Source organism: Pecten maximus, chromosome 12, assembly GCF_902652985.1.
Source record: "Pecten maximus chromosome 12, xPecMax1.1, whole genome shotgun sequence".
NCBI lineage: Eukaryota > Metazoa > Mollusca > Bivalvia > Pectinida > Pectinidae > Pecten > Pecten maximus.
The window spans coordinates 12,302,321-12,365,409 of NC_047026.1; the positions used below are offsets into that span (position 1 = coordinate 12,302,321).

Below are 63,089 nucleotides of genomic sequence, written 5' to 3' on the forward strand. Positions count from 1 at the left end.
AGTTTATAGTGGATATCTATGGTGTAGGTGGGAAATACCCAACACCCAGATAGTAATCTGCAAATAATGCACATATCCACATATAACCTATAGGTGGGTACAAAAGTATGCGAGAATACTATAAAAAAAAGTTAAAAACCAGTTGTACGTGCGACACACTCGTCACCCATACAGGTTACATTCTTGATATATCAAAACACATTTACATGTGTATATATAGATGACTAGTCTTATGTATTTGTGCTTCTGTGTGCATATATATTGTTGATTTACTAAGAACTCGGTGTAGGTGAGGATCTACCCGCCAACCAGGTAATTAAGTTTCTGTATAAATCTCGGCATATGCTGAAATTCATATAGTACATAGTGTCATATTAATTATCATTTCACATACAGATGACCAAACTGTATTTTGTATCAATGTATAGCATAGGCCTGTGAAGAGAATATATTACCGGTATAAAAATATACTCTTGTAGCACCTGATTGATGTAGGTGGGAACCAAATACCCTGTAAGGTATAAATATTAATACACGACATGTATAATATACATTTGGTTGAATCCACATTACTTATGTGTGACCCTAAGAAACACTTCTATGTATTCTACCATATATCTTGTTTACATACTGGACATATATATATATATATATATGTGTGTGTGTGTGTGAATTACAGTATATATATATCTATTGACTAGCTTGATATATAGCAAGATGGATGATATGATCTGCCACACTAGGTTTCATTTTTGGTAACACTAATATTATAGTAGTACTGCTGACTTCCGGTTTCAATTATTGATGTAATGAATGTGGTGTGGCACATTGTGAAAGTGTGAACAACTTCTCAATAACAAAGTTGTCCAGATGGCCCTAATGCATGCTAGGATGTAGTGTTACAAAATTTGTTTAAATGAACGACCTTGACCTTCATTTGTAGGTCATAGGGGTTAAATATGCTAAAATCAAAGACATTTAACACCTCAGGTGACCATTAAGGCCCATGTGCATCTTGTTGTTTTTATTCAAAAAGTATATTTGGAGCTGTATATAGTTTCTGTCTTTGAAAATGTTGATCAATATATATAAATACTCACCTCATTACTTGTTCAATTAATATAAATACAATTGACTTCATCGTATGCCCCAATTTCAACAGAAATTACTTTTTGTATCAGACGCAGTCAAATCCCTGCTAGTTTAAAGTTCCTTGATATATCTTGTGCAATCTGATGCCAAGTAAGATGTATATACAGGTACCAGCAAGTGAGAATCTGAGAGTCATCGCTTTAGCTTGTTCAATGTATCTATTTCAATACATGTACTTAACTTTTCTGATAATAAATTGTTTTAATTGCAATATTTTAATTCATATAGATGTAAATGTATTTTAAGTAGATCCTTATTAAATGTCTGCTATATATAACTATATATAGTTTAGAAATATAAATTCAACACGACAACTGTATATATACACACACATATATATAGCTCCATATAGCTTGACAATGAAGAATCCTAAATATTCACAGGGATTTCATTATCATTCAATTAATTCAAAGTAATTAATTGTTCAAAATATCAACTGTTTGCATTATGTAACTGCCTGAATACTGTTGATCTAGGAAATCATTATCAAATGCCACCAATGATACTATATACACAGTAATCAAATAAATTGTCATATGTGGACTCATTAGCAATAAATAAGTGACAAAGATTTTAACTATAGTCTGATTTTTCCTTATTAAGTTATATTTATAATAACTTTTGTGTAACGATGTTGCATTGGTGCAATTGAGTCGTCTGTATCAGGTAGTAGACAAGAGTCTCCTGTCCACATATTCTTTTGTATTGTTGTTAGCCATATATATCACACTGTGAGTTTCACCAATCATTAGTGTTGGTATGATTATTGATTATAATCAATAAGTTAATCCTGCTGAACCAATGGGGGGTGTTCAGGTGGCACATTGGTAACACATGCACTTGCCTTTCACCTAGGCGGCCGGGGTTCGATTCCCCCTATCGGATGTGGAAAGGTATGAGGTCACCTGTCCGACCACATGGGTTTTCTTCAGGTACTATAATGGTTTCCTCCCACAGTAAGACCTTTCGTGCGCTTCCATCCAGGCCAACAAGCGTGTTTAATATAAGTTAATATAAATTGTTTCAAAATTGTTTTAAATCAATTACAAAGGTTAATGATTGATTATAAATTTTAATAATCAATTATTTAAAAACAAAAAAAAAACAAACACCATTTTCAGATTGCCAGTGATTCTGTATTCTTGCCCTTTTCAAAGGACATGCAATTGCAAGATGTCAAAACATAAATATGACAGAATGATTTTACATAATAATTAGTCATACATGGGTAAATACCAAGCTAAATAAAACAAGCATTCTGTGAGTATTGCTAGACCAATACATGTCCCCTATCGGTGCCCCAAGTTAAAACTTTAGCCAAATTTGAGTAAAAAAGTTTAGCCACAACTGAAACGTACATTATCATTTTATGAAAATAAGTTCATTCCAAACAATGTGTAAATTCAGCTCTATTGGGGTGAATAAACAATGTTTCCTGCCCATAAAAGATATTCAGGTATTTGTTTGGTATGTCTACTGTACAGAGTAAAAGAATCTAAAGTGAATTTAAATTGAAATGTGTAATAACTGAAGTATCTTGACCACAAACAAAATTCAGTGATTCCAGATCTCCTAACAATTGGTGATCGGGCAGTTTATATCCATCAGATCAAACAAATGAAACTGGTGTTATTGTGACAGTGTTATTGAATGGTTTCTCACAGGAAATAATCTCTGCAAAAGTGATCATGACATAGTGAGAGTGTCACTATACCTGGCATTAAATATAATCCCTGTGAACAATTGTCTTAAGAATCTACTTTATACAGCAACAGAATCCACAAGAATGATGTGTATGTCACTAGATGCAGCGAGTTGCTTAAAATTACACTTGACGGGAGAAATCATATATACAGTCAGTAACGATGAGTCATTTTCTGCCACAAATGGAGCAACAATGTTCCTTTGGTCCTGAAAAAACAACACTTTCAAATCCAAAGTAATTCACAAGAATAATTCTATAACATGTTTCACTTTCACAAAACTTTCTCATTTCTTCCGTCATACCGATTCTGTTTTTTGCAATATAATTTTTCTTGTAGTAAAGAATTGCCACTGACGGTTGTCCAACACGTCCAGCACGACCGATTTCTTGTAGGTATTTCTCCAGTGTTGTTGGGCTCCTGCAATGAATGATACGTGAAACACTTGGAGCATTAAGCCCCATTCCCAGTGCAACAGTTGCCAAAACTAATCTGACTTTAGGGGTTTCTTTAGCCAGTTCTTGAATAGTGATTTTCTTCATGGACTCTGCATAATCTTTGTGGTATTGGACATATATTCTATTCTGTGGAATTTCCTCACCATCATAGCTGGCACCCTTAAGTTTATACGAAAGAAACTGATAAAAATAGGACAATGCTTCCAAACTTTCCACATACATTATGGTTACTGGAAAATGAACTCCTTTTTCCAGCAATTCTGTTGCCACTGGTTGTATCAAGTCATCAAATTTGTCAAATTTATGAAAGTTTGGCAATCTGGTTCTAATGTCTATAAATATCTTTGGACGGTCCACATTCTCACTGATAACAAGTGGATTTTTCAAATTCAGCTGTTTAGATAGACTTGCAATTGATTTCGGTGTAGCAGTTGCTGTGAGAATTAAATGCAAAGCTTTCTCTAGAATGCACATTAACTCCCCAAGCTTCTGGAATGCAGGACGGAATTCTTCTCCCCTTAAAAAAAAAAAGGAAAAAAAAAGATTAATTGCGGTTGACATTAACAAATATAGAACAAGATTAATTCGTAATTGTTTGTCGCCTCTTTCCTGCGCATGCTTTGTCGATAAATTTCCCAAAAACGGGCTATGATTAGATATTCATTAATGTGATGATATCAATAACCCTGCAAAGTTTTAATTCAATCCGACACCAATGAAATTATAACAATTTTAATTATAATACAAATTATCAAAATTTACCATTTTCTTAAAAAATATATTGTTGAAGGCAAAGACTGGTTATTGCAACTTGATTTCTTTTTCAATAAGGACTGATTATACACTAAAATATGAATTCTACCTCATTTTATTTTGCAACATTGCCCTAATGCTGATTTAATTTTTTTTTTGCAAATGTGTATTTATACATACCATTCTGAAACCATATGGACTTCATCTATGACTACTGCACAAATGATCTCTTGGTACAGTTGAGACCTAAGAAGTCGACTCTGGATGACAATAAATTATGCAAAAGTCTCCTCTCTCCAGTTGCTCAAATGGAACATCAATTTCAACATATTCATGATCCTGTTCCTCATCGTTCTCGCAATCCGCATCTGTATAAGTTGAGCCATGAGTACCTGTGAAATGTGAAACAGAGATGGGTTATTCAGGCTGATTTCACACTAGTCAGAACAATAGGTTATGTCATGCCTACTGGTGGTTTCAGTTGGTTTGGGTTATGTAAGTTTGAAAAAGGAAAAAGTACTGGTGAGCTGATAACAATTGTCAAAGCAATGAAAAATGAAAGGTACCATACATGTTACGGGAAAGAGTATTATTCAATATTCATCTTGCATTTTGGTACATGACATTTTAAATTTGGTTGTTTTTAAATACGAATGAAATTGACAATTAAAGCATTCTACTTTACAGAGATACATATCTAGCCAAACCAACAAAGCCAGACCATCAGTGGGAGGGGCTAAACTGGACACAGGGACATAACTTATCACTGTATCATGTGTATGAAAGGGCTGATATGTATTTCAAACATTTGTAGTTGCAATTGTGACAGTCACACGTGCACCTGTTTTTGTGTTTTAAATGACTATTATAAATTTTTTTTATGGTTGGCTGTCTTAATTATGTGCTTTTACTTGCATCGTAAAATGTATCTAAAGATGTATGATCGATTCCCCGGTGTTACAAATTTAAACCTACAACGTTAACGATTTCTTTCCATACTTTGACCAGATCTATAACAGACATGAGGGGATCCAAACATACAATACATAAAGCATACAATATAACTGACACATACCAGTGAAGTTCAAACTGCAAGCAGTAAATCCCTTCTTCCTCATTGTAATGACTTGGTCCTGGATTAGGGAATTCAGCGGGGACACGACTATCACGCTCATTGGTTTCCGTTTCTCCATTTTCAGCTGACAAAACCACGGTAACAGCTGAAATATCACACTTTTGCCGTAGCCTGTGGGTAATACCGATACACAGTCATGATCTTCGTATAATGCTCGCAACGTTTCAATCTGTTTCTCCTTCAAAGTGATATTGTTTTCTTTAAATAAAGGACAATTATCGAGAAAATACTTAAACACTGTTCGAATGACGCCATTTTGGAGATCTATATGCACAGCGGAGACTCATCCATAATGAGTGATACGGCGACCGCATCACAAATGCACGGCGTTTATACATATCAAATACCGTGATACATCCGAGGTTAGATGACCGTAGAGAATCGGCCGAGGTGTTCCGAATGATCGTTCGTGTACATAGAACAGAAAATATTCAAGCGGTTATTCAAGGCTGTTGTTAGACTGCATATCGAATACGGTGCTATTGTATGGTGTCCCTATAAAATAAAAGATATCGAAACGTTGGAAAATGTGCAAAGAAGAGCAACTAAGTTAATTCTAGGATTAAAGGAGTTACCATACAGCGAGAGACTAAAAAAGCTAGGACTCTCAACGTTGGCCTAGACATCGTAAATGTTTCTAAAATTATATACAAGAAACACGACCACATGGTCACAAATGGAATTTTTGAAATTGAAAAATCAAACCGAAAAGGGAAATACATTGAAGCTAGATTAGAGGACTTCAGAAATACTGCAAGGGCGAGGTCAGAAAACATTCATTCAGTTTCAGAATCGTGGACATCTGGAACAGTCTTCCCGAACGTGTTGTTGTTTCTCCAACGATAAAAGACTTTGAAATCAACATTGATAAACACTGGAAGGACCTTGAACTAAAATACAACCATTTGGCGGGTTATAACATAATATCCGGAAAAGAAACTAACATTTTAATCCAATAATAGAGATATGGGTATATAGAGGCATATTGCCTGCATCCATTATAATTTAATTATCATATCATGTCATGATATTAGGCTCCGTGAAGGGAAAACATAATAACAAATCTACAACAAGTACACAACGATACAAACTTAGCATAACTTCCATAGTGATATAATATAGACGAACTGGTTTGTCCGCATGAACGAACGAACATGCCTCTCGACTATCTTTGGACATTCCGGAAAAAATACATTGCGTCTTTTTCCGTTTTTAATTTTAGGCTGGCAAAGCCAAGTTCCGGTAAAAATGGCGACTCCCAGTAAGTACTACGGGTTGCTTGTGAAGAAATTGAGAATTTAATGCTACTGTTGTCTTGTCTGTGTATTTGCTGTTGGTTATCAATAAGTGGTATATACTCACTATCTGTTGCAATAAACATAAGTAGATTCATTTTTGTGGTAGCTAGAATAAAACATAGGCTAATCGAGATGCTTCTGTAAATCTTTGTTACTGCGCGGGACAAATTGAACATCTGTAATGTCTGTACATGTGATCCATTGATAATTTAAACGCATATGATCTAAGATACTCTTCACAAAAACACCGTCCGTTTTAATGGATAATATGAATGAAGGCAAAGCCTTAGAAGAGCGCAGCTATAATAACCTGACTCGCTCACCGTTAATCAAGAAGGAAACACAGATACCAGAGAAAGTATGAACATGTATGCTATATATTTGGACCTATCGCAGTATGTATAGACTACCACATTTTCAGATTTTTAGACCTTTTTTGGGGGGGGGGGGGTGTGTTATTTTAAAAGAATGACACGATGTGCCGTCAAAATACGCTTCGGACTGTAGGCCAATAATAATGAAAATAGGTCCTACATATATAGCCTGTAGATTATACCTTGTAACTTAAATTATGTATTACATCTATACGTATATCAGCTGAAATTCTTATGCTTGTCCTGATGTGACTTGGATTGTCTTCACTTTTCATTGTCGGATTCCAGATGATCGTACAGTGTACATATCATATCCGTGATGACATGTACACTGTATAATGACATCAGTAATCTACTGCCACATTTCATATGCTACATTACACGATACAACAATTTATTTTCATGATACAGATAATAGGAAAGAAAATATGGTGTGCCTCCACAGGGGATCAAACCCGTATACGTAACCCTCTGCTCACTGGTCCGCCGCTCTACCGACTGCATGAGCTATCACTATATTAAGGGAAATTCTAGCTCCTATACCCGATGCTGGAAGCAAGGCGACCGTATCACTATTTACAATTAAAACCTGCCACAATATTCCTCACTTTTCAAATGTGTTCACCCTGAACACACATTAACCCAGGCTTTATCCCCAACGAAGCCTTTCATTTTCCTATAGCTTGCACTTGGAGTGGTCAATGCCACCAAATGTAACAGAAAAGCAAGTAGTGTGCCTCTACAGGGATTGAATCCGTTTCTGGTGTATCTAAGTCTGTGGGTGAAGTAACAAGAAGCAAAATCGCTCACTTAAGAGATATATTATAAACATCTGGGTTTTTAATCTGAAGTGAGTGCATATTGGACAAGTTATAAAAACAGGCTTTATTTTCCAACCAAGGAAACAAGTTACAAAGTCTGTTTTCTCCTGGAAATTTTTGGTATTAATGTCCTCACTGTATGCTTATATAATTAAACAATGAGAACTATCATGTGGAGGTTTGTAATAGAACATCACATAGATTTTGGAAAGTTAGACTTAATACAAACAGAATGGAATCACCTCATTCACATATAAATGTTTTGATACACACTGTGCAATGATAACTTGTGCTATCTTTTTCACGATGCCTTGTTAATCATAATATCCAGTAATTTAAGGTTAGTGTGTAAAGAGGTTGACATAGTTCGATTTTTTAATTATAAATTTTATTAATATAATACAAGTTTTGATAAAATTTCATGATAAAAAAAATACAGCAACGTCTGCAGTTAATACAGTCTGTATACCCACTTAGAATATACAGAAGATATTGAAATGTTTCCCCACTTAGAATATACAGAAGATATTGAAATGTTTCCCCACTTAGAATATACAGAAGATATTGAAATGTTTCCCCACTTAGAATATACAGAAGATATTGAAATGTTTCCCCACTTAGAATATACAGAAGATATTGAAATGTTTCCAGTAAAATATCACATATTTCACAGACATAAATTAAAATATATATATTCTGTCTTGTAAGTAAAAAAGATATGATATTCAATAACCAATTGAATTTTCATCTATTTATTACTTTATCTATACGACGAAAAAACTCTTTAAATATATGCACTGAGAAAGTGTGGGAATCAGTGGCATAATCATTGGCGTTGAATTCTTATGACGTCTTATTACTTAGTAATGCCATGACGCATTAAATTTAATTTTACCTAGAACTTCAATGCAAAAAATGTGAATATCATCTGTTAAAAAAACCCTATAATATGTACTGAATTAAATGGATGATCCGCTATGTAAGAGCATAAGCAAGACGACACAATGATTAATTTCTGCCGGTAGCAGATGATGTGATGCTGAATTTCCGAACGGGGCCAAAGTTCAATAATGTTATCGTGTTCCGTAACAAAAATTTTGACAGCATTGAAATTGATAGTTTTGGAAGCTTCAGACTGATGTAAAAATGTGTTAAGATATAAATTTACAATTAACTGGGAAGCTCTCAGTTGTTTCTGTAGGACTTATATTTTTATCCAATGAAATTGCCGAAATGGGCAGCACACGAAATAGAAGTTGATGGAGTAGCAGAAGTGTAAACTGATGGTACTGTTTTCTTGTGTACATCCAGGTGTTAACAGAATGAGAGCTTTCAGCCAATGGTGATGGGGGGTGGGGTTGAGTAATAACTATTGCATCAAATTGTATTTTTTTCTCCAGAATTCCGCCACCAAGCACCATTGGAAGATTGGTCTCTGAGGGAAAGACTTGCATTAGCATGTTCTGTTCTGCGAAGTGGTGACCAAAACTGGTTTGTGTTTTATATTTTTAATTGTTGACAAAGTTTGCTTCATACATGGCTGGGATTCTGTAATATTTACAGTACCTTGTTTGCATTTTATTTTTAAAAAGTATCAAAAATATTGATAAAACTTCATTCATTTCACTATTTCATTTTACAATTGCAACACAACTAATTAAGCTACAGTATATTATCAGCTAAAACTGATCACTCTTGTTGGGCCTAGATGAACCACTCTCCAAGTACCACCAAATTATAAGGTTATAATAACATAGACAATGTGACTTGTAACTTTTCAGAAATAAATTCAATAGAGGTCAAGAGCTTTAAGTGGTTCCTAGTTCTATATATTCTTGTGCTGAAATAAATGAACTCAGAATGCTCCCATTTGACTGACATTGAGATAATAAACATTTTAGCCGATTGTTTTGAAACAGATATTTTTTATGAGAAATAACACTTAGTGTTACTCTTGCATTGTCATGGTTTGATAGGGTGTCAGTGAGCAGAGCTATCAGGCCCTATGGAGAACCTAATCGAACACCCGAGAGTTTTTCTCAGAAGGTAATTATATAATCTTGGTTTGATTTAGTTTTTGTCTAATGTTTCTTGGAATTATATTGCTAACAATTTCACTCTTTTTAATTATCACCAGGACAAAACTGTAGGGTTCGAAATTAAAACTATATAACTAGCAAATTGTCAGTTAAATTGCAGAAAATGTTAGTTAAAATTTTGTCCACCCTGCAATTTTTCGGCAGTATCTTTTCCCCAATAATCTGTTCATACACGAGCATAAATAGTGAAAATATGAGTGGATAATAGATACCAACTTTAGAAATTATGATTTTATGACAAAGGATGTTAGTTCAAATTTTCATTTTGCTTGTGGAAGTTTTGAATTTAGGCGCTAGCAATGAAATAAGTTAATTTTTACCCCTGAACTGACATTGTTTACATTTTCTTATGTTAAAAAGAGCTATCAACTTTCTGTTAAAACCACACTCAGAACATGAAAAACTTCAAATAAAATTTCCTCATGCACTGAAAAGAATGCAGTAATAAAAGAAAAAAATAACATATTAGGTAACTATTTTGCATTAATGTGTCGAGTTTTGAGAAGAATTAAGATTGAATCCTTTGTTTGAATTATCTGTGCATACTTTTGTCTGTTTTTAGAACTGTGCCCTCCAATATGCAGAATTGCTTGAAAAGGCCGAAACACCAAAGTAAGTGTTTTGTATAGGTTATATATATAGATACTTATTTCACATCTATGTTTGTATATACAGTGTGAATCCAGGTAGTTACATCATATGGTAGATGATTTGTCACAATGATCATGTCAGGTTATCGAGCCGACCATCACTGTGCCATTGAAACAGTTTTAACAACTTGAATGTGGGGCAATGGTATAAGCTGCAGGTATTTATGGCTAAGCGATTAGGTGTTTTAGATCGTAAGTACGAGGCCCAGTCATGGCACAAGTCATTAAATTGTCCTCTTTCTTCATTTGTGTTACTATGACATATAGGAATTAATGTAAGTGCGATCTCTCTTAAATCAACATGTCAGCATTCCTATTAAAAATATAACAAAATCAACATGTCAGCATTCCTATTAAAAATATAACAAAATCAACATGTCAGCATTCCTATTAAAAATATAACAAAATCAACATGTCAGCATTCCTATTATAAATATAACAAAATCAACATGTCAGCATTCCTATTAAAAATATAACAAAATCAACATGTCAGCATTCCTATTAAAAATATAACAAAATCAACATGTCAGCATTCCTATTAAAAATATAACAAAATCAACATGTCAGCATTCCTATTAAAAATATAACAAAATCAACATGTCAGCATTCCTATTAAAAATATAACAAAATCAACATGTCAGCATTCCTATTAAAAATATAACAAATATGTAGTGTGTTAATGATATACTAAGTATATGTCAAAATACAACTTCAGTTCGGAATTATTCTATTTCTTTACTTGATATAATTTCAATCTAATTAAAATCTGGATGGTCATTCAAACTATGTAACATGAACATCTAACAACATCACTTAAGGAGTCACAACAGGATGACCTTTTGGATCAACCAATCAAATTACTACTTATATAATCTTGGAAGTGAATTTCTTATGTGCGAAATAGCATGACTAGAGTGCATATCTTGCATAATCTGTCAATCTGTTTCAAGTCATTTCGTTCAACGAAGCGTATAACTATATACATGCTGTACTGAAATGGTTTGCTTCAGATGCATGATGTGACGAATGAATGAGATCGATGACATCGAAAAATTGACAATTCGCCCTGAAAGTGAAATATTGAGATAACAAAAGTCACCAGAACGTGACCCCTTATGCGATGTCATTAGATGTTCATGTAACGTATGTACGTAGTGATCGAGAATGAGCATCTATATGCTAATTAGATTGATATATAACTTAGCAACACAAATGACGAAGGAAGACAACTTTTTGACTCGTGCCCTGTCCGGGCCTCGAACTCACGTTCTACAGCACCCAATCGCCTAGCCAGAAATACCCGCAGCTTATACCGCTACGCCACATCGGCGTTCTTAAAAAGAACGTTTCAATGGCGAAGTGATGGTCGGCCCGATACCCTGACATGATCATTGTATTGGTTGCTATTGATTGAAAGGTAAATGTCTAAGTAACAATATTTAATCAGAAGTCACTAGAGTTTTTATTTGAATGTATGAATCCAGTAATAAGAGAAAAAATAGCATTAGGTAATAAATAGTTGATATTGTGGGATTCCATAACATTACATAATGTGTGATACTTGCCCAATAACTAGTGTATAGACAAAAAAAACTGATATAAGAAACACAACTCATAATTTTCAGGCGTAAGCGAGGTGACCGAGGAGAGATCGAGACGCCAGGGGTGCAGATCATTCGCAAGCTTAGCATTGAAAGGATGGAAGAGCTGAAGAAAAAAGTCACAGAACAGCAGCAAAGATACAAGTACTGTGCTCAGGATTTCTACATCATATAAATATAAATAACTGAGGATAACAATAGTTATCAATATTTATTATTATTTATATTTATAGAGTTGAGCAGGAGATTACTATCAGGTTCTGATTTTGTCCAATGACTGGTCAAATGATACTTATGAATATTTTCTTTTTGAGAATTTAACTTTCATATATTTATCTTCAAATGACATTTGATAGCTCTGACATGGTATGCATAGATTTTAAGTTTCAAAATTGTTGAGAGCTGATAATCTAGATACGAATCTCCAGATAAATTATCAACTGTACGATTGATCTACCAGTTCATAAAATGTGCTTCATTAATCTATCCCATTATAGATAATTGGCAAATTTTATTGTAAGGATTTGAATATCGAGTCCTGACTCCGGTAGAGTAAATTATGTCCGAACTGAACTTTGTAAAACCAGATTTTTTGTCAAACCTTGGTTATGTAATTATGAAACATATTCTTCAGGTTAGTAAGTATTGTTTTATGGCCTATCGACAATTAAGTCATTCAGTGCCAAAGGTTGGTTAATATGAATGTGTATAGACTTTAGTATATCACAATTTTTTTTATGAAGAACACAGTGTTATGTCCTAATTGTTCAGTGAAGTAGTCACCAGCTACTACAAGAATATCCTGACTCAAAATGGCTGTTGATTATGGGACGATAAACTAGGCAAACAAACAATCAAACAGAACAATCTGTTGTCCTTAAACAATTTGATCAAAAGTTTAGAAATTATCTTCAAATTAATAATATCTTCTAGAGTATGAATATTTGAGGTAATGTAATATAACAAAGTTACATGGCCACAATTTACTGGCTTGTTATACTGTAGGTTACAGAGTAACATTTTATTTATGTGGCCATACTTTTCTGTTGACAGGAAGCTGAAAAAAGAAATGGAGAGTATCAGATCTGGACAACTGGATGATAAACTTGGTGAAATATGGCAACAGATGCAGATGTAAGTCACTGACGATGAGTTCATGCTCTGATTAAATAATTTCTTGTTACACAAGACAAATTCGGTCAAGTTTCAGTCTCCACCAGTTTTACCGAATGGGACTGTTGTTTGTAGATATGGTCATTCATTTTATTAAAACAATGACATCTAATAAAGAATCAGGATTATAAGTTTTTTTAGGTCAGCTGAGATGAAGTCTCAATTGACCTATTGTGATCCCTTTTGTCCGCCTGTGTCCGTGGTGCATTTCCAACTTATTCTCAATTACCAAAAGGCCCAGATACCCAATATTAGATCTGTAGCATACTGGGATGAAGGGCTACCAAGTTTGTTCAAATGGATGACCTTGACCTTCATTCAAGGTCACAGGGGCAAAATATGCTAAAATATATTAAAACTCGAGTGATTGTAAAGGCCAATGGGCCTCTTGTTAACTTATCAAAATAGAATTTGAATATGAAAGTAAATACATGTATGTGAAACGATTTTCTGAACAATTATGAACCACTAATGTGAAGTTAAATACAGTACCTAACACATTTGTTTTGAACATCTGGGACTTCTTCACAGGGAAAAAAAGGCTGCCGAGGAGGCCAAACAATTGGAAAGGAAGCTAGCGGAGGAGGCTGAAGGTCAGTTGGTACAAATCATCATAAGAAAATGTCTTGTTATCTCCAGGGAAGTACATAGTGTGAATTTCTATAGACCCCAGAATAAATCTCTTGTAAAGTATTAGATTTGTATATACATCACTGAAGAGATAAATTTCTCTTAGAGTTGTACATCTTTCTTGTTCACAGTTCTCTACGTTTAACAAACCTGAAACAGGGCGAACATTTTCTTGTTTATGATGTTAGCTATGCATATGTATCTATTTCGGGATTTTCTCCTGCTCCTGCATGGTCCACCATGATTATGATTTTTCAATGTGGAGATAAATCTGGTAAATTGTAAAACACTTTGTATTTACATTATGATGATTAATTTCTAGCCAACAAGCCCCGCAAAGGAACTGTGAGTCGACTGTTTGCTGAACAAGGAAATACTATGGTGGACGTGGAGAATATTAAACAAGAACCTAGTACAGAACCAGTTCCTATTATGGTGAGATTTCTGATAGTTAGAGCATACTGGAGTGTCTTAGTCACTCGGACACCTCTGGTGAGGTCTGTGTTAGTATACTGGAGTGTCTCAGTCACTCGGACACCTCTGGTGAGGTCTGTTAGTATATTGGAGTGTCTCAGTCACTCGGACACCTCTGGTGAGGTCTGTGTTAGTATACTGGAGTGTCTCAGTCTATCGGACACCTCTGGTGAGGTCTGTGTTAGTATATTGGAGTGTCTCAGTCACTCGGACACCTCTGGTGAGGTCTGTTAGTATATTGGTGTGTCTCAGTCACTCGGACACCTCTGGTGAGGTCTGTGTTAGTATATTGGAGTGTCTCAGTCACTCGGACACCTCTGGTGAGGTCTGTGTTAGTATATTGGAGTGTCTCAGTCACTCGGACACCTCTGGTGAGGTCTGTGTTAGTATATTGGAGTGTCCCAGTCACTCGGACACCTCTGGTGAGGTCTGTGTTAGTATATTGGAGTGTCTCAGTCACTCGGACACCTCTGGTAAGGTCTGTTAGTATATTGGAGTGTCTCAGTCACTCGGACACCTCTGGTGAGGTCTGTGTTAGTATATTGGAGTGTCTCGGTCACTCGGACACCTCTGGTGAGGTCTGTGTTAGTATATTGGAGTGTCTCGGTCACTCGGACACCTCTGGTGAGGTCTGTGTTAGTATATTGGAGTGTCCCAGTCACTCGGACACCTCTGGTGAGGTCTGTGTTAGTATATTGGAGTGTCCCAGTCACTCGGACACCTCTGGTGAGGTCTGTGTTAGTATATTGGAGTGTCTCAGTCACTCGGACACCTCTGGTGAGGTCTGTGTTAGTATATTGGAGTGTCTCAGTCACTCGGACACCTCTGGTGAGGTCTGTGTTAGTATATTGGAGTGTCTCAGTCACTCGGACACCTCTGGTGAGGTCTGTTAGTATATTGGAGTGTCTCAGTCACTCGGACACCTCTGGTGAGGTCTGTGTTAGTATATTGGAGTGTCTCAGTCACTCGGACACCTCTGGTGAGGTCTGTGTTAGTATATTGGAGTGTCTCAGTCACTCGGGCAACTCTGGTGAGGTCTGTTAGTATATTGGAGTGTCTCAGTCACTCGGACACCTCTGGTGAGGTCTGTGTTAGTATACTGGAGTGTCTCAGTCACTCGGACACCTCTGGTGAGGTCTGTGTTAGTATATTGGAGTGTCTCGGTCACTCGGACACCTCTGGTGAGGTCTGTGTTAGTATATTGGAGTGTCTCGGTCACTGGGACACCTCTGGTGAGGTCTGTGTTAGTATATTGGAGTGTCTCGGTCACTGGGACACCTCTGGTGAGGTCTGTGTTAGTATATTGGAGTGTCTCTGTCACTCGGACACCTCTGGTGAGGTCTGTGTTAGTATATTGGAGTGTCTCAGCCACTCGGACACCTCGGACACCTCTGGTGAGGTCTGTGTTAGTATACTGGAGTGTCTCAGTCTATCGGACACCTCTGGTGAGGTCTGTGTTAGTATATTGGAGTGTCTCAGTCACTCGGACACCTCTGGTGAGGTCTGTTAGTATATTGGTGTGTCTCAGTCACTCGGACACCTCTGGTGAGGTCTGTGTTAGTATATTGGAGTGTCTCAGTCACTCGGACACCTCTGGTGAGGTCTGTGTTAGTATATTGGAGTGTCTCAGTAACTCGGACACCTCTGGTGAGGTCTGTGTTAGTATATTGGAGTGTCCCAGTCACTCGGACACCTCTGGTGAGGTCTGTGTTAGTATATTGGAGTGTCTCAGTCACTCGGACACCTCTGGTAAGGTCTGTTAGTATATTGGAGTGTCTCAGTCACTCGGACACCTCTGGTGAGGTCTGTGTTAGTATATTGGAGTGTCTCGGTCACTCGGACACCTCTGGTGAGGTCTGTGTTAGTATATTGGAGTGTCTCGGTCACTCGGACACCTCTGGTGAGGTCTGTGTTAGTATATTGGAGTGTCCCAGTCACTCGGACACCTCTGGTGAGGTCTGTGTTAGTATATTGGAGTGTCCCAGTCACTCGGACACCTCTGGTGAGGTCTGTGTTAGTATATTGGAGTGTCTCAGTCACTCGGACACCTCTGGTGAGGTCTGGGTTAGTATATTGGAGTGTCTCGGTCACTCGGACACCTCTGGTGAGGTCTGTGTTAGTATATTGGAGTGTCTCTGTCACTCGGACACCTCTGGTGAGGTCTGTTAGTATATTGGAGTGTCTCTGTCACTCGGACACCTCTGGTGAGGTCTGTGTTAGTATATTGGAGTGTCTCAGTCACTCGGACACCTCTGGTGAGGTCTGTGTTAGTATATTGGAGTGTCTCAGTCACTCGGGCAACTCTGGTGAGGTCTGTTAGTATATTGGAGTGTCTCAGTCACTCGGACACCTCTGGTGAGGTCTGTGTTAGTATACTGGAGTGTCTCAGTCACTCGGACACCTCTGGTGAGGTCTGTGTTAGTATATTGGAGTGTCTCGGTCACTCGGACACCTCTGGTGAGGTCTGTGTTAGTATATTGGAGTGTCTCGGTCACTGGGACACCTCTGGTGAGGTCTGTGTTAGTATATTGGAGTGTCTCGGTCACTGGGACACCTCTGGTGAGGTCTGTGTTAGTATATTGGAGTGTCTCTGTCACTCGGACACCTCTGGTGAGGTCTGTGTTAGTATATTGGAGTGTCTCAGCCACTCGGACACCTCGGACACCTCTGGTGAGGTCTGTGTTAGTATATTGGAGTGTCTCAGCCACTCGGACACCTCTGGTGAGGTCTGTTAGTACTGGAGTGTCTCGGTCACTCGGACACCTCTGGTGAGGTCTGTGTTAGTATATTGGAGTGTCTCGGTCACTCGGACACCTCTGGTGAGGTCTGTTAGTATATTGAAGTGTCTCAGTCACTCGGACACCTCTGGTGAGGTCTGTGTTAGTATATTGGAGTGTCTCAGTCACTCGGACACCTCTGCTGAGGTCTGTTAGTATACTGGAGTGTCTCAGTCACTCGGACACCTCTGGTGAGGTCTGTGTTAGTATATTGGAGTATCTCGGTCACTCGGACACCTCTGGTGAGGTCTGTTAGTATATTGGAGTGTCTCAGTCACTCGGACACCTCTGGTGAGGTCTGTGTTAGTATATTGGAGTGTCCAAGGCACTCGGACACCTCTGGTGAGGTCTGTTAGTATATTGGAGTGTCTCAGTCACTCGGACACTTCTGGTGAGGTCTGTGTTAGTATACTGGAGTGTCTCAGTCACTCGGACACCTCTGGTGAGGTCTGTGTTAGTATATTGGAATGTCTCAGTCACTCGGACACCTCTGGTGAGGTCTGTGTTAGTATATTGGAGTGTCTCGGTCAATCGGACACCTTTGGTGAGGTCTGTGTTAGTATACTGGAGTGTCTCAGTCAAACGGACACCTCTGGTGAGGTCTGTGTTAGTATATTGGAGTGTCTAAATCACTCGGACACCTCTGATGAGGTCTGTTAGTATATTGGAGTGTCCCAGTCACTCGGACACCTCTGGTGAGGTCTGTGTTAGTATATTGGAGTGTCTCGGTCACTCAGACACCTCTGGTGAGGTCTGTGTTAGTATATTGGAGTGTCTCGGTCACTCGGACACTTCTGGTGAGGTCTGTGTTAGTATATTGGAGTGTCTCCGGTCACTCGGACACCTCTGGTGAGGTCTGTGTTAGTATATTGGAGTGTCTCAGCCACTCGGACACCTCTGGTGAGGTCTGTTAGTACTGGAGTGTCTCGGTCACTCGGACACCTCTGGTGAGGTCTGTGTTAGTATATTGGAGTGTCTCGGTCACTCGGACACCTCTGGTGAGGTCTGTTAGTATATTGAAGTGTCTCAGTCACTCGGACACCTCTGGTGAGGTCTGTGTTAGTATATTGGAGTGTCTCAGTCACTCGGACACCTCTGCTGAGGTCTGTTAGTATACTGGAGTGTCTCAGTCACTCGGACACCTCTGGTGAGGTCTGTGTTAGTATATTGGAGTGTCTCAGTCACTCGGACACCTCTGGTGAGGTCTGTGTTAGTATATTGGAGTGTCCAAGGCACTCGGACACCTCTGGTGAGGTCTGTTAGTATATTGGAGTGTCTCAGTCACTCGGACACTTCTGGTGAGGTCTGTGTTAGTATACTGGAGTGTCTCAGTCACTCGGACACCTCTGGTGAGGTCTGTGTTAGTATATTGGAATGTCTCAGTCACTCGGACACCTCTGGTGAGGTCTGTGTTAGTATATTGGAGTGTCTCGGTCAATCGGACACCTTTGGTGAGGTCTGTGTTAGTATATTGGAGTGTCTCCGTCACTCGGACACCTCTGGTGAGGTCTGTGTTAGTTATAGCATACTGAAGTATCTCGGTCACTCTGGCATATAATAAAAGTCATTGTGTTCTGAAGGAGAAGATTTTGGAATTGAAAAAATAAACTGCATTCTAAAATGGGGTCTTGATCATTATTTTATAGCCATTTTGAAAAATTGAGATATTTGTGTTATCAACTTACTAAACATAAAGTGAACATGCAATAATATTAAGTTCTGTTTTACAGCCCTAGTGTAATGTTGAGTATCTTCTCAATTTAAGAAAGACATTTTTTTTTTCAATTTATGAATATATACAGTTTGTTGAACATTTCTAGTGGAAATTACACTGGCATGTAATTTTTTTCCTCTATATTGATGGCAGTTCATTCTGTCCTTGGGACATTCCTCGAAGTAGGAAGTCCCTTTAAAGGTACAATGTATCATATAGCAGGAATAGATTTTTTATAAAACTTTCTAGCCATGTCTTGGGAGAGTTATCAAAAACTTTTTTCCTAATTGATGTGTTATTAAAACTACCTGACAGTTGAGGTTAAATCTCTCCCCCCCCCCAAAAAAAATCACTGAACTTACTTAACACTGTGCTTATGTGTCTTGTTTCAGAGTTTTGAGCACTGAAAATTGGCTTTACTTTTCTATAATAGGAGTTTTTTTCAATTTGTTGATTTTAGATATGGGAAAATTTCAGAAACCTAAATTCCTTTATCACCTTCATCAACATAATTCTCCACACATGCTCATCTTGTGAAGACACTGGTGTTAAGTCCACCAGGTCCAATTTCCCGCTACATACAGAGTTATGGTCCTTTGTTGATTTTTGATTTTGAGATTATATTGTATTCACGTTAGTCAAAATATATGTTTGAAATATTTCATTTAAAAACTGACGAACCAGTTTGTCCGCATAAAATGGGGTGATAAGACATTTTTCACAAGAATGCACATATTTGACAATTAACTTGATTAGAAACTTATTCTGCAATTGATATTTCATTAACTCTAGCCAACTGAAGTTGTATCAGGGTCTTCCGTCAATCCAGCCTCGAGTGTGAAAACTGATGTGGCAGCACCTGTAGAGGACAAGCCTAAATCCACCGCTGCGTCAGACTTGTTGTCATCTCTGCTACAAAGTAAACACTACACGGTCAACCAGTTGGTACGTACAGAAAGAGGCGCAACAGTAAAAATTAATCATATGCCTGTCAACTTTCGACAGACATTATTGTACATGTATACTATCTGTATATGTAAAGTTGTCTGTCCGTCAACTATTGGTTAGAAGTTTTATGGCAAATTACTCCATTGGTCTACAGTTTAGTCAGGTAATGTGCTATTGTTTCAATTTTCGGCATGAATATTCTTGCTGGGTCTGAAAAATGATGGCATGGATTCATTGTATGAATTTTTTTTAGGGCAATTTCTTTTGGTGCATTTTTGAATAAGGTCAGATGGGCATATTATCAGTTTGCGGCACTGTTGTTTTATTTTGAAATATTTTCCTCAGCAGCATATCACAATGCCAATGTTGGTAAGCTGGTATATAGAAGATAAACAGACTCTCATTTTTTTGTGGAATAATGATTTTTACAAAATTATCATTATACTTTATCAGTTGTCAGGTATATTAAGAGGAAACATAAACCTTCTTTGTGTGATTATTTTCTACAAAGTATTTAACATGATGTCCCTCTCATCCAGTTGGTGTGTATAGAGGACGGGACAGAAACCCTTAACAACATGATGCTTAACATAAAGAAGGAGGGTACAACTGGCAATGAAAACAAGAATAATCATTTCTTGTAGGCAGTTGAATTTAAATAATACTTATAATAATACTTTATTTAGGAAGTCAATGTTTTGTTAGATTGTAGAATGCTGATAATTTGGGTAAGAAGCAAGTTTATCTTTCATTTTTTTGCATGAATCAAAAGTTAGATATCTGCACATAGTTAATAATGCATTAATATTTCATATAAGAAGTAAACGATACAATATTTATACATTGTAGTATCACCATGCTTCTTGGAAGAAGACAATGATAGTGTATTAGAATATTGTGTATAAATACAGGATTTTATTTTTGTAGGAAGCAGAGTTAAAACAGGAATTGCATGCACAGCAATTAGCGGCCAAGGCTGCAAATAAAACTACTACCCCACAGGCTCCCCCCGTCAAGGAGGAGGATGATCCTGCTTCCAGCACTGAGGACTCGTCATCTTCTTATGGTATGGGTGACTGTTTCACCTTCTGTGAATGTAGGGAATAGATTTTGTGTCTGCCTGGTACAAATAATGGGTATAAGTATGAAAAAATGTTAACTTATTACTGATTGAATCAACTATGTGTTGAGTAGCATAGATCTGGCCTCAATATTCCAGGAGTAATGTTCACTTTGACTCTCATGATCCTGGCTCTCATCATCCTAATTCTCATGATCCTGACTCTCATCATTCCGACTCTTATCATCCTGACTCTCATGATCCTAACTCTCATTATCCTCACTCTCATTATCCTAACTCTCATGATCCTGACTCTCAACATCTTGACTCTCATTATCCTAACTCTCATCATCCTGACTCTCAACATCCTGACTCTCTTCATCCTGACTCTCATGATCCTGACTCTCATCATCCTGCTGTTAGGACCAAAACCTGTACTGATTCTTAAGAAAGAGTCCATAGCTCAGAGCCATAAGTGTTGATCTTTTATGGCATAACAGGTTTTCTTCTTTTCTTCAGAAACTCTCAGGTTTGATGAAACTTGTTGACTCGAAGAAATAAATAATGATGCTTCTTCTTTCGTTCTACTTACTTCCTTCTGGCGACAGAGAGAAGACAATTTATTAAAGATTTTGTGGCTAAGAAATTGAAATGCAGATGTGCCTAAAATGTTTCCTTCCACATTTTTTTTGTCACTGATCTCTCAGGTGGACAGCTTATCAGCCTTTTTTTTTGATAGCTGAGTAGGTTAGGGCCTATGTTAACCTTGGGTGAAGATCTGGGGTGTGTGTGTGTGAAGATTTGGGGTGTGTGTATGAAGATCTGGGGTATGTGGGTGAAGATCTGGGTTGTGTGGGTGAAGTTCTGGGGTGTGTGGGTGAAGATCTGCGGTGTGTGGGTGAAGATCAGGGGTGTGTGTGTATGTGAAGATCTGGGGTGTGTGTGTGTGTGTGTGTGTGTGTGTGTGAAGATCTGGGGGTGTGTGGGTGAAGTTCTGGGGTGTGTGTGTGTGTGTGTGTGTGTGTGAAGATCTGGGGTGTGTGGGTGAAGATCTGGGGTGTGTGGGCGAAGATCTGGGGTGTGTGGGTGAAGATCTGGTGTGTGTGGGCGAAGATCTGGGGTGTGTGGGCGAAGATCTGGGGTGTGTGGGTGAAGATCTGGGGTGTGTGGGTGAAGATCTGGGGTGTGTGGGTGAAGATCTGGGGTGTGTGGGTGAAGATCTGGGGTGTGTTGGTGAAGTTCTGGGGTGTGTGGGTGAAGATCTGGGGTGTGTGGGTGAAGATCTGGTGTGTGTGGGCGAAGATCTGGTGTGTGTGGGCGAAGATCTGGTGTGTGTGGGCGAAGATCTGGGGTGTGTGGGCGAAGATCTGGGGTGTGTGGGTGAAGATCTGGGGTGTGTGGGTGAAGATCTGGGGTGTGTGGGTGAAGATCTGGGGTGTGTTGGTGAAGTTCTGGGGTGTGTGGGTGAAGATCTGGGGTGTGTGGGTGAAGATCTGGGGTGTGTGTGTGGGTGAAGATCTGCGGTGTGTGTGTGAAGATCAGTGGTGTGTGGGTGAAGATCTGGGGTGTGTGGGTGAAGATCTGGTGTGTGTGGGTGAAGATCTGGGGTGTGTGGGTGAAGATCTGGGGTGTGTGGGTGAAGATCAGGGGTGTGTGTGTGGGTGAAGATCTGGGGTGTGTGGGTGAAGATCTGGGGTGTGTGGGTGAAGATCTGGGGTGTGTGGGTGAAGATCTGCGGTGTGTGGGTGAAGATCTGGGGTGTGTGGGTGAAGATCTGCGGTGTGTGGGTGAAGATCTGGGGTGTGTGGGTGAAGATCTGCGGTGTGTGTGTGAAGATCTGGGGTGTGTTGGTGAAGATCTGGGGTGTGTGGGTGAAGATCTACGGTGTGTGGGTGAAGACTTGGGATGTGTGGATGAAGATCTGGGGTGTGTGGGTGAAGATCTACGGTGTGTGGGTGAAGATCTACGGTGTGTGGGTGAAGATCTGCGGTGTGTGGGTGAAGATCTGCGGTGTGTGTGTGAAGATCTGGGGTGTGTTGGTGAAGATCTGGGGTGTGTGGGTGAAGATCAGGGGTGTGTGTGTGTGTGTGAAGATCTGGGGTGTGTTGGTGAAGATCTGGGGTGTGTGGGTGAAGATCTGGGGTGTGTTGGTGAAGATCTGGGGTGTGTTGGTGAAGATCTGGGGTGTGTGGGTGAAGATCTGGGGTGTGTGGGTGAAGATCTGGGGTGTGTTGGTGAAGATCAGGGGTGTGTGGGTAAGATCTGGGGTGTGTGGGTGAAGATCAGGGGTGTGTGTGTGTGTGAAGATCTGGGGTGTGTTGGTGAAGATCTGGGGTGTGTGGGTGAAGATCTGGGTTGTGTTGGTGAAGATCAGGGGTGTGTGGGTGAAGATCTGGGGTGTGTGGGTGAAGATCAGGGGTGTGTGTGTGTGTGAAGATCTGGGGTGTGTTGGTGAAGATCTGGGGTGTGTGGGTGAAGATCTGGGGTGTGTTGGTGAAGATCAGGGGTGTGTTGGTGAAGATCTGGGGTGTGTTGGTGAAGATCTGGGGTGTGTGGGTGAAGATCTGGGGTGTGTGGGTGAAGATCTGGGGTGTGTGGGTGAAGATCTGGGGTGTGTGGGTAAGATCTGGGGTGTGTGGGTGAAGATCAGGGGTGTGTGTGTGTGTGAAGATCTGGGGTGTGTTGGTGAAGATCTGGGGTGTGTGGGTGAAGATCTGGGGTGTGTTGGTGAAGATCAGGGGTGTGTGTGTGTGTGAAGATCTGGGGTGTGTTGGTGAAGATCTGGGATGTGTGGGTGAAGATCAGGGGTGTGTTGGTGAAGATCTGGGGTGTGTGGGTGAAGATCTGGGGTGTGTTGGTGAAGATCAGGGGTGTGTTGGTGAAGATCTGGGGTGTGTGGGTGAAGTTCTGGGGTGTGTGTGTGAAGATCTGGGGTGTGTGGGTGAAGATCTGGGGTGTGTGGGTGAAGATCAGGGGTGTGTGGGCGAAGATCTGGGGTGTGTGGGCGAAGATTTGGGGTGTGTGTATGAAGATCTGGGGTATGTGGGTGAAGATCTGGGTTGTGTGGGTGAAGTTCTGGGGTGTGTGGGTGAAGATCTGGGGTGTGTGGGTGAAGATCTGGGGTGTGTGGGTGAAGATCTGGGGTGTGTGGGTGAAGATCTGGTGTGTGTGGGCGAAGATCTGGGGTGTGTGGGCGAAGATCTGGGGTGTGTGGGTGAAGATCTGGGGTGTGTGGGTGAAGATCTGGGGTGTGTGGGTGAAGATCTGGGGTGTGTGGGTGAAGATCTGGGGTGTGTTGGTGAAGTTCTGGGGTGTGTGGGTGAAGATCTGGGGTGTGTGGGTGAAGATCTGGTGTGTGTGGGCGAAGATCTGGTGTGTGTGGGCGAAGATCTGGGGTGTGTGGGCGAAGATCTGGGGTGTGTGGGTGAAGATCTGGGGTGTGTGGGTGAAGATCTGGGGTGTGTGGGTGAAGATCTGGGGTGTGTGGGTGAAGTTCTGGGGTGTGTGGGTGAAGATCTGGGGTGTGTGGGTGAAGATCTGGGGTGTGTGTGTGGGTGAAGATCTGCGGTGTGTGTGTGAAGATCAGTGGTGTGTGTGTGAAGATCTGCGGTGTGTGTGTATGTGAAGATCTGGGGTGTGTTGGTGAAGATCTGGGGTGTGTGGGTGAAGACTTGGGATGTGTGGATGAAGATCTGGGGTGTGTGGGTGAAGATCTACGGTGTGTGGGTGAAGATCTACGGTGTGTGGGTGAAGATCTGCGGTGTGTGGGTGAAGATCTGGGGTGTGTGGGTGAAGATCTGGGGTGTGTGTGTGAAGATCTGGGGTGTGTGGGTGAAGATCTGGGGTGTGTGGGTGAAGATCAGGGGTGTGTGTGTGTGTGTGAAGATCTGGGGTGTGTTGGTGAAGATCTGGGGTGTGTGGGTGAAGATCTGGGGTGTGTTGGTGAAGATCTGGGGTGTGTTGGTGAAGATCTGGGGTGTGTGGGTGAAGATCTGGGGTGTGTGGGTGAAGATCTGGGGTGTGTTGGTGAAGATCAGGGGTGTGTGGGTAAGATCTGGGGTGTGTGGGTGAAGATCAGGGGTGTGTGTGTGTGTGAAGATCTGGGGTGTGTGTGTGTGAAGATCTGGGGTGTGTGGGTGAAGATCTGGGGTGTGTGGGTGAAGATCTGGGGTGTGTGGGTGAAGATCAGGGGTGTGTGTGTGTGTGAAGATCTGGGTGTGTTGGGTGAAGATCTGGGGTGTGTGGGTGAAGATCTGGGGTGTGTTGGTGAAGATCTGGGGTGTGTGGGTGAAGATCTGGGGTGTGTGGGTGAAGATCTGGGGTGTGTGGGTGAAGATCTGGGGTGTGTGGGTGAAGATCTGCGGTGTGTGGGTGAAGATCAGGGGTGTGTGGGTGAAGATCTGCGGTGTGTGGGTGAAGATCTGCGGTGTGTGGGTGAAGATCTGGGGTGTGTGGGTGAAGATCAGGGGTGTGTGGGTGAAGATCTGGGGTGTGTGGGTGAAGATCTGGGGTGTGTGGGTGAAGATCTGGGGTGTGTGGGTGAAGATCTGCGGTGTGTGGGTGAAGATCTGCGGTGTGTGGGTGAAGATCTGGGGTGTGTGGGTGAAGATCTGCGGTGTGTGGGTGAAGATCAGGGGTGTGTGGGTGAAGATCAGGGGTGTGTGGGTGAAGATCTGGGGTGTGTGGGTGAAGATCTGGGGTGTGTGGGTGAAGATCTGGGGTGTGTGGGTGAAGATCAGGGGTGTGTGGGTGAAGATCTGGGGTGTGTGTGTGAAGATTTGGGGTGTGTGTATGAAGATCTGGGGTATGTGGGTGAAGATCTGGGTTGTGTGGGTGAAGTTCTGGGGTGTGTGGGTGAAGATCTGGGGTGTGTGGGTGAAGATCTGGGGTGTGTGGGGTGAAGATCTGGGGTGTGTGGGTGAAGATCTGGGGTGTGTGGGTGAAGATCTGGGGTGTGTGGGTGAAGATCTGGGGTGTGTGGATGAAGATCTGGGGTGTGTGGGTGAAGTTCTGGGGGGTGTGTGTGAAGATCTGGGGTGTGTGGGTGAAGATCTGGGGTGTGTGGGTGAAGATCTGGGGTGTGTGTGTGAAGTTCTGGGGTGTGTGGGTGAAGATCTATGGTGTGTGGGTGAAGATCTGGGGTGTGTGGGTGGGTGAAGATCTGGGGTATGTGGGTGAAGATCTGGGGTGTGTGGGTGAAGATCTGGAGTGTGTGGGTGAAGATCTGTGGTGTGTGGGTGAAGAACTGCGGTGTGTGGGTGAAGATCTGGGGTGTGTGGGTGAAGATCTACGGTGTGTGGGTGAAGATCTGCGGTGTGTGGGTGAAGATCTGGGGTGTGTGGGTGAAGATCTGGGGTGTGTGGGTGAAGATCAGTGGTGTGTGGGTGAAGATCTGGGTTGTGTGGGTGAAGATCTGGGGTGTGTGGGTGAAGATCTGGGGTGTGTGGGTGAAGATCTGGGTTGTGTGGGTGAAGATCTGGGTTGTGTGGGTGAAGATCTGGGGTGTGTGGGTGAAGATCTGGGGTGTGTGGGTGAAGATCTGGGTTGTGTGGGTGAAGATCTGGGGTGTGTGGATGAAGATCTGGGGTGTGTGGGTGAAGATCTGCGGTGTGTGGTTTTCTCAGCTCCTTAACTGTGGAGGATTGTGTTTTTTGGGGAGCTTAGTAATGAACTGGTCTGTGCTGTCATGGTTGTGTCATTGGGCAAGACACTTTACCCTCATTGTTCTGAAATGCGCCTCTCGCATGCTGTTCAGTGAGATAGCCACCAGCTACTACAAGGATACCCTGCCTCAAAATGACCCAGATTGTTCACTGGGTGACAAACAAACATTGGTCTCATGGCTATATTCTCATTCTTCACTTACTGTGAACCAAATGTTGTGTGACTTGAAATGTTGTTATTTTGCTTTCCGATGTTATGAGCGGGCATTGTTATACAAATATATATTGAATACTGAATTTACTTGATATGATGCTGTCTTTTCAGTGACACCCACCATAACTAAACTACTGGAGAAACCTGGACAGCTCGAAGAGGAAACATCGCAGGTCGACATGACAGGTGGGGCAACAGACTCTACCTCCATCACCACGGATGACCATACATTAGGTATATACACAATTCATAGTCCTCCCTGTCTATAGGTGACAGCCGTACGTTTAGGTATATACACCCTGACATAGTCCTCCCTGTCTATAGACATTAGGTGACAGCCATACGTTTAGGTATATACACCCGACATAGTCCTCCCTGTCTATAGACATTAGGTGACAGCCATACGTTTAGGTATAGACACCCGACATAGTCCTCCCTGTCTATAGACATTAGGTGACAGCCATACGTTTAGGTATATACACCCGACATAGTCCTCCCTGTCTATAGGTGACAGCCATACGTTTAGGTATATACACCCGACATAGTCCTCCCTGTCTATAGACATTAGGTGACAGCCATACGTTTAGGTATAGACACCCGACATAGTCCTCCCTGTCTATAGACATTAGGTGACAGCCATACGTTTAGGTATAGACACCCGACATAGTCCTCCCTGTCTATAGACATTAGGTGACAGCCATACGTTTAGGTATATACACCCGACATAGTCCTCCCTGTCTATAGGTAACAGCCATACGTTTAGGTATAGACACCCGACATAGTTCTCCCTGTCTATAGACATTAGGTGACAGCCATACATTTAGGTATATACACCCGACATAGTTCTCCCTGTCTATAGGTGACAGCCATACGTTTAGGTATATACACCTGACATAGTCCTCCCTGTCTATAGACATTAGGTGAAAGCCATACATTTAGGTATATACACCCGACATAGTTCTCCCTGTCTATAGACATTAGGTGACAGCCATACGTTCAGGTATAGACACCCGACATAGTTCTCCCTGTCTATAGACATTAGGTGACAGCCATACATTACAGTAGGTATATACACCCCACATAGTCCTCCCTGTCTATAGACATTAGGTGACAGCCATACGTTTAGGTATATACACCCCACATAGTCCTCCCTGTCTATAGACATTAGGTGACAGCCATACGTTTAAGTATAGACACCCAACATAGTTCTCCCTGTCTATAGGTGACAGCCATACGTTTAGGTATAGACACCCGACATAGTCCTCCCTGTCTATAGATATTAGGTGACAGCCATACGTTTAGGTATATACACCCCACATAGTCCTCCCTGTCTATAGACATTAGGTGACAGCCATACGTTTAGGTATATACACCCGACATAGTCCTCCCTGTCTATAGACATTAGGTGACAGCCATACGTTTAGGTATAGACACCCGACATAGTCCTCCCTGTCTATAGACATAGGTGACAGCCATACGTTTAGGTATAGACACCCGACATAGTCCTCCCTGTCTATAGACATTAGGTGACAGCCATACGTTTAGGTATATACACCCGACATAGTCCTCCCTGTCTATAGGTGACAGCCATACGTTTAGGTATAGACACCCGACATAGTCCTCCCTGTCTATAGACATTAGGTGACAGCCATACGTTTAGGTATATACACCCGACATAGTCCTCTCTGTCTATAGGTGACAGCCATACGTTTAGGTATATACACCCCACATAGTCCTCCCTGTCCATAGACATTAGGTGACAGCCATACGTTTAGGTATAGACACCCAACATAGTCCTCCCTGTCTATAGACATTAGGTGACAGCCATACGTTTAGGTATATACACCCGACATAGTCCTCCCTGTCTATAGACATTAGATGACAGCCATACGTTTAGGTATAGACACCCGACATAGTCCTCCCTGTCTATAGGTGACAGCCATACGTTTAGGTATATACACCCGACATAGTCCTCCCTGTCTATACACATTAGATGACAGCCATACGTTTAGGTATAGACACCCCACATAGTCCTCCCTGTCTATAGACATTAGATGACAGCCATACGTTTAGGTATATACACCCGACATAGTCCTCCCTGTCTATAGACATTAGGTGACAGCCATACGTTTAGGTATATACACCCGACATAGTCCTCCCTGTCTATAGGTGACAGCCATACGTTTAGGTATAGACACCCGACATAGTCCTCCCTGTCTATAGACATTAGGTGACAGCCATACGTTTAGGTATATACACCCGACATAGTCCTCCCTGTCTATAGGTGACAGCCATACGTTTAGGTATATACACCCGACATAGTCCTCCCTGTCTATAGACATTAGGTGACAGCCATACGTTTAGGTATAGACACCCGACATAGTCCTCCCTGTCTATAGACATTAGGTGACAGCCATACGTTTAGGTATAGACACCCGACATAGTCCTCCCTGTCTATAGACATTAGGTGACAGCCATACGTTTAGGTATATACACCCGACATAGTCCTCCCTGTCTATAGGTAACAGCCATACGTTTAGGTATAGACACCCGACATAGTTCTCCCTGTCTATAGACATTAGGTGACAGCCATACATTTAGGTATATACACCCGACATAGTTCTCCCTGTCTATAGGTGACAGCCATACGTTTAGGTATATACACCTGACATAGTCCTCCCTGTCTATAGACATTAGGTGAAAGCCATACATTTAGGTATATACACCCGACATAGTTCTCCCTGTCTATAGACATTAGGTGACAGCCATACGTTCAGGTATAGACACCCGACATAGTTCTCCCTGTCTATAGACATTAGGTGACAGCCATACATTACAGTAGGTATATACACCCCACATAGTCCTCCCTGTCTATAGACATTAGGTGACAGCCATACGTTTAGGTATATACACCCCACATAGTCCTCCCTGTCTATAGACATTAGGAGACAGCCATACGTTTAAGTATAGACACCCAACATAGTTCTCCCTGTCTATAGGTGACAGCCATACGTTTAGGTATAGACACCCGACATAGTCCTCCCTGTCTATAGATATTAGGTGACAGCCATACATTTAGGTATATACACCCGACATAGTTCTCCCTGTCTATAGGTGACAGCCATACGTTTAGGTATATACACCTGACATAGTCCTCCCTGTCTATAGACATTAGGTGAAAGCCATACATTTAGGTATATACACCCGACATAGTTCTCCCTGTCTATAGACATTAGGTGACAGCCATACGTTCAGGTATAGACACCCGACATAGTTCTCCCTGTCTATAGACATTAGGTGACAGCCATACATTACAGTAGGTATATACACCCCACATAGTCCTCCCTGTCTATAGACATTAGGTGACAGCCATACGTTTAGGTATATACACCCCACATAGTCCTCCCTGTCTATAGACATTAGGTGACAGCCATACGTTTAAGTATAGACACCCAACATAGTTCTCCCTGTCTATAGGTGACAGCCATACGTTTAGGTATAGACACCCGACATAGTCCTCCCTGTCTATAGATATTAGGTGACAGCCATACGTTTAGGTATATACACCCCACATAGTCCTCCCTGTCTATAGACATTAGGTGACAGCCATACGTTTAGGTATATACACCCGACATAGTCCTCCCTGTCTATAGACATTAGGTGACAGCCATACGTTTAGGTATAGACACCCGACATAGTCCTCCCTGTCTATAGACATAGGTGACAGCCATACGTTTAGGTATAGACACCCGACATAGTCCTCCCTGTCTATAGACATTAGGTGACAGCCATACGTTTAGGTATATACACCCGACATAGTCCTCCCTGTCTATAGGTGACAGCCATACGTTTAGGTATAGACACCCGACATAGTCCTCCCTGTCTATAGACATTAGGTGACAGCCATACGTTTAGGTATATACACCCGACATAGTCCTCTCTGTCTATAGGTGACAGCCATACGTTTAGGTATATACACCCCACATAGTCCTCCCTGTCCATAGACATTAGGTGACAGCCATACGTTTAGGTATAGACACCCAACATAGTCCTCCCTGTCTATAGACATTAGGTGACAGCCATACGTTTAGGTATATACACCCGACATAGTCCTCCCTGTCTATAGACATTAGATGACAGCCATACGTTTAGGTATAGACACCCGACATAGTCCTCCCTGTCTATAGGTGACAGCCATACGTTTAGGTATATACACCCGACATAGTCCTCCCTGTCTATAGACATTAGATGACAGCCATACGTTTAGGTATAGACACCCCACATAGTCCTCCCTGTCTATAGACATTAGATGACAGCCATACGTTTAGGTATATACACCCGACATAGTCCTCCCTGTCTATAGACATTAGGTGACAGCCATACGTTTAGGTATATACACCCGACAAAGTCCTCCCTGTCTATAGACATTAGGTGACAGCCATACGTTTAGGTATAGACACCCGACATAGTCCTCCCTGTCTATAGAGATTAGGTGACAGCCATACGTTTAGGTATATACACCCGACATAGTCCTCCCTGTCTATAGACATTAGGTGAAAGCCATACATTTAGGTATATACACCCGACATAGTTCTCCCTGTCTATAGACATTAGGTGACAGCCATACGTTCAGGTATAGACACCCGACATAGTTCTCCCTGTCTATAGACATTAGGTGACAGCCATACATTACAGTAGGTATATACACCCCACATAGTCCTCCCTGTCTATAGACATTAGGTGACAGCCATACGTTTAGGTATATACACCCCACATAGTCCTCCCTGTCTATAGACATTAGGTGACAGCCATACGTTTAGGTATATACACCCCACATAGTCCTCCCTGTCTATAGACATTAGGTGACAGCCATACGTTTAAGTATAGACACCCAACATAGTCCTCCCTGTCTATAGGTGACAGCCATACGTTTAGTTATAGACACCCGACATAGTCCTCCCTGTCTATAGACATTAGGTGACAGCCATATGTTTAGGTATAGACACCCGACATAGTCCTCCCTGTCTATAGACATTAAGTGACAGCCATACGTTTAGGTATATACACCCGACATAGTCCTCCCTGTCTATAGGTGACAGCCATACGTTTAGGTATATACACCCGACATAGTCCTCCCTGTCTATAGACATTAAGTGACAGCCATACGTTTAGGTATAGACACCCGACATAGTCCTCCCTGTCTATAGACATTAAGTGACAGCCATACGTTTAGGTATATACACCCGACATAGTCCTCCCTGTCGATAGGTGACAGCCATACGTTTAGGTATATACACCCGACATAGTCCTCCCTGTCTATAGACATTAAGTGACAGCCATACGTTTAGGTATATACACCCGACATAGTCCTCCCTGTCTATAGGTGACAGCCATACGTTTAGGTATATACACCCGACATAGTCCTCCCTGTCTATAGACATTAGGTGACAGCCATACGTTTAGGTATATACACCCGACATAGTCCTCCCTGTCTATAGGTAACAGCCATACGTTTAGGTATAGACACCCGACATAGTTCTCCCTGTCTATAGACATTAGGTGACAGCCATACGTTTAGGTATATACATCCGACATAGTCCTCCCTGTCTATAGACATTAGGTGACAGCCATACGTTTAGGTATATACACCCCACATAGTCCTCCCTGTCTATAGACATTAGGTGACAGCCATACGTTTAAGTATAGACACCCAACATAGTCCTCCCTGTCTATAGGTGACAGCCATACGTTTAGTTATAGACACCCAACATAGTCCTCCCTGTCTATAGACATTAGGTGACAGCCATACGTTTAGGTATAGACACCCGACATAGTCCTCCCTGTCTATAGACATTAGGTGACAGCCATACGTTTAGGTATAGACACCCGACATAGTCCTCCCTGTCTATAGACATTAGGTGACAGCCATACGTTTAGGTATATACACCCCACATAGTCCTCCCTGTCTATAGGTGACAGCCATACGTTTAGGTATATACACCCGACATAGTCCTCCCTGTCTATAGACATTAGGTGACAGCCATACGTTTAGGTATATACATCCGACATAGTCCTCCCTGTCTATAGACATTAGGTGACAGCCATACGTTTAGGTATATACACCCCACATAGTCCTACCTGTCTATAGACATAAGGTGACAGCCATACGTTTAGGTATATACACCCCACATAGTCCTCCCTGTCTATAGACATTAGGTGACAGCCATACGTTTAGGTATATACATCCGACATAGTCCTCCCTGTCTATAGACATTAGGTGACCGCCATATGTTTAGGTATAGACACCCGACATAGTCCTCCCTGTCTATGGACATTAGGTGACAGCCATACGTTAAGGTATATACACCCCACATAGTCCTCCCTGTCCATAGACATTAGGTGACAGCCATACGTTTAGGTATAGACACCCGACATAGTTCTCCCTGTCTATAGACATTAGGTGACAGCCATACATTAGGTATATACACCCGACATAGTCCTCCCTGTCTATAGGTGACAGCCATACGTTTAGTTATAGACACCCAACATAGTCCTCCCTGTCTATAGACATTAGGTGACAGCCATACGTTTAGGTATAGACACCCGACATAGTCCTCCCTGTCTATAGACATTAGGTGACAGCCATACGTTTAGGTATATACACCTGACATAGTCCTCCCTGACTATAGGTGACAGCCATACGTTTAGGTATATACACCCGACATAGTCCTCCCTGTCTATAGGTGACAGCCATACGTTTAGGTATATACACCCGACATAGTCCTCCCTGTCTATAGGTGACAGCCATACGTTTAGTTATAGACACCCAACATAGTCCTCCCTGTCTATAGACATTAGGTGACAGCCATACGTTTAGGTATAGACACCCGACATAGTCCTCCCTGTCTATAGACATTAGGTGACAGCCATACGTTTAGGTATAGACACCCGACATAGTCCTCCCTGTCTATAGACATTAGGTGACAGCCATACGTTTAGGTATATACACCCCACATAGTCCTCCCTGTCTATAGGTGACAGCCATACGTTTAGGTATATACACCCGACATAGTCCTCCCTGTCTATAGACATTAGGTGACAGCCATACGTTTAGGTATATACATCCGACATAGTCCTCCCTGTCTATAGACATTAGGTGACAGCCATACGTTTAGGTATATACACCCCACATAGTCCTACCTGTCTATAGACATTAGGTGACAGCCATACGTTTAGGTATATACACCCCACATAGTCCTCCCTGTCTATAGACATTAGGTGACAGCCATACGTTTAGGTATATACACCCCACATAGTCCTCCCTGTCTATAGACATTAGGTGACAGCCATACGTTTAAGTATAGACACCCCACATAGTCCTCCCTGTCTATAGGTGACAGCCATACGTTTAGTTATAGACACCCGACATAGTTCTCCCTGTCTATAGACATTAGGTGACAGCCATACGTTTAGGTATATACACCCCACATAGTCCTCCCTGTCTATAGACATTAGGTGACAGCCATACGTTTAGGTATATACATCCGACATAGTCCTCCCTGTCTATAGACATTAGGTGACCGCCATATGTTTAGGTATAGACACCCGACATAGTCCTCCCTGTCTATGGACATTAGGTGACAGCCATACGTTAAGGTATATACACCCCACATAGTCCTCCCTGTCCATAGACATTAGGTGACAGCCATACGTTTAGGTATAGACACCCGACATAGTTCTCCCTGTCTATAGACATTAGGTGACAGCCATACATTAGGTATATACACCTGACATAGTCATCCCTGTCTATAGGTGACAGCCATACATTAGGTATATACACACGACATAGTCCTCCCTGTCTATAGACATTAGGTGACAGCCATACGTTTAGGTATAGACACCCGACATAGTCCTCCCTGTCTATAGACATTAGGTGACAGCCATACGTTTAGGTATATACACCTGACATAGTCCTCCCTGACTATAGGTGACAGCCATACGTTTAGGTATATACACCCGACATAGTCCTCCCTGTCTATAGGTGACAGCCATACGTTTAGGTATATACACCCGACATAGTCCTCCCTGTCTATAGGTGACAGCCATACGTTTAGGTATATACACCCGACATAGTCCTCCCTGTCTATAGACATTAGGTGACAGCCATACGTTTAGGTATATACACCCGACATAGTCCTCCCTGTCTATAGACATTAGGTGACAGCCATACGTTTAGGTATAGACACCCGACATAGTCCTCCCTGTCTATAGACATTAGGTGACAGCCATACGTTTAGGTATAGACACCCGACATAGTCCTCCCTGTCTATAGACATTAGGTGACAGAAATACGTTTAGGTATAGACACCCGACATAGTCCTCTCTGTCTATAGGTGACAGCCATACGTTTAGGTATATACACCCGACATAGTCCTCCCTGTCTATAGACATTAGATGACAGCCATACGTTTAGGTATAGACACCCGACATAGTCCTCTCTGTCTATAGGTGACAGCCATACGTTTAGGTATATACACCCGACATAGTCCTCCCTGTCTATAGACATTAGGTGACAGCCATACGTTTAGGTATAGACACCCCACATAGTCCTCCCTGTCTATAGACATTAGGTGACAGCCATACGTTTAGGTTTATACACCCGACATAGTCCTCCCTGTCTATAGGTGACAGCCATACGTTTAGGTATATACATACGACATAACTTCTATATCTATCAATTTTAGGTGATATTTATGTGAAGTTGTGACGACCATAGGTGATGTTTATGTTACTTTAGAATTGTGACAACAATATGTTTAGCTATAGATACCGACCGTAGTCCTCCCTATCTATAGACGTGTTCCAACAGTGTAGATATAGATACACTTCACACCCTTCCTTGTATAGAGAAATTATATTTAAGTGATATTTAATATGTAAAATTTAAACATTTATAATTGGATGGAAAGAAACTGTACTTAAATTATATCATACACTCATTTCCATAAGTTACAAGTGGTACAAGAAGTAGGCATATACTGTATACTTGGTACACTTCAGTTTGGGGAATTAATTTGCCGTCATTGAATATAGCGTGAAAATTAAAAACCAACAAATAGTTGTAAGGGGAAGTATAATATACTGTATATGAATGTATAATATATCATACTTGCCAACTTTTCCGATTTAGTCGGGAATTTCCCGATTTCAGACTCCCTGCCCCGTCTCCCGATCGTATAGATAAAACATAGTGTATTCTCCCGATTTTGGAGAATATGTCTTGATAACCCCGTATGGAGCCCCTATTCATCTTGTTAGATTCACTTAGGCCTATGACAGGTAACGCTTGCTGGCTGGTGAAAGACATATGTGTGGGACATTGGTCAGTTAACTGACCTGCTCACAGACCGTAACGAAATTCTGACACTTCACTGACTGCAAGGGTGACAATACCCCGATAAATAAACAATTAATTAAAACCAATTAAGCTGAGGATGCGTGGTGATGGTTTTGTAGCAGGTCAGTCATGGTTGATTAAACGCTTGAAAATGGCTTCCTATACTGCCTTTGATGTCAAGCGCATAAACGACCTCTACTTGACAGTATATCTCGGACAGTAAAAGTGAAAACAACACTGGCAATGTTATCAACAGAGTATCGAAATGTGACAGATTACTTATTGGAATGTTAACTACATTTAAACATTGGCTGATCTTTAGATAATTAGCTCAAGGAAATAAATTCACAATAACGACCATTTAGACCGAAGGCCTGGTTGCCGGTAGGTAACGTCGTTTCAATCAACGTAACATCAGCATACTTAGTGTCAATTAGCAGAGACTTATTTTGGCAGAAACTTTCCCAATTCACATTTTGAAAGACGAAAACATGTCCACAAATATTCACTTTCTTAAACTAAAAATAATTAAAGAAGAAGACAACTGCAGGTACAGCCCTTTTTATATATTTTTTTTGTATTATTGTCTTTGTTGTTATCCAAAGGAAACATTTGAAATTTCATTCAGATATCATATTGTACTTAGATATTTATCGTGACATTTTAGGTATTTTCTTTTCAAGTTTACTGCTGGAGAGAAAGCTTGATAGAAAGTGATATCGTTGTGATAATTTACATTTAATTGACTGACATCTATCTTACAACATAATTTTCATAACATATCTAAGTAAATACTTTTTTGAAATAAGTTTTTTCCCCCTTTTTTTCAGTGAGGGAAGGAAGCTTAAGTGTTCATGCAAGGAATTTATTTTCCAATAGCAAATTATCTCCCCTTAGTTTTTGTTTGCTAAATGTGTCGCGTGTGAAATGTGTTTTCCGGTCAAAAATGTCGCTCACGCACTTTCTCCCCCATGAGAATTTTAAAAAGTTGGCAAGTATGATATATGCCTTTATGCAGCAAAGGTATTGATGTTTTACCTGGTCATGGTAGAATTTCATTGTTGCACAAAATTTAATGCCCATGGAAATTTCCAAGTTGGACAACAGTGAAATTTTAGCACTGCAAAGTTAAACGATACACTATGGTTATGTTTAATAAAGAGTAAGGATGCGAGATTTCTGTTTGTTGATTCCAGACATAATGGTATCCGAGGAGGTTGTGACAGAGGAGGATGAAGAAGAAAAAAATGAGGTGACAACGGAGGATGACGAGGACACACGGGACTCCACAATCGATGTTATGAGTAAAGATGATGAAATGTCAATCCACAAAGTGGAGGATATTCCAGTAAGTTTGAGTTCAGATCTTGGTGTGATGCTTTTTAAGGCAGGTTTGGGTAGCCTACAAAGATTTGATAGGCAGCAATATTTCATCAGCATCGTAAAATTGTCCATTATGCCTGTGATACCCCTGTAATGAGTGATTTTTAGCTCACCTGCCCGAAGGGCAAGTGAGCTTATGCCGTGGCGCGGCGTCCGTCGTCCGTCCGTCGTCCGTCCGGCGTCAACTTTCCATTCAAGCAACTTCTTCTCAATAACCAAAAGGCCTAGAGACCTAATATTGGGCCTGTAGCATGCTGGGGTGAAGGGCTACCAAGTTTGTTCAAATGAATGACCTTGACCTTCATTCAAGGTCACAGGAGTCAAAAAGGCTAAAATCTTCAAACGACTTCTTCTCAACAACCAACAGTCCCAGGGAGTTGATATTGGGTATGTAGCATGCTGGGGTAAAGGGCTACCAAGTTTGTTCAAATGAATGACCTTGACTTTCATTCAAGGTCACAGGAGTCAAAAAGGCTAAAATCTTTAAACGACTTCTTCTCAATAACCAAGAGTCCCAGGGACTTGATATTGGGTCTGTAGCATGCTGGGGTGAAGGGCTACCAAGTTTGTTCAAATGAATGACCTTGACTTTCATTCAAGGTCACAGGAGTCAAAAAGGCTAAAATCTTTAAACAACTTCTTCTCAATAACCAAGAGTCCCAGGGAGTTGATATTGGGTCTGTAGCATGCTCGGGTGAAGGGCTACCAAGTTTGTTCAAATGAATGACCTTGACTTTCATTCAAGGTCACAGGAGTCAAAAAGGCTAAAATCTTTAAACGACTTCTTCTCAATAACCAAGAGTCCCAGGGAGTTGATATTGGGTCTGTAGCATGCTGGTGTGAAGGGCTACCAAGTTTGTTCAAATGAATGACCTTGACCGTCATTCAAGGTCACAGGAGTCAAAAAGGCTAAAATCTTTTAAACGACTTCTTCTCAATAACCAAGAGTCCCAGAGGCCTAATATTTGGCCTGTAGCATGCTGGGGTGAATGGCTCCCAAGTTTGTTCAAATGAATGACCTTGACTTTCATTCAAGGTCACAGGAGTCAAAAAGGCTAAAATCTTTAAACGACTTCTTCTCAATAACCAAGAGTCTCAGGGAGTTGATATTGGGTCTGTAGCATGCTGCGGTAAAGGGCTACCAATTTTGTTCAGATGAATGACCTTGACCTTCATTCAAGGTCACAGGGGTCAAAAAGGCTAAAATCTTTAAACAACTTCTTCTCAATAACCAAGAGTCCCAGGGAGTTGATATTGGGTCTGTAGCATGCTGGGGTGAAGGGCTACCAAGTTTGTTCAAATGAATGACCTTGACTTTCATTCAAGGTCACAGGAGTCAAAAAGGCTAAAATCTTTAAACGACTTCTTCTCAATAACCAAGAGTCCCAGAGACCTAATATTTGGCCTGTAGCATGCTGGGGTGAAGGGCTACCAAGTTTGTTCAAATGAATGACCTTGACCTTCATTCAAGGTCACAGGGGTCAAAAAGGCTAAAATCTTCAAACGACTTCTTCTCAATAACCAACAGTCCCAGGGAGTTGATATTGGGTCTGTAGCATGCTGGGATGAAGGGCTACCTAGTTTGTTCAAATGAATGGCCTTGACCTTCATTCAAGGTCACAGGGGCCAAAAAGGCTAAAATCTTTAAACGACTTCTTCTCGATAACCAACAGTCCCAGAGACCTAATATTTGGCCTGTAGCATGCTGGGGTAAAGAGCTACCAAGTTTGTTCAAATGAATGACCTTGACTTTCATTCAAGGTCACGTCGATCAAGTATGCTTAAATCTTTAAATGACTTTTAGTGAAAAGCCAAAGTGCAGAGAGACATTATATTGGTCCTGTAGCATGCTTTCAAATAACTGCAGGATCCATATATGAAAAGATCACTGTATTGCAGGTGAGCGATTTGGGCCCATTGGGCCCTTGTATAAGTCCTCTACCGGTGAAACCAAGGGGACTCTATGTTTCCTACGTGTCCGTCTGTCCACTCATTGGTCCGTCCGTCCACTTATAAGCATATGTCAGTCCGTCCACTTAGTTTTCCACTCTTTTCCCAGCCATGCTACAAGGGATGTTGGAAAAAGTTGGTATGTAACTTCAGTATGAGTAGCTACTGATCAAGTTGGAGTTTCAGGGTTTTTTGGGTCAAGGTCAAGGTCACTTGCTATTTTTAGTGGGGGGATGGGGGGCATTATTATTGCTTTAGCTTTAGCAATACACTCAGAATGCTTGGTTTCACTTTAAGTTATATAACCAATTACAATTCTGCCTAAATTCATTTTAACTTAGATATGAAATTCAATATGCCTTCCAAAACATAGTTTCTACATGATGACTCATAACGAATTGCTTCTCATTGCTTTAACTTTTGTCATTGATGTAGGAAGACAGTACAGAATCTGCAGACATCAACAGCTCCAGTTTTATCAATGTGGACGATGAAATTTCCATCAAGGAGGAGGAACCTCTCTCCCCCACCAGTAGTGTTTCATCTAAACTGAGCGAGTCTGACACCATAAGGAATGTCGTACGACGACGAGGAAGGGGTGGGTAGTTTACACAACCATAAGGAATGTCGTACGACGACGAGGAAGGGGTGGGTAGTTTACACAACCATAAGGAATATCTTACGACGACGAGGAAGGGGTGGGTAGTTTACACAACCATAAGGAATGTCGTACGACGACGAGGAAGGGGTGGGTAGTTTACACAACCATAAGGAATGTCGTACGACGACGAGGAAGGGGTGGGTAGTTTACACAACCATAAGGAATGTCGTACGACAACAAGGAAGGGGTGGGTAGTTTACACAACCATAAGGAATGTCGTACGACGACGAGGAAGGGGTGGGTAGTTTACACAACCATAAGGAATGTCGTATGACAACAAGGAAGGGGTGGGTAGTTTACACAACCATAAGGAATGTCGTACGACGACGAGGAAGGGGTGGGTAGTTTACACAACCATAAGGAATGTCGTATGACAACAAGGAAGGGGTGGGTAGTTTACACAACCATAAGGAATGTCGTACGACGACGAGGAAGGGGTGGGTAGTTTACACAACCATAAGGAATGTCGTATGACGACAAGGAAGGGGTGGGTAGTTTACACAACCATAAGGAATGTCGTACGACGACAAGGAAGGGGTGGGTAGTTTACACAACCATAAGGAATGTCGTACGACAACAAGGAAGGGGTGGGTAGTTTACACAACCATAAGGAATGTCGTATGACAACAAGGAATGGGTGGGTAGTTTACACAACCATAAGGAATGTCGTACGACGACGAGGAAGGGGTGGGTAGTTTACACAACCATAAGGAATGTCGTACGATGACGAGGAAGGGGTGGGTAGTTTACACAACCATAAGGAATGTCGTATGACAACAAGGAAGGGGTTGGTAGTTTACACAACCATAAGGAATGTCGTACGACGACGAGGAAGGGGTGGGTAGTTTACACAACCATAAGGAATGTCGTACGACGACGAGGAAGGGGTGGGTAGTTTACACAACCATAAGGAATGTCGTATGATGACGAGGAAGGGGTGGGTAGATTACACAACCATAAGGAATGTCGTACGACGACGAGGAAGGGGTGGGTAGTTTACACAACCATAAGGAATGTCGTATGACAACAAGGAAGGGGTGGGTAGTTTACACAACCATAAGGAATGTCGTACGATGACGAGGAAGGGGTGGGTAATTTACACAACCATAAGGAATGTCGTATGACAACAAGGAAGGGGTGGGTAGTTTACACAACCATAAGGAATGTCGTACGACGACGAGGAAGGGGTGGGTAGTTTACACAACCATAAGGAATGTCGTACTACGAGGAAGGGGTGGGTAGTTTACACAACCATAAGGAATGTCGTATGACGACGAGGAAGGGGTGGGTAGTTTACACAACCATAAGGAATGTCGTACTACGACGAGGAAGGGGTGGGTAGTTTACACAACCATAAGGAATGTCGTACAACAACGAGGAAGGGGTGGGTAGTTTACACAACCATAAGGAATGTCGTACGATGACGAGGAAGGGGTGGGTAGTTTACACAACCATAAGGAATGTCGTATGATGAAGAGGAAGGAGTGGGTAGTTTACACAACCATAAGGAATGTCGTACTACGACGAGGAAGGGGTGGGTAGTTTACACAACCATAAGGAATGTCATACGACAACGAGGAAGGGGTGGGTAGTTTACACAACCATAAGGAATGTCGTACGACGACGAGGAAGGGGTGGTTAATTTACACAGCCATAAGGAATGTCGTATGACGAAGAGGAAGGAGTGGGTGGTTTACATAACCATAAGGAATGTCATACGACAAAGTGAAAGGGATGGGTAGTTTATACAACCTTGTGTTAAAAGATAACCAAAATAGGAATGGTGAAAAAATTTTAATTTCTAATTTTCTCAAATGAAATATTGCTTATGTCCTCACCAAGAAGTGATCAGAAGCATAAATTGTTTGGTCTGACAATCTTCAATGTTTGGGCTAATTAGCTAATACCATGTATACGAATAATGTGCTTTCATTTCTCTGATGACAATTAAGGCTTTTGACTTCTTGTTCGATTTGTTGAAATCTCATATTTTGTCATTTTCTGAAAACAGGGTAGTGAGGGTTTCCTATCCTGTTCATCGTTGTACCAGGACAAATCAAAATAACTTTTGATTTTTGATTTTTGTTTTAGGACGGTCCCGCGGAGGTAGACGGCCATCCAGGAGACCAAAGAGGGCTTTACATGTAAGGATCAATAAAACTTGTGTTGTTCTTTCTAACTCGCTCCTATCCGCTTTCTCATCACGTGTAAGGCATGTCTTAACAGGTTTTTTTGTCATGCCCCCGCCATGAATGATCCCGTCCCGTCCCTTTCCGGATTCAATGTCACTAGCTAATCTCAGGAACTGCTGATGCGATCCTCACCAAACTGTGTTTCAGGGTGTCAAGTGGCAGCGGGGGCATTTATGTCTTACAGACATTTTCTAGTTTTCTTTTTGAGGACACTCGATTTTGAATCATATGTAAGGACACACCAAATTAATTCATTATTTTTTGGTATGACAATGCAACTTAATGTGTTTGCAATATGCATGAGCAAACGTTTTAAAAAAAGAAAAAAACAGTAATGATGTATGTAGATTTTTACAGTTTAAAGCAATTACCAGGTAGAGACATTTTGGTATAATTGTTTTGTATGTTATCAGGAAGACGATCGAAAGGATGACTCGATGTCTCGTCTTAGTGACGGAGATACAACAGAGGATGATGATGACCTAGCCTCAAGTTCTTTCAACCAGCCAGGAACGTCGGGGACTTTCTCCGAGTCCATTCCAAACAGTCCTCTCTCTCATTGGTAAGGCCACAGCCTTTTTACTGACTATTTGGTACAATCTGTGTGGTTTTGATATGCCTTTAGAATTTTGGCAGATGTCTTATGATATACATACCTTCTGCATCTGTCCGTCAACATTTAATTAAAACTTTGTGGCAAGTTTCGCATAAATGTTCTTGTGGGGTCTGACAATGATGGTATGGATTCAATTTGTGAAAATATTTTAGTTTTGTCAAATTTTCTTCATGAATAACATTATGGAATAGGGTCAGAGGGGTATCTTCATATTTTTTGTTTTTTGTTTGCTTTTTTGTTTTTTTCATTTTTAAACTTGATTAGATATTGAGTCAAAGACACATCCCATATATGGTCAAACATATTACTAAATAAAACATAAAAATACATTTGTGTTTACAAGACATAATTATTTACTGCATAGTTGAAACATTTGGTCTTGAAATCAAAGTATCTAATTTTGTTAATAGCAGTGATACAGAAGATGAGAAGAACTGGAAAAACTGGAAGAAATCCATCATGCTGGTATGGAAATCAGCAGCCAGTCACAAGTATGTAAAACTGACCTGATGACCGGTATATAACTGACCAGCTCACCCGTATAAAACTGACCAGCTGACCCATATACAGCTGACCCATATTCAACTGACAAACTGAACCGTATACAACTGACCAGCTGACCTGTATGCAACTGACCAGCTGACCCATATTCAACTGACCAGCTGACCTGTATATAACTGACCAGCTGACCTGTATATAACTGACCAGCTGACCTGTATACAACTGACCAGCTGACCTGTATACAACTGACCAGCTGACCTGTATACAACTGACCAGCTGACCTGTATATAACTGACCAGCTGTCCCATATACAACTGACCAGCTGACCCATATTCAGCTGACCAGCTAACCCGTATAAAACTGACCAGCTGACCTGTATACAGCTGACCAGCTGACCCATATTCAACTGACCCGCTGACCCGTATACAACTGACCAGCTAACCCGTATACAGCTGACTGGTATACAACTGACCAGCTGACCTGTATATAACTGACCAGCTGACCTGTATATAACTGACTAGTATACAGCTGACCAATATTATGTATGCCAGATGACTAGCCTAGTGTTCTCTATACAAGTTAGATAGTGATGCCAAAGTTAGTAGAGTATCAGGCTAATTTGATCTTCGATGATAATATTTTGTTTGAATCCTACGTATACTATGTATACCCTGTACAGTTTCCATTCTAATAAAGCTCAAGGATCCTGTGTTGTTGTGGCCTTGGGAAGTACATTTCACTCCAATCTGTCTGATAGAAGGTGTTAACATTTTACACTTACAGGGAAACATTGTTTTACTGGGCCCTTGTGAGAAATATTGTTTGAAGTTACTAAACGTGTAAGCTTGACTGATGAAATAAATGTTTGTATTTGACAGGTATGCCAATGTGTTCATGCATCCCGTCACCGAGGACATAGCTCCTGGCTATTCCAGTATCGTTTTCAGGTAAATGTCCTCCAGTTTTTATATTGTAATCGTATTGGTGGATAAGAAAGCTGAAAAAGGCAGCAAGTTATAAAATTGTCAGAAACATTTTTGAAATTTTAGATAACAAAGAATGTAATAATGGCTACAAGTGCCTCTTGTTTATCTTTGTCTTCAATTAAATAACTTTCCAGATCCCAATGGTACATTATGTACATCTACAAGTTTTGGAGATGGGACATCTACATATTGACTGCTCTATTCTGCTGTATAATTGTTATAACATTACTAATGTGTCTGTGCCCTCCTCAAGCAGATGATATTTGGGCTGCCAGGGTTGGGAGCCCTGGGTAAGCCCATAGCACAATAGGTGTCCTCACACAAGAGGGCTTGACAGCCAGGGTTGGGAGCCCTGGGTAAGCCCCTAGAACAATAGGTGTCCTCATACTTGAGGGCTTGACAGCCAGGGTTGGTAGCCTTGGGGTCAGCCCTAGCACAATAGATGTCCTCACACTTGAGGGCTTGACAGCCAGGGTTGGTAGCCCTTGGGGTCAGCCCTAGCACAATAGATGTCCTCACACTTGAGGGCTTGACTGCCAGGGTTGGGAGCCCTGGGGTCACTCCCTAGCTCAATAGGTGTCCTCACACTTGAGGGCTCTCTTTCAATACTCTCATTCTAATTGAAGTTGTGAATTACCTTGTGTAATGTTAAAGGAAATAAAAAAAATTATCTACCTTCAACAGGTGTGAAACAAAACTGTAAATGAATACTTTACTAATTACAGACCCATGAATCTGGGTACAATCAAGAAGAATGTGGAAGCTGGCATCATTCGAACGACTGCAGAATTCCAGCGTGATGTAATGCTGATGTTTACCAATGCCATCATGTATAACAGCTCAAATCACAATGTGTACAAGATGGCTGTCGAGATGTACCATGATGTCATGCAGCACATTGAGGTATGACATAGTCAGTCTGTGATGGCTGTCCATCTGTTTAATCACAGAGATTGTAGAACCAATCTTTGGCTGTGGATTTTGGAAGTTTTATTGGTTACTGTGAGTTGTATACTGAAATGCAGAGGAAATATCTATTTAGAAAAAAAAGTTTAGATTAAATAGTCTGAGTTGTTCTTACTTCACAGACAAATAGGCTTCACTATCCTCTTTATTCTGTATCAGAGGATCCAGCATTTTATTATGGTCATATAAAGACTAATAGAATCTAACGAGGGTCTGTTCTGTGGACAGGGATATCTCAACCGAAAGTAAGAGTTTGGCCAGTCAGCACGAGGCTTGCCAAGTGCTAGCCAGCCAAACTCTTACACGAGGGTTGAGATATCCTTGGTCGCAGAACAGACCCATGATTAATTATTTTTCTCACATACTTGCAACCAAAATGATGACGTTACGTTATTGTGAGCAGCGTCATATAGCGCGTGCCGGCTGTCTTTACCCACCCCTGTGTAAGATCGATTTATCTTTTCCCTAGCAACCTCCGGATAACCCTGTGAAGTATGTGAGAATAACATTTCTTATATCTGATATTTGTTAATTTCATTCATCAAGGGAAGGTTACTCGTTAATTTCATTCATCAAAGGAAGGTTACTCGTTAATTTCATTCATCAAGGGAAGGTTACTCTGATGAGAAATTTGAACATTTTCCTTCCACAGCAATACGTAAGCACCCAACTGATGGTCCAGTCAACCGACACTAAACATCTGCGCACGACCCGGCGAGTGGACAACACTAGCGATAAGGTAGTTCTTTATTGGCCTTTTGGAGTTTCCTCTTTTGTAACATATCTTAGCCAACTAATATGTGCCCTGGTAATATTATTAGAAGTCTTTATCTGTGAGTGGCTTCTCTTACAACTTTGTATTTATCTGCATCCAGTTGGTAGTATATTCCCAGTCGTTAAGTATGGCTCAACAATAAATACCCTGTGAATTATATAGATTATTATTTGGACACAAATGTACAAAAATATTTACCGATTTACTGCAATGTTTACAAGGTGGCGTTACAATACAATTGCGAAATATTGGCTCCCCAAAGTTAGACAACTATACATTAAATGAAAACTGAAATCATATACATTTACGTTTGGCATCACAGTCTCCCATTGCCTCAATGTTAATCTTGGCAGCATCTATGAACGGATAGATGCGCAGTCAAGATCACATGACGTGATTCTTAAGTCATTTTGATCAACGTCATGGAAATGCTTCACTATATGCTATGAATGACTCAAATGCAGTAAGGATAATGATTACGAAAAATTGTGTTACTATGATGCCATTTTGGCGATATGTTGATCATCGTCACATAAAGGCTTTGAACTGACGGGTGCCATTCTATTTATCTGTCACGCTATTGCATTTAATTGTCAAAAAATACTATTTGACAAGCGTTTAATTGTTAAATGTAACTCCAAACTCCAGTGATCAAATCATCTCATTAAATGATATTTTGAAATCTTTTTTCATTCAAACTTATGTATGTAAATTATATTTACATAGAAAGAATAATGAATGGTTAATGGTAGTTATTATTAGACTCTCAATCCTAACTAACAATCTATTAATTTCGTTTTCATGTGTGTAGATTCAAATCTACATGTTACTTAGTATTATTATGCAATACGAAATCAGAGACAGGAGCTGGAAAACCGATGATTTTGAAAGTATCTTAACAAAAAATGACAGATATTGGGTAAAAAATTGGCCTTAAAGCAATATCAATCATGTTTATCTGGTTTCCCCATCAGGGCTTTTCCAGTAAAACATCTACCCCACCCCAGGACTCCAGGTTTGGTTAAGGGGAACCATCTATAGAATTTATTTAATAAATTGCATAGAAGTAGTAGGAAGGCAATCCAACCATGGATAGAAGTGATTTGATATGGAGTCCTTGGATCAGGTAGATATTTTAATGGAATAGCCCTCATTTCTTTTTCAACATCTGCGGTAAGATTTTATTAAAGAAGAGCCTAGAGCAGGACAGTTGAGTAACAAATGTGTAGTAGGGTAACTTAGAAGTAAGCTGTTAGTGTATGTATATGCTTTTGCATGAGAACATAATTATGAATACTCCTTATATGGTGATGTTGATTCTATGTGAGATTGATCTGTATTGTACTTCCAGGAGGAAGAGGCAAAGCGTCGCAGACTTTCCACAGACACACACATTCACACAGAGGGTGGAAAAGCCAAGAAACGCAAAACGTGATGTGACAACTAATGGCAAATAAACTGTTTGAAGCAAGAACTGACGCTGGAAACACAAGTTACTTCAGTGTTTTTGGCAACATTTGTGTCATAATGCACATATGTACATTCGTAATGATAATAAATGAATGAATAAATTCTGCTGGTGACACCTAGTGGATGTTCTGGGAGGTAGAAGTGGTGACACCTGCTGGCTGTTCTGGGAGGTAGAAGTGGTGACACCTGCTGGCTGTTCTGGGAGATAGAAGTGGTGACACCTGCTGGCTGTTCTGGGAGGTAGAAGTGACAACACCTGCTGGCTGTTCTGGGAGGTAGAAGTGGCGACACCTGCTGGCTGTTCTGGGAGGTAGAAGTGGTGACACCTGCTGGCTGTTCTGGGAGGTAGAAGTGGCAACACCTGCTGGCTGTTCTGGGAGGTATTAGTGGTGACACCTGCTGGCTGTTCTGGGAGGTAGAAGTGGCGACACCTGCTGGATGCTCTGGGAGGTAGAAGTGGTGAAACCTTCTGATTTTATGGCAACATCTTCTAGAAGTTCTGGAGATCAAAGTGGCAAAAACTTGCTAGCTCAAATTGAAGTTTAACTTGGCAACAGCTAGCAGAAATTCTGGGAGAAATAAGTGGCAACATATGCTAAATTTTTGAAAGACAAAATTTCATGATGATCAGTGTGTAATCGAATGACCTTAAAACAAATCATGTTTTTTAAAAAGAAATTATGTTAAAATATTTGATAATAGTTTGAAATCATGGTAATTTACAAAATTGTATGTAGACTTTCCAACCTCTGTGCACATTTGATTTGTTGTTTTCAAAAATCAAAGATCAGTTGATGTTTTTTAGCCCATTATTGAAAAACATCAATTGATTTAAGATCAAAATCAAATTGCTCTACGTCCATGATCTCTTGTCATGAGCCCAGCATATATGGAGGTGGATGTGTCTGATGTATATTTTGCCCCCTTGCTGAATTGTCAGTATTCTAGTCTGATCTAGAAAACAAATGGCTGACAGTTGAAGTTCACTATTACAATTTCTTGAAAACTGTTTCTTCGATATCTCTTAGATTTTACATGTAGGTTTCTCAAACTTCATATGTAGGTGTCCATTGGTCCCTAGTTGTGCCCATTTGATTTTGAGTTTAATCTAGAATGTAAAATGGCTGACAGTTGAAGTTTAGCTTTGCTATTTCTTATTCACAGAAAATTCTTCTCCGAGATGTCTCTTCTATTTCATCTGAAGGTTTTCCTTGTTATCAAATCATTAAAATGGAGAAAAGACCATTCATAGAACAAATAAAGATCTTTCGATGGTGGGCGCCAATATCCCTCTGGGATCTCCTGTTAAAGTAGAAAAAAAAATTCTCACATAGAACAATAAAGATCATTCAATGGTGGATGCAGAACAAATAAAGATCTTTCAATGGTGGGTGCCAAGATCCCTCTGAGATCTCCTGATAAAGTAGAGAAAATTCACACTTAGAACATATAAAGATCATTCAGTGGTGAGCATCAAGATCCCTTTGGGATCTCTTGGTAAAGTAGAGAAAATTTCTCACAAAGATAAAATAAAGATCATTCAATGGTGGGCATCAACAACCCTCTTGGATCTCTTGTTTATTCTGTAATTAGGCTTCTTAAAACATCCATTTGAAATGTTCACACACTGACTACAGTTGTGGATACATTTGGTTTTTGTTTTGAAAATACTTGTTAATCATGAAATTGATTCTTTTCTGAAGTTTTTGATACACATTGTATCCACATTTTTTTTAGGGTTATCAAGTTGTAAAAACTTCTATGAAGCGAGTAAATAAAAAATAAAATGAAATTGTTGTTTTCATTTCATTCAGTTAGTCAAATGATCCCATTGAAGGTTGGTTACTGGCAACAATATTGTCATTTTCATCTGCATTAATTATTTTCAAAATCCACTCAACTTTGTTCAATTCAAAATCATTTGTGTTTTTAACCACCCATCAGAGAAGGGTCATTATGTAATTATGTAAATTTACTCTTTGTCCTTAGGTCTGCCCTTTCAATTTGGTGTCTGATCAGAAAAACAAATGGCCGGCAACCGTCTTGGATTTTGACAGTTGAAGTTTGTTATCTTTATTTCTTTAAAAGGACAAGAGGGATATTTAGCAAATTTCACATGTAGATTTCCCTTGGTCTATAGATGGGCTGTCAAGTTTGTTCAAATTAATGACCTACATTCAAGGTCACAGAGGCCAAATATGCTAAAAACTTTAAACAACTTCTTGTCAACAATCAAGAAGTCTAGAGACCTGAAGTCACAGGGGTCAACTATGTAAAACATTTTTGTCAACTTCTTGAATGTAGTTCAAGGTCATTCATTTCAAAAAATCTGAGAGCCCTATCCTAGTTGTGCCCTTGAGACAGAAATGTTGCTACGCATTTATGCATTGCTATATTTATAACCGAACTGAGAAAACACACACCGAATGAATCAGCCTACCCGAACACCACTGTAATTACAAAGACGGTTCTTGGGCAATAGAGACAGAAACATAGTGGATGCAATTTTCAATTCCAAAAAAGAAATCATTTATTGAGAGAGAGACACACACATATATATCTAACTCAATGCTGATGGAGATTCGTTAGTATATCAAAAAAAAAAAAAAAAAAGAATACCAGGTGTTTCAAAAGAGTAAACGTTCACTGTTTCATAGACGACTCCGCCATGTAAATCTAGGTCCATTCCGGGTTAAGTGACATTCTCCAGAAGTTCGGCTGACAACTGAACCACTAGGTATGGCAACAAGCTGGAACACGTCCGACGTCATATTGCACAAACACCCTTCTCAGTGAGATCATGATGTCGGCCATACAATTTTCCAATACATGTAGTCTGTATCAACCTACGTCTCTCGAAAGGAAATGGCTTAAATATAGAAAAGGGCCCAGTTGTTCAAAGGGTAAGTAGGCTAATCAGAGTTTAACAACAATTTCTAAATCCTTATGAAATCATTCCTGGTAAAACTTACTTGACAAAATTTTATTGAGATAAAACATCCACCAGTGTCTGCCTATTTGTCCATTTTAAGGAATATACATACACATATTTGGAAGTAAAGGAGAAATGATATTTTCGCTGATCAAGTAATTAAGCTAATTACCTTTTGAACAACTGCGCCTAGATCACAGAATTTTGACTACAGATATACATGTATTTTTATTACAAAACGGCAAATTAAATGGTAACATTTGCTGTTGCTGCAAAACCCGTCGGAAAATACAACACAGATCATAGCATTGCAAAACGGTATCCGATTTAAAATGTATGAATTAATATTATCAATGTTACCAGCCTTGGTGTGTAGGTAGGATAGGAATATTCCACCCATGGGATCGAAAAATGTGAACACCCGAAAAAATATCACAAATATTAACTCTACAAACGTAAACGACTGCTAATTACATTGCCAGCTGCGTTTCATGATTTATTTACCAATAGGTACGACTTGCAAAGAAGTTGTGATGATTTTGATTTCTAAATGGTTATTTTTTAATCTCTTAGATAGTAGGCCTATACATGAATATTCAAGGAGGGAGGCTGAAGTTGGTTCCGAGTTCCGAGTTCGTTTTTCTTAAACGGAGCCCGGAACTGGATCCTAGTTCCGTTTTTCTTAAACGGAACTCGAAGCTAGTTTCTGGTTATCTTAAACGGAACACAGAACTGGTTTCTAGTTCCATTTATCTTAAACGGAACTGGTTCCTAGTTATCTTAAACGGACCTAGGAACTGGTTTTTAGTTTCATTTATCTTAGACGGAACTAGGAACTGGTTTTTAGTTTCATTTATCTTAGACGGAACTAGGAACTGGTTTTTAGTTTCATTTATCTTTAACGGAACTGGGAACAAGGACCAAGTCTCGTAAAGTTTATACCTGACTGATAAGTGTCCTTAGACTCACTGACATATCATCTCTTTTTTTCAGATTCGGGTCTCGTATTGAGAATTCCTAGTTCCGTTTTCCTTAAACAGAACGGTTCCGGAACTCGGAACTGGTTCCTAGTTCCGTCTTACTTAAACGGAACTCGGATCTGGTTCCTAGTTCCGTTTATCTTAAACTCGGAACTCGGAACCAACTTCAGCCTCCCATTCAAGGACTGGTTCCCATTATAACAATTTCTGACAGACGCCGTGATCGACTACTGCCAGAAAAAAAATAACACAGGGTTTGGTGAGGTGCAGTTTGACGAAGACAACAGGTAATGTTTATGATTGGCCAAGTTCAAGTTTTTAATTCCCTTAAGTCAAACGATTCATCGGTCTAAAACAGCATATACATACATGTACAAAACATATAAGAGACATGCGCAATGCGTCGAAACGTGAGCATTTAAGAATAAAAAACGACCGGGCAAGTTTGTGTAGTATATGCGATAGAAATGAGCTAATTACGTCCCCCTGAATAATGCATTTTTCACAGCTTAACAAATTACGTCATGTCAACAGCAAGTCCCACGATTTGCCATGACACATGCTAAAAGTTCATCCTGTTACTTCTGTTAAATTGCACCATAGTAGGAATTTATAGGGACCTGTAAAATATCTCTGTTTTGACTGGATTTGCTGTTTAGATGCCTTTTGAACTCCATTAATGACACCTCCTCCACCCCACACCAATAAATAAATCAATATGGCCCTGACTCCAACCATTATTCATAATATTGCATTTCTTCATGTGTAATTTAACGTTCTTTTGAAATCCGACATTGAATAGGATTGTATATACATGTACGTTGAAATTGTGTGTGTGTGTTTTGTTTTTAACAGTGCTTTTCTTTTGGTCTCGGGGTTTGGTTTATTTTGTTTAACGTCCTACTAACGGCCAGGGTCATTTTTAGGACGTGTCTGGTTTTGGAGGTGGACTCAGGAGGAAAGCCGGAGAAAAAAACACCTCCTTCTCTATAGCTATTTGACTTATATCTGTCCCCTCTTCCAGGATTTCCAAGCTAAGTACATAAATGACGTCATCCCTGTTTTAGTTTACGTGTTTCCTTATACAAATGACTAACCCATGCATTACGGTACGTGAGTCACATAACACGGAAATAGAATATAAAAAACAGCATTAAATCTTCCGCGTGAACTGTAACGTATTGTCTCAATCGAGTTACACATTAACCATAACCCTGTATTGACTTAGGTATTTGTCTATGATCATTACATGGTGAAGCGAGTATAACAATTTATCTTTTAAATCAATTTATAAAGGAGTGATTTTCCAACAATGGGGAGCACGTACCTAAGGCTAGCACATTACGACTTCAATTTCAACTATTTTGCAGTTTAAAATGTATTCAATGATAACCGTGCACCGACTCCATATCTATGACAAATTTAGTTATAAACCAAAAAACTGATAAATACGACTAAATACAACATCGTTTGATCACGTGATCACTGTTGTGACGTCATCTATCACATTGTGACACAGGAGGATGACTTTGTCGCTTGATGAGATCTCCAGGGAATCTGGGTGTATGAATGCGGGTTAAATCTGTTTCATATGAAGGACTATTTTTATCGTGTAAAAAAAGCAAAACAAAAAGAACAAACAAACAATATTTTCAATATCTTAACGGAAATTCTTAATGAGAGGTGTCGGTTGTAGCTTCCCTGAGTGAATAAAGAGAGGAGTTAGGTGTAGGTTCTCTGAGGGAATCACTGTATAAAGAGAGGAGTTAGTTGTGGGTTCTCTGAGGGAATCACTGTATAAAGAGAGGAGTTAGTTGTGGGTTCTCTGAGGGAATTACTGTATAAAGAGAGGAGTTAGGTGTAGGTTCTCTGAGGGAGTTAGGTGTAGGTTCTCTGAGGGAATCACTGTATAAAGAGAGGAGTTAGGTGTAGGTTCTCTGAGGGAATCACTGTATAAAGAGAGGAGTTAGTTGTGGGTTCTCTGAGGGAATCACTGTATAAAGAGAGGAGTTAGTTGTGGGTTCTCTGAGGGAATTACTGTATAAAGAGAGGAGTTAGTTGTGGGTTCTCTGAGGGAATCACTGTATAAAGAGAGGAGTTAGTTGTGGGTTCTCTGAGGGAATTACTGTATAAAGAGAGGAGTTAGGTGTAGGTTCTCTGAGGGAATCACTGTATAAAGAGAGGAGTTAGGTGTAGGTTCTCTGAGGGAATCACTGTATAAAGAGAGGAGTTAGTTGTGGGTTCTCTGAGGGAATCACTGTATAAAGAGAGGAGTTAGTTGTGGGTTCTCTGAGGGAATTACTGTATAAAGAGAGAGAGGAGTTAGGTGTAGGTTCCCTGAGGGAATTACTGTATAAAGAGAGGAGTTAGGTGTAGGTTCTCTGAGGGAATCACTGTATAAAGAGAGGAGTTAGTTGTGGGTTCTCTGAGGGAATCGCTATAAAGAGAGGAGTTAGGTGTAGGTTCTCTGAGGGAATCACTGTATAAAGAGAGGAGTTAGTTGTGGGTTCTCTGAGGGAATCACTGTATAAAGAGAGGAGTTAGTTGTGGGTTCTCTGAGGGAATCAGTGTATAAAGAGAGGAGTTAGGTGTAGGTTCTCTGAGGGAATCACTGTATAAAGAGAGGAGTTAGGTGTAGGTTCTCTGAGGGAATCAATGTATAAAGAGAGGAGTTAGGTGTAGGTTCCCTGAGGGAATCACTGTATAAAGAGAGGAGTTAGGTGTAGGTTCTCTGAGGGAATCACTGTATAAAGAGAGGAGTTAGTTGTAGGTTCTCTGAGGGAATCACTGTATAAAGAGAGGAGTTAGGTGTAGGTTCTCTGAGGGAATCACTGTATAAAGAGAGGAGTTAGGTGTAGGTTCTCTGAGGGAATCACTGTATAAAGAGAGGAGTTAGGTGTAGGTTCTCTGAGGGAATCACTGTATAAAGAGAGGAGTTAGGTGTAGGTTCTCTGAGGGAATCACTGTATAAAGAGAGGAGTTAGGTGTAGGTTCTCTGAGGGAATCACTGTATAAAGAGAGGAGTTAGGTGTAGGTTCCCTGAGGGAATCACTGTATAAAGATAGGAGTTAGGTGTAGGTTCTCTGAGGGAATCACTATAACCTTGACTGTCAAAATACACACTCGTCCCCATATAACCCTGACTGTTTACGTCAAATTACACACTCGTCCCCATATGACTCTGACTGTTTATGTCAAATTACGCACTCGTTCCCATATAACTCTGACTGTTTATGTCCAAATAACACACTCGTCCCCACATGACTCTGACTGTTTATGTCCAATAACACACTCGTCCCCATATGACTCTCACTGTTAATGTCCAAATACACACTCGTCCCCATATGTAATCTGTATTTGGATATAATTCATTCGTTTTATTTTGAAAGTTAATGGTTTACTGAGATAGTCCTGTATGACAAACGTTAACAATGAATCATCCTTGCTATAAATTCATCTTTTGTAATACAGTACAAATATATACAGAGAAAGTAAACAATTGGTTTATTTATGATATAAATAGTGCTCATTTGTAATGTATGTATGAATGTATATATGGTGCTTATTATATTGTTTTTCGGCTTAGCCGTTTAATATTCTTTTGGTCCCGGAAATGACGCGACAGGTGGCGCTACTGGTCAAGATGAAGTATGTGATTGGTCAATGTAGCGGTAAATGTAAAATGCAGACATGCAGTAAAAAACGAAACAATGTTAAGATTGAATGCAAGCTGGATGTATCCTTTCAAATGACATATCAATAAAATTATATTCCTGATTCAAATGCAGTCTTATTATCACCAAAAAATGATTCAAACTGATGTAAGTTTGGTATCCGTGCTGAAACGCATTAGCTCGTTAATTTATTTCACCAGCAGTTTTACATTATAACCAACAGCATTCAAACTATGCCGTTTATCTTTTTAAAAGAAATTTTCTTGTTTGAAGATAATATACAATGTAGTGCTTATTAGTTATCCATTATACAAGTATCATATCACCAGTAAAAAGTACATACATATATACATGTATATGTGTGTAATATAAATGCATTATTTTAACTTTTTAAAGTTTAGAATATGTTTGAAATATATATTCACATATATATGAATATTGATTTTGTCAATGTTATAATATGTAATTTCACATCTCACAGTATAACATTAAATTGACATTTTTGTAGTTATATCACCTATCTACCTGTATTTACCTGTATTTACCTGGATTTTGCAATAAATGAATGAGAGAGATAATTTCCTTGTGTTTACTTAATAATTAGACCTCTGTGTAATCAAATCCTGTTTCTCCCAAACATTTTTTACCTAGATTTTCATTTTTGGGAGAAACAGGATTAAACCGAGCGTATATGGTGGGTTTGACCCCCTGGGGGACTGAGGGGCGGGGCCAAAAGAGGTCAATTTGGCTCTATTGATATAAACGACTTCTTCTCTGAAACCAAGCTATAGATATTTCTCCTATTTGCCTGGTAGCATCACTATGGGGTTGGGATTCAAAATTATACAAATGGTGGGACTGACCCCCGGGAGCCTGAGGGGCGGGGCCAAATGTGGTCAATTTGGCTGAATTGATAAAAATGACATCTTCTCTGAAAGTGAACAAGGGATATCGCTCATATTTGACTGGAGCAACCCTACGGGGAAGGGATTCAAAATTGTACCAGTGGTGGGGATGACCCTCCGAGGGCCTGAAGGGCCAACATTGGTCAATTAGGCAGAATTGATATAAACGACATCTTCTCTGAAACTAAACAATGAATGTTACTCATATTTGACTGGTAGCATTCATTCTAAAAGTTACAAATGGTCCAGTTGACCCCCAGGAGGTTGAGGGGTCAAAAGTGAGCAACTTGGTCATATTGCTATAAAAACTTTTTTGTAGTGTTGAAACTGTCAAGATTCCCAACCCATAACCATATGCAGCATCGCTGGCCACCATGAGATAACCACAATCCTGTTGTAGAAATAGGCACTTGGGTCTTTCCCCACCCCCAGGGAACTTAGTTACTATCATGTTGTAACAATCCTTGAGGTCTTTCCACCACCCCGAGGAAGACTTGACTGCATTTCTGGGTTTCATCTTTGAAGCAGTTGAGGTCCCTTCTCCATAACTATAGTGTTGTTAGACATTAACAGGAACATATTTTGACGTTTGGTCAAATCCAACCAGGAGAGCGCTACAGGCCCTCTGGGCCTCTTGTATTATTGATAATTTTATAAATTAATTTTATCAATCTAACATATCAATGACGCTACTTAGCATTCATGTGGAAGGAAACCGGTAGGCCTACTGGACAGCAGACCTCGTCCAGTCCAAACAACATGTGATGTAGTTTATACTAGGAAACCGGAAGTGTACGCTCACAACATCAAAAATATACACAAATGTTATCGACACGACAGTGTTAACGGAAGACAATACTCAAGCTACACAATAAAACATTGCAACTTCCTTATTTCCACTTAACATTAAAAATTATTCACACACTCAGAAATAAAGCCGTATTGATGAAGAACAACAGCATGGGAGCGATTCAATTTTGTTTACTAATACTTGTTGTTGTTTCAACAGAATCAACGGAATCCGTAAAATTTTCTGGTGAGTACCCTTCATCTGTCTAGTATTGATAATTAAGTAGGACGAGTACTCTCCGTGAGTCTAGTATGTATAATTAAGTATCTCTGACGAGCCCCAGAAGGGTTTGTAGGACGAGTATTCTCCATCAGTCTAGTATTTATAATTAAGTATCTCTGACGAGCCCCAGAAGGGTTTGTAGGACGAGTACTCTCCGTGGGTCTAGTATTTATAATTAAGTATCTCTGACAAGCCCCAGAAGGGTTTGTAGGACGAGTACTCTCCATCAGTCTAGTATTTATAAATAGGTATCTCTGACGAGCCTCAGAAGGGTTTGTAGGACGAGTACTCTCCATCAGTCTAGTATTTATAATTAAGTATCTCTGACGAGTCCCAGAAGGGATTGTAGGACGAGTACTCTCCGTGAGCCTAGTATTTATAATTAAGTATCTCTGACGAGTCCCAGAAGGGATTGTAGGACGAGTACTGTCCGTCAGTCTAGTATTTATAATTAAGTATCTCTGACGAGTCCCAGAAGGGATTGTAGGACGAGTACTGTCCGTCAGTCTAGTATTTATAATTAAGTAGGACGAGTAATCTCTGTCAGTCTTTATCTGCAATAAAGAAACAATAATTGATAAATTGATTGAATTCATAAATGAAAAAGCTACTTCGCGACTTTCGCGAGTGTAAGATTCTGTTGATCATATAAATCAAATCTATGAGAATATACACGAGAATAAAATAATTAATTTCTATATAAGAAAGAGAATTGAGAAGACTCCAAATAATTTCGTTTTAAGACAGGATAATTTCGAATGTGACTTAGTTTTTTCTTTACATAGTCAATCTTTAAAATTATTTACATGTGCTACGACATTTATAAAAATAGCCGTATTTCGTGGTAGAGCTTTCCAGTTATGCGAAAAGATATGAATCAAGATTTTAATACAAATTTCTTCAACGGATAACTTCTTCTGGGAAATTACAAGATAGCTTTTCTAGCCAATGTCGTGCTTATGATACTGGATCGATGATACTGCTAATTAAAACATTATAATGTCTGTTTGAATCAGAATTAAATCATAAGATGAACATATAAATACCATATCCTGCTTATATATACAGAACTACTCTGTAATTTGTGTATTTGTTTCCAAACTTTTTTGAATAAACAGATAGCAATAAAAATGAACAAAACGGAAACTGCACAAGTGTCTTCGAAGTGCTTCCAAGAGCACGTCCCGATCTCCGCGTGGAATCTACAACAGCGCGCCCTTGACCCCTGATACAGTTCTTAGGCCAAACCAAAAAAATGTGTGTTTGGCAACGACCAAAACTGTTCATTAAGATATATGCAAGAAGCGTTTTTCTGATTTACACTATAACAATTTTTGCTATAGTTCTTTATTTTTTGTTTGTTTGAGAGTTTGTTTGATCAGAAATGTTACCAATTGCATTATCATGCACGTGTGTAATTAGATAAACATTAAACCTACAGGTGATAGACTTTGCCTGGATGTGCTACAGAAGTTCGGACGGAAAGAGTAATTAGTTAGAAGTTTATCTGGAGTTTACACAACGAGTGGTTGTTGTTTATAGTGTTTCTTTCATATGTATGCTGTAAAAAAATCTGATTGGCCGAAAGGCCAAAGGAATGAATGAATTGAAAAAAAAAAACGTTCACTGGAGTTCGTTGTTATACAAAAGTTTTAAAAAAAAGTAGGAGATCTATTTATCAGACATTGGAACCTTGATTTGGTTGCGACACGCTCCTAAGACCCAAAACGATTTTGTATGACATCAGGGTCCGACTCTTACAAGTGATTTGTCTCATTGCCGTGAAATATTTCATTCTGAGACATAGAACTTTTCAAGCCCCGGTGGGTTGTTCTAACTTCTGGGGTTGAGGTACAAAGTTGAAAGACTGTTTATTTTTTTACAATAATTTATCTTTTGTAATTTATCTTTATATGTCATTTTAAGAATTCGAGATTTAGAGCATTTCTTCTATTTTTTGGTTTCAGTGCGCCTTGTGAATGGCACCAAACGTTCGGGTATGGTTGAGCAACTTCTTGGATCGACATGGAAGTCATTATGTGGAGGTGTGTGTTGGACAGCCGAAAATGCTCGTGTCACCTGCAAAGAATTGGGATTCCAGTATGTATACAGTTTATTTTATATTGTTTAAACTGCATGGTTGTATGTGTTACAAGTGTCTTAAGTTTGTAGGTAGCAATGTGCAGTAAAAATGTCCAATTCTCAAAATTATTGCACATGTTTTAGATATGTAAACATAGCCAGTGAAGACTACGTGTATATATATACATCGAGTACAACTACGACAGGAAATTCAAATCTATATCTTCGGATCACCAACACACAGTACATATGATACATTGTGCTAATTATTTAATATATAACGTAGTAACACAAATGACGAAGGAAGACCACTTTTTGACTCGTGCCCTGACCGGGCCTCGAACTCACGATCTACGGCACTCTATCGCCTACAGCATCATAATAATCGCTCTTAAAAAAGAACGTTTCACTGGAGCCGTGATGGTCGGCCCGATACCCTGGCATGATCATTGTAGAAGTCGTCTATTAGATGATATGAATACCTGGTCGCAATATATAAATTTACATACATGGACACGGATCGTACACATATTGCACATATTTATCGAGTACAACTACCCCAGGAAATATAAATATTTATTGCATTGTTGCCAGTGAAACATATAGAGGATATTGAATGGTTTCCCGTTTAATATAACATATATTTCACGAGTATGACAGAATATCGATATTTTCACGAGTGCGAAGCACGATTGAAAAATATCGATATTTCTGTCATACGAGTGAAATATGTTATATTTAACGGGAAACCATTCAATTTTCTTTTTATTGCATTTCATAAACTTAAAAACAAAATTAAAAACATCGAAAGATTAATAGTGTCAAAAAGTGCTGGAATCAGTAATGACGTCATCGCTTTGTGACGTTACTCCACGTCAACTTGACGGCGCCATTTTGAAAGGACTGATCGCAATTTTAGCGTTTATACTGATAGGTAGGATGTTTATAACGATAGGTAGGATGTTTATACCGATAGGTAGGATGTTTATAACGATAGGTAAGATGTTTATACCGATAGGTAGGATGTTTATACCGATAGGTAGGATGTTTATACCGATAGGTAGGATGTTTATACCGATAGGTAGGATGTTTATACCGATAGATAGGATGTTTATACCGATAGGTAGGGTGTTTATACCGATAGGTAGGATGTTTATACCGATAGGTAGGATGTTTATAACGATAGGTAGGATGTTTATACCGATAGGTAGGATGTTTATACTGATAGGTAGGATGTTTATACTGATAGATAGGATGTTTATTACCGATAGATAGGATGTTTATACTGATAGGTAGGATGTTTATACCGATAGGTAGGATGTTTATACCGATAGGTAGGATGTTTATACCGATAGGTAAGATGTTTATACCGATAGGTAGGATGTTTATACTGATAGGTAGGATGTTTATACCGATAGGTAGGATGTTTATACCGATAGGTAAGATGTTTATACCGATAGGTAGGATGTTTATACCGATAGGTAGGGTGTTTATACCGATAGATAGGATGTTTATACCGATAGGTAAGATATTCATACTGATAGGTAAGATTTTATACTGATATGTAGGGTATTGATGTATTTGGTATGTTTTTAGGTAGGATTATCTTACTGATATTATGGTTTTAGATTAACTATGATTCACTTGTTCGTATTGATCCAGAGGAGGAAGTCGGCCTTCCGAGGACAGGGGAATTATTGGTGATGATACTCCGGGAAGATATAAATGCCAAGGAAACGAAAATGTTTTACGCAATTGTTATCAGATCAGCAGTTGCTCACCAACTCAATGTAAATACGGGGCTCAAGTCATTTGCCAAGGTGAGACACATCTATATATAATATTGACATTTAACCATTACCCCACCTAATCAGACTAAATTGATATTGTTTAAAGTCAGGGTCATGTACGCATGTCATGTACTAAACATGTTTATTTGAACTTAATCAAATGATTTATGTGATGTTTACAATGTACTCAATGCAATATTTCCAAACGTTTTAATGCTTAACTCTGTCAGAATTCGTTTGATAATATTTCTGATATAACTTATTTTGAATACCTTTTTACATTTGACTCCACAGTTTTATTTTTCTATGAAAACTACAATTTTTGATAAAGAGGTACCAGTTATACTTTTGCAGCCGTGACGCACAGCACCCATCGTCATTAAATGTCTGATATTCTAGATTAAAATACTTAGTCCGCCTGCCTTAGTTCGTCTCGGGATGAATTAAACCTTTCAATAAACATCTCATCTCTTTTTTTCTATTTTAAACAGATGCAGTTCGGCTAATTGATCACGAACCCTTCGGCAACAAAAGAATCGAGTTTTTCAAACAAAATTCAAAGAAAAAATGGAAGTGGGGAGGTCTCTGTAGCAAATGCTGGACAGGTACCAACTCCAATGTTGTATGTCACCAGTATGGATTAAGGTGAGTCAATTAGTCAGTTATTAGATTACCGCCTACGTGACTCCGCCTGTTGCTAGGTTTCGTCTAATCGACTACAGGCAGTGCTCTGTCTATGTGAGGGAGTAGACTTGTGTTTTGGAACCGTCTGTCTTGTCATAAGTCTGTGTGTAGATTGAGAGGAAGATCCCGGTTCTTAAAGTGACTAATGCTATATTTATCCTGATATGTGACATCATTAATAAAAGCTAACTCATTAGACGATGTTCTGAGGCGCATGTCCAACTGGACAAGGAATCGTGTATGCCATATGTTCTTTTCTTTTTGACATTACTAGGAAACCATATTTGAGAACATAATGTTACAGATATTGTCCTCGATTTGCTTTGCGCATGTCGCCGTTGAATCACGCGATCAGTCCTTCATTAATAGCCCTTTTAATTATCCATGTCCTTTTTAAAGCGTTGGCCTTCCTTTCGTTAGTGTATATATTGTATCATCATTAGATATTTTTCAGTTATAATCATAGTCTTTTGAATGCATTGATCTTATACATGTGCTTTCCTCCTCTGAAGATAGGGCTTTATTTGTGGCCAGGGTTCACATTTGTATGTTGTAAAAGATGACCAACTGCGATATATACATTGTATACGATTATATTATGCCGACAATGGCAGATGTAGTCTACGACCACACACGTACATGTACGGGTGCGTATGAACGTCCTTATACGAGCTTGACCAAGTGTAGACTACCCCGTGGCTGTCACGCTGTACAGCACATCACCTCTGGGACGAGATGTCTTCTGATATCTCAAGTATTTTACAAAGAAAGTCAACTCGTCACATATATTGACCAGGCCATACATGTGGTACTGATAACACAATGAATGTCAGAGTGCCGATTGTATTGTTCTAACATAGGTTAACATAATCAAAGTAGATGAGAGTCATACGAACCCAAACTCTTAATTAATGACATGGCACCTTGAATAGATTGATTCTTTTGTAGCTTTGATATGGCATCCATAGCACTATGAATGTCATTGAAATCACATCACAGTTGTATCATGGATGTAGTAAACTACTATTTGATTTTTGTGTAATTCATTTTTGGATCTACTGTTTCTTACACTCAATTTGTGTTTAAAATGTTAATAATTATCGTGTGTGTCTTTTGTACAAAGAATCCATTGCATTGTAAACACTAGACCCTTATCATGGGATATAAACTAAGTGCAGCATGTATTAGTATACTGATTAAGTGACAATACTCCTTATTGAAAAGTATATGAATTTTATATGGTTCGTACAGACTTTTCACGCCAATATTCAAGCACATTTCATGCATTTTCCAGCACTTTTTTCAATTTCCAGGTGCACTTGTAGGGAGTTGAGGTGCTTTTGTCTTTAACGCTATAGAAATGATTTGAAGTAAAG

The 63,089-nt window shown here is 40.2% G+C and overlaps 3 protein-coding genes across 8 annotated transcripts in view; 2 read left to right on the forward strand and 1 right to left on the reverse strand.

Moving 5' to 3' along the window:
* Positions 1-2,266: 2,266 nt before the first annotated feature.
* On the reverse strand, positions 2,267-5,577 carry LOC117339948 (ATP-dependent DNA helicase RecQ-like). The gene is made up of 3 exons (XM_033901670.1): positions 5,142-5,577; positions 4,247-4,458; positions 2,267-3,830 (listed from the first exon to the last, which is right to left on the reverse strand). Exons 2-3 carry the CDS (start codon positions 4,258-4,260, stop codon positions 3,023-3,025), a joined length of 822 nt encoding a protein of 273 aa, XP_033757561.1. The 5' UTR covers positions 4,261-4,458; positions 5,142-5,577; the 3' UTR covers positions 2,267-3,022.
* Positions 5,578-6,390: 813 nt separating this feature from the next.
* On the forward strand, positions 6,391-49,386 carry LOC117339949 (bromodomain-containing protein 8-like). The gene is made up of 20 exons (XM_033901671.1): positions 6,391-6,462; positions 9,095-9,185; positions 9,671-9,740; positions 10,356-10,405; positions 12,069-12,188; positions 13,098-13,178; positions 13,749-13,810; positions 14,170-14,282; positions 19,605-19,757; positions 20,688-20,826; positions 26,809-26,931; positions 37,291-37,442; positions 39,863-40,025; positions 42,180-42,232; positions 42,694-42,842; positions 43,307-43,387; positions 44,276-44,344; positions 45,109-45,286; positions 46,002-46,088; positions 47,476-49,386. The coding sequence occupies exons 1-20, from the start codon at positions 6,450-6,452 to the stop codon at positions 47,557-47,559; spliced, it is 2,031 nt and encodes a 676-aa protein (XP_033757562.1). The 5' UTR covers positions 6,391-6,449; the 3' UTR covers positions 47,560-49,386.
* A 7,633-nt stretch (positions 49,387-57,019) lies between these two features.
* The window catches only part of LOC117339950 (antigen WC1.1-like), a 19,684-nt gene continuing 13,614 nt past the window's right edge, over positions 57,020-63,089 (forward strand). For all 6 annotated transcript variants that reach the window (XM_033901672.1, XM_033901675.1, XM_033901677.1 and 3 more), the window contains exons 1-4: positions 57,020-57,121; positions 59,125-59,257; positions 60,902-61,059; positions 61,521-61,674. In XM_033901672.1, coding sequence (XP_033757563.1) covers positions 57,031-57,121; positions 59,125-59,257; positions 60,902-61,059; positions 61,521-61,674 — 536 coding nt within the window. In that variant the 5' untranslated portion in view covers positions 57,020-57,030. The remainder of the gene's footprint in view (positions 57,122-59,124; positions 59,258-60,901; positions 61,060-61,520; positions 61,675-63,089) is intronic.

What these genes read in the sequence shown, in the direction of transcription:
- LOC117339949 (XM_033901671.1), top strand. An exon ending in CAGAACCAGTTCCTATTATG is followed by an intron (nt 14,283 to 19,604) that starts GTGAGATTTCTG and finishes CATTAACTCTAG; the next exon opens with CCAACTGAAGTTGTATCAGG. An exon ending in GACCAAAGAGGGCTTTACAT is followed by an intron (nt 42,233 to 42,693) that starts GTAAGGATCAAT and finishes GTATGTTATCAG; the next exon opens with GAAGACGATCGAAAGGATGA.